Source organism: Ruditapes philippinarum, unplaced genomic scaffold, assembly GCF_026571515.1.
Source record: "Ruditapes philippinarum isolate M1 unplaced genomic scaffold, ASM2657151v2 ctg14050_1_1_1_1, whole genome shotgun sequence".
Taxonomy (NCBI): domain Eukaryota; kingdom Metazoa; phylum Mollusca; class Bivalvia; order Venerida; family Veneridae; genus Ruditapes; species Ruditapes philippinarum.
The window spans coordinates 8,893-73,257 of record NW_026851792.1 but is presented as its reverse complement, the minus strand read 5'-3'; the positions used below and the strand labels follow the sequence as shown (position 1 = coordinate 73,257).

The 64,365-nt window shown below is 31.4% G+C and overlaps 4 protein-coding genes across 5 annotated transcripts; all 4 read right to left on the bottom strand.

Annotated features, from left to right (window-relative positions):
• Positions 1 to 4,342: 4,342 nt before the first annotated feature.
• On the bottom strand, positions 4,343 to 36,716 carry LOC132739746 (ganglioside GM2 activator-like). 2 transcript variants are annotated; one of them, XM_060727543.1, is made up of 5 exons: positions 36,625 to 36,716; positions 6,776 to 6,949; positions 6,346 to 6,528; positions 4,838 to 4,977; positions 4,343 to 4,562 (listed from the first exon to the last, which is right to left on the bottom strand). In XM_060727543.1, the coding sequence occupies exons 1-5, from the start codon at positions 36,703 to 36,705 to the stop codon at positions 4,538 to 4,540; spliced, it is 603 nt and encodes a 200-aa protein (XP_060583526.1). In that variant the 5' UTR covers positions 36,706 to 36,716; the 3' UTR covers positions 4,343 to 4,537. The 2 variants fall into 2 exon arrangements, with proteins under 2 accessions (XP_060583526.1, XP_060583517.1); XM_060727534.1 differs by lacking the exon at positions 36,625 to 36,716 and adding an exon at positions 10,315 to 10,470.
• Positions 17,234 to 21,159, bottom strand: LOC132739761 (ganglioside GM2 activator-like). Its single transcript, XM_060727554.1, has 5 exons — positions 21,003 to 21,159; positions 20,554 to 20,727; positions 18,550 to 18,732; positions 18,220 to 18,356; positions 17,234 to 17,662 (listed from the first exon to the last, which is right to left on the bottom strand). Exons 1-5 carry the CDS (start codon positions 21,084 to 21,086, stop codon positions 17,635 to 17,637), a joined length of 606 nt encoding a protein of 201 aa, XP_060583537.1. The 5' UTR covers positions 21,087 to 21,159; the 3' UTR covers positions 17,234 to 17,634.
• Positions 36,717 to 43,887: 7,171 nt separating the features above from the next.
• Positions 43,888 to 48,124, bottom strand: LOC132739734 (uncharacterized). The gene is made up of 5 exons (XM_060727525.1): positions 48,103 to 48,124; positions 46,724 to 46,897; positions 46,155 to 46,337; positions 44,843 to 44,982; positions 43,888 to 44,532 (listed from the first exon to the last, which is right to left on the bottom strand). Exons 2-5 carry the CDS (start codon positions 46,772 to 46,774, stop codon positions 44,508 to 44,510), a joined length of 399 nt encoding a protein of 132 aa, XP_060583508.1. The 5' UTR covers positions 46,775 to 46,897; positions 48,103 to 48,124; the 3' UTR covers positions 43,888 to 44,507.
• An 8,580-nt stretch (positions 48,125 to 56,704) lies between these two features.
• Positions 56,705 to 58,498, bottom strand: LOC132739723 (uncharacterized). Its single transcript, XM_060727514.1, has 3 exons — positions 58,297 to 58,498; positions 57,983 to 58,119; positions 56,705 to 57,409 (listed from the first exon to the last, which is right to left on the bottom strand). Exons 1-3 carry the CDS (start codon positions 58,495 to 58,497, stop codon positions 57,382 to 57,384), a joined length of 366 nt encoding a protein of 121 aa, XP_060583497.1. The 5' UTR covers position 58,498; the 3' UTR covers positions 56,705 to 57,381.
• Between the last annotated feature and the right edge of the window lie 5,867 nt (positions 58,499 to 64,365).

The window sequence follows — 64,365 nt, the reverse complement described above, 5'->3', positions numbered from 1 at the left end:
TTGGAAATATGTTAATGAAGCGCATATTGTTTCATAACAATAAGGTGATAAAAAGTAACAATTCGCTATTTTCTAAATTTCTATAAATCGAAGAAACTATGTAGTATCCCAGTTTGGTGCTTATAGATTGTATCTTCAATATGTTATGCTTTATTTTATCAAGCATTATCCGCTAAATAAATGTAATATTATCTTACTTGAAAAATAGATTATCTTTTACAAAATTGATGAAGAAAACAACTGATTGTATTGCATCTTCCGAAACAGCATGAACACGTTTAAAATCAATATGTAAAACATTTATAAGACAAAGCGAAATTAACAAGCCCTTTATCTTTACGGTATATACGTTGTCAATTTTTCAAGAAATAAGTAATAGATAGTGCATCGAAACATGAGGCCATCTGATTTGTACGAGGGGGCGTAGCCCCCGACTATTAATCAGATTGTCATAGTCAAAAATGAGAACACGATCCCTGTTGTCACAATATGACGCCCCAGAACAAAAGTAAGCAATGAACGAGCATCTGAATATGATATTTCTCTCGCGTTCCATTTCTCTGCCTAGACTTATTGTGACAATAAGTCAACCCCAGCAAAAATGAGCCAATCAATGGGTAACTCAAACCTGCACTCCAGTTAACGCACTGTGGATGTATATGTATACGATTAAACTGTGACACATTTCGACAAAGAAATCCCCAAACTATGATACAAATACACTTTGTATCATAGATTGGGGACCTTGCTGTTGAAAATGTGCCAGATTTAAATCGTATAGATATAATGCACATTGCGTTAACTAGAGTGCATGTATTGGTTACCCGAACTCCAGAGCATGCCCATTGATTGACTCATTTTGTCAGGGGTTTACGTATTGTGACGATAGAGAAGGTGATGCCGATAGAACTACTATATTCAGATGCTCGTTCATTGGCTATCTTTTCTGCTAGGGTTTCCTATTGTGACAACAAGGAACGTGTTTTTAGTTTTGTCCATGATTTAAAAAAGACAGCGCATCAAAACAGGAGGCGATCTGATTTATACTCGGGGCAACGCCTCCTCGCACAAATCAGATAGCCTCGAGTTTAGATGCTCTTTCTATTACTTAAGTTTTAAGTTTCTAAGTTTTAATAATATATTTGCACGTAGCATAAATTTCCATTTTGTCAGGTCAGTAAAGTGGAAAATTATGCATAATCAATAGGCAAAAATGTTTTTTCTTTATGTTTGTTTTATTAATATATAGGTATCATTTAAAACTGATAGCGTTGGTAAATTGCATTCGATAGGAAACCTAGCAACGACAAAACAAAGATAATCAATGTCTTCATCAACATACATATTTTGTCTTTCCAATGCTTGCAGTAATCACTCTGTTTTGCAATTTTGATTTCCTGGGGAAATCGGTGAAAGAAATGTAGAAAAAAAAAATAATTGAATATTGTAAATAGCTACTTCTTATTTTAGTGATTGTCATGGTAGGTTGCTTTTTTTTAATAAAAGGAAATTCAAACATGAAAATAGCCGCCGCTCACAGTTGGCATCGTCTGAACAGATTTTTATTATAATGTGAAAGGAAAGTCAAAGAAAAAATTAAGCATTGCAGACAGATGTCATTGTCTGGGCAAACAATTTTAAAGAATCAATCTGCTCTGTAATTTATTGGGATGAGTGATCTATTTCTATTCAACAAAATATATGTGAGGTATATAAATTATGGTATAATTATAGTTTGAAGACCTTTTTCATTGAAAATGTGCTCAAGTTAAATCATAAACCCATAAATGCTAATTGCGTTAACTGGAGTTCATGTTTTAGTCACCATTTCATTCTATTACGCAAACAAGTGAAAATTATAAAATTAGAAAAGAACTATAGTTACACAGTCGATACCTTAGTTGTTAATTTACTAAGCGGAAACTCGAATATTGTTAACTTTCGATGAATTAAAATATCTAAAGTTGTCAAAAAGGGGAACTGAATGCAAAATATTTCAGTAAGGAAGGTCATAATTCCGCAATAAATGTTTGTTTTTGTTAGAAATACAGTAAAACATGTATTAAGCGACCGCGCAAGGGAAACACCCAAAACGGTCTTTTGCAACTTAATTCTTTTATGAATGTTGAATAATTACTATGCTCCGATAATCTATATGGATGCCAATTTAAAAAATATCTTTCTGATATTTGACAAAACAGTTTTGATCCATAACGTACATTTTTGACATTTTTTCCTGAATATTTAACTTCTCCGTTGTTTTTCCTTGTCTCCAACACAAAAACCCCATTAGATGTTTTCTGTTGTGCATTTTGTCATTTGAAATAAACAAACTACATTTGATTGCTACGATTAATTTAATAGCTGATCAAGTTCAAGGTCAATTCAATGCAATCTAAATGTCAACAAGCGAAGCGTATACACCATCTCAGTAGGGGCATAGCATTGCATTGTTTATTCGATATTATTGGATAATACACGTCACGCGTATACTTAACTTTATTTGCATACGCTAAAACGGTTTGGGAAAAAGAGTATTTCACATATTTATTTGTTGCGTTTTGATTGTTGACAGTACGAGGCGGCGTTTTCTAATAACACAATTAGTTGACAGGTAAAAGTGGTCGTTTAATGAAAAGATTGATCTTAATAAGGTTACTCATTAGCGCTCACTGGTTGCGTTGGGCAAAAGTCGCTTAATACATTAAAGATATAGAGAGAAAATGAAAGGGAGGGGGGATTTAAAGTGGTCGTTTAAGACAAAAGTCGCTTAATACACGTGGTCGCATGGGCAAGTTAGACTGTAGCTGATCAATTTCGTAACATAAAATACGATGAGTATGTTATAATGATTTCAATACATTAAGACAAGACGTGGGTTGTATATTTACCTAACTTGACAAAAAGGTAGCCATTTTAATTATCGTTGTCAAAGTTCTTCTATAAATAAATATATCTGCAACAATCGTTGAAAAAATAGGGTCATTGTAGATTATGCAGCTAAGGGAGAGAAACAATACATGTTTTGGTAGCAAGTTTCAATTGAGTAACCTCCCATAGCGTAACAATTACACAATTGCCATTACACAGATTAAACTGTACATAGCTTTTGTATTCACCTTTTGTACCTTTTTATCTTATCTTTAGATCTGTAGAATGAGGTATTATTAAACTTCATATATAATAAAGTGTTCAATTCTAGGTCAATGGACGTGTCTTGTTTCTTGCTTGAAACAGCTCTCACGCTGTCTTAACAACTCGGCCAATTCCAAGGTTCATCTCAAGGAATTATTCTTAAAAGATTCAACACAAATTGCTTGTTTTTCTGTTTGATGAACAAAAAAGGCTAGTTATCTAAAAGCAAAATCTATAGAAAAAAAATGATTTTAAATACAATTACACCGATGTTTCAATATAAACCGACAAAGTTAATTGTATGAAACGGAAGGGCTGACCGCGTCAATATGTTTTGTGAGTCATGTTTAAAAGGTATATTATCGTCTTTAATGAAATATATTATCTTTAAATATGTAATTACAAGAACGAATACATGGGTATTTAGTTTTAAATTCATGGTTTATGATTTTTATTTGAAACGGTTCTTATGTTTTGAACAAAACTGATTTGACAGAAAAGGATTGATTGTATTATTTTTTCCCTGGAATCTGTTGTAAAAATATATATCCCCGTATATAGTTACAGCAAGAACATTCACATTAGTCTTATCTTGATTGTTACTATGGTAAACCTGAGAAATTGATACATAACAAAGGACGGAACGCATTACAGTACACTGACATAACTCTATGAAAAGAATTCAACTTAAGGGATATATATCTGACAATGTTAGTAATGTTTGGTATCGCTTGATATATATCTGATGTTTAAATCATATTTCTCTGAATGACTAAACAATGTCCATTGTATATGTTTACAAAATCATCAAATGTATTTGTTTATCCATTTGTTGTTTCATACTATTTCTATTTAAAATTTAAGTACATCATTAAAGATCAAATTTGATTTTAGTTGCTCGATGTTTTTAGTTATAAGATATACTTTCAAATAAGTTTGGTATACATTATTTTAAGTTCCGTTACAGGATCGTTCACATAAAAGGGAACACCACAGAGGTTTTATGACATGACGGGACTGGAAATATTTTTTTAAGATGTTTACTTCATTTGTTGTAGATCTATACTATAATCTTATGTGCAAAATTTCAGATCATCAGCTCGCTCCGTTTTTCCAGAATAATTATTATAATAGTAGAAAATGACCCAAAACTAAAAAGCGTTCAAACGCTTTTCACTCAAATCGGACCGATAATAACACAAACATATGCTTTTCAATGTATTTTTTGTATATTTTTTCGTTATATTTTATTTATATTTCCATTTTAAGTTATCATGTTTATCGACGTGAAAAATTTAAATTTTATAAGTTTATAGGCTTATAAACCTCAGTGTAATTCCTTTAACGGCATTCCATATATGAAAAGAGGCAATTTGCCGGTTTCGTCAGGAACCATACGGTATTATCCTCCCAAAGGCTTGCAGTCGCTGAAAGTAAAAATAAATTGCAATGTTCAATTAAGCAGGCAAAACATAAATTGAGGTATTTTTATTACATGTACTAGTTTGGTTATCCTTTCATTGGTTCAGTGGCATTGAAAGCCAAAAAGGAAATGACGGTAAACTAATGGCTTCACCTCATTATATTTACCTCTTATGATTGTAACCAATTTGTTAATAAAATAAAATAAATTTGTTTTATAATCGAAAACAAATATTTTGATATATATGACAGATATATTAGATAAGCAAAATCTACATACGTGATACAAAACTCCACTTGAATACAGCCCACACGTGTACCTTGCTCTTGTAATTTTACTGTAAGGTCGAAGGTACCTCTGAGTTCTATCGGAAGGGGTTTGGGAATAATAATTGGTACTGACGGTATTTTGTACTCGTTCTATAAAATAAATCTTTATTCAATCAATGCACAAGATTACATCAATGTATAAAAGTGAAATGAAGTGCAAAAATCTGGCAATCGGATACAATGTATCAATCAAAAAAAAATTCGGCAGAGGTAAGTTAAACGTCATACGTTTATATACAGGAAAACATACAAATAAAGCATACGGGAAGAACGAAAGCACCACCAGAGAATATAAACCATTATATGTCGGCATTATTCTAATATACCACAGTTAACAATTCAATACTGACAATTGCCTTTAGCACATGTTGTTATAATGATCCTAGACTAGGTGACCGATCACTTAAAATGTGGCACATATAGATAACTGTTTTCATTGAAAAGTCTCCCGTTACAAGTTCAAATTGCTATAAAACTATAAAAACCGCTTCAATACAAATCAAACTTGGCAATGTTGACTGGACTATTGCCTTTGCAACAACATTGCCAAGCTTAAATTTTATGTTACCATGGCAACGAAGGGACATACCAAATTTGCCCAAAATCACTATTTTGCGGGGTTTTTTTTTCTCATTTATTTCAAGGTGCTGCAACTTCTCAAAAATTGAAGACGAAAATTTTCTTGGCTATGAGAAGGACTGCCGCCCCCTTCAAACCCCCAAACAGAAGGGGCAACATCCCGCTTCTGGCAACCGCCTGATGTCTCCTTTGGTTGAAGGCCGCGCCGAAATATTGGTCACTTTTTAAACAACATTTCTCAAACAAAAACAAGTGTTAGGGGCCTTAATAAGGCATTTTTCACCATTTGAGACAACAAAAGGGGGTTACAAAGGCTTTAAAAGGCGTGTGTATTGCGTAATGGGTAAAGACATAAAAAATACAGTATGCAGTCACCTATAATTATAATCATTACCGCAAGACACAATATTCAAGTCCTTCTCATGTTAATTCTACATTTAAAATATCTGCTGAATTAGTGATCACTGATGCATCTAAAAAGATCCTGTATCTTGTAATTAAACATGTAACATACAATTAAGTGAAGTTTTGTATATGTATATAACTATTATTCTTGTAAAATAATTTCAAAACATCCAATAATTTAGAAAATATGTTAAGCAAAAGTTTATATACATTAGAATTAAAGGTTAAAATTAAACGTTAAAATGAATGCATTCATTTTATATGTAACAAAATACCTGGCCTAGACTTTATCAAAAACACATTTCTTATTATCTCCCTTTATTCAGATTAAATATTAAACACGATTATTTCTTTAGAAATATTCTTTTACAAAATAGATAAAACTTCATTTGACCATCAGATTTACGACTTACGTCATAAAACATATAAAATACGTTCGGGGTATTTAAAAAGACATCATAGTTTAATACAAACCTTTAAGAAAGGGCACGAACAATTGTTGTCATACTTCTCCATCATAAATTGTGGGCATTTATTGTGTTTCATTAGTCTTTCAAGTTCTGCACACAAGTCATTCAAATGGCAATAATATTCACCGATAATGTCACACAGTTCCGTGTAGCCTCTATCAGTTTTCAGTCTCCAGTTTAAATCAACCTTTAATAAACAAGAAATAATTTAAATAAAAAATGTAACTGTAAAAAAATTACATTTTAAAGGTCGATCTTTATTTTTCTTTTGTTAGTTACATTTTTTATATCTTATTGTTTAGGCATACAAATCTTTCTTTCAGAATATAATTATAAGTGTACATTTACTCGATGGCACATTAAAGTTGTTATATCCTATTTTTATTTATCAAAAGGATTTTTTTTTCAAATTCGAGCACGACACAATGGCTTACATCTATTCTGTTGCCGTCTAGTCCAACATCTCTCTCCAGATTAAACTCCACGGTTAGGATAATCCACTCTCGGAGATTAATTGGATCAGGATCTAACTGAAAACGCTGCACGTAAAATGGGACTGCTGACCTGTTACAGTTTTTAAAGTGAAAATTGCTCTGGTTCCCAACATCCTATAAAGAATAAGGAAGTTATAAACATGTTCATCAAATTATAATGTTTGGTTTCAAATTGTTATATGCCTTTATGTTTGTTACACCTCGCCGAAAGGCGACAGGGGATATAGAAATAGTCTTCGTCCGTCCGTCCTTCCGGTCGACATTTTTGTCCTGAGCATATTTCAGAAAATATTTGAGGTATCAACTTGAAACTTCATAATTGTCCTTTGTATTTTTTCAAACTTTTTTTGTCCAGAGCATGACTCAAAAAGCTTATGAGATATAATCATGAAATTTCATAGGTGGATAGATCTCACTCAGGAGGTGTGCAGTGCACAAGATTGATAACTCTTCCCATTATAAGTTTTGAGTTATTGTCTTTTGTTATTTTTCATACATTTTGTCCGCAGCATATCTCAAAAGCCTTTGAAATATCAACTTGAAACTTCATATGTGGATAGATAATAATGAGGAGGAGTGCAGTGCGAAAGATGGATAACTCTACTCTGCATAATTTTTCAGTTATTGCCCTTTATTATTTTTTAATCTAATTTTTGTTCAGATCATAAATCAAAAAGCTTATCAAATATCAACATGAAACTTCATTGGTGGATAGATCTTATGGAGGAGGAATGTTGTTTGCGAGAAAGATAACTCTTCTCATTATAATATTTGAGTTATTGCCCTTTGTTATTGTTCATACTTTTTGTCCGGAGCATATCTCAAAAAGTATTTGAGGTATCAACTTGAAACTTCATAGGTGGATAAATCATATTATGGAGGATTGCAGTGCACAAGAATGATAACTCTACTATTTATAATTTTTGAGTTATTGTCCTTTGTTATGTTTTTTTTATGCTTTTTGTCCGGAAGTTTTCGCCAAAGTGCTAGAGGTATCAACTTGAAACTTCATAGGTGAATAGATCTTATCGAGGAGAAGTGCAGCACACAATAATGATAACTAAACCCTGCATTATTTTTAACTTATTGCCCTTTGTTAGTTTTCATGCTTAAATTTTGTCCAGAGCATTACTAAAAAGCCTTTGAGATATCAACACGAAACTTAATAGGTGGATAGGACTCATAGAGAAGGAGTGCAGCACAGAAGAATGATAACCCTACCCTGCATAATCTTTCAATTATTGCCCTTTATTATTTTTCATGCTTAATTTTTGTCCAGAGCATAACTATAAAAGCATTTGAGATATCAACTTGAAATTTCATAGGTGGATAGATCTCATTGAGGAGGAGTGCTGCATACAAGAATGGTAACTTACCCTGCATTATTTTTTATTTTTAGATATTGCCCTTTGTTATTTTCAGCCATCAGTATTCACATAGGTTTCAAATATATTATCACTTCAGCCATCGGTTTTCATTTCTAAAAGACCTCTTAAAATTGAATTTTTCTGCTCTACTATATATATATATATATATATATATATATATATATATTCTTCCAATGGGCAAACACATTCGGCGAAGGATGGTCATGTTGACATGGCTCTTTTATTGTTCTTTTATTGTTCTTTTTTATAATTGCTTTAGTACATCAATATTGAAATAAAAGTGTTTGATATATTAAAATGTAGATTGACTGTAATGTTTATATTCATTTCCGCACAGAAGCAATTGATATTTCCATTATGTTATTTATTTGGTTAATATGCTTTCATTATTATATTTATCAAAAATGTTTCCAACTCTTTCAAGTTAAGGTATTAGGACCCTAATGGGCACTATAATGAACTGAAAAATTGACATTATAGGTCAGATGTATACCTTAAAGTACACCTGTATGCAAAATTTAAACAAAAGTTACCGTACGGAAATCAAGTTATGGCCACTTTTCTGAACTCAAGCTAGGATGTTATGAGGGTCCTTTTTTAGAAATGAGGAACTTTTAAATAATCTGCAATAACTCTCTAATGAAAAATGTTTTCCCATTAATTTTTGGTAAGAAACAAATAGTACCATTCATAATTATGGTTTCTACATAAAATTTATGAAATCTGTATAAAAATGTTACCCCACCCCACCCATTTTCACCACGTGTCTGACCATTTTTCTACTTAGGGAGCCTAATTTAAAAAATTCTTAAAATTTACCCAAATGAGTGCCTGTTTTCAAAGTTTCCCTGAATTTTTAAAAAAGTATATTGGTTGATCTTGTAAAATATGAAATACTTTTCCCGTCTAGTTTTGATTATATTACACTTTGAGAATATCAGGTATCATATTTATTACTAGATTTAGCATAATATAGCCAATAAATACCTATATAAATTAAAAAATCAAAATAAAACACTTTTTTCTTTCCAAATGGGACATGAGAGATACATAAATAATGTTAAAAGAAAAAAAGAAAGAAAAAAAAAGTTTACCCTTCTGGGGATTGAACCCACGGCCCTCATTTTCAATGTAGTTAACAGTAGTTCTAGCCTATTTGAATACTCTTCAACGCGGAGGTAATGCATTAGGGTGCTAATACCTTAAAAAGTCAATTAGAAATAACGATCATCATTAAAAGTAAATATCGTTATTAGCATATATAAGCATTATTTTAAAATGCATTCATCTATTACATCGAGCAGATTTACATTAAAGGAAATAGTTCGACTACTCGTAAGTGTATGTTAAAAATGGCAAACTGCTTCAAATAAATTAGATTGATCACTATTCTCTTATTGTGTTCTTAGTTTAAAAATCCATTTGAATCTACAATTCTGGTCTTTGTTTGATTAGATAGAAAAGGTGATATAACAGTACTCTCAAAAATGGATATGTTGCAGTATTGGAATAATTGAGACGGTTTAGAGGCGATTTCCGAAACTGCAGGGTACATGGACTATTCACGGTCCCTAGCATTGGCTTCAGCAGAATTTCACATTAAAACATGAAAAGGTAGGTTTTAAATAAACAAGAAATGTGTTTGAACGGCAGTGATCCTTAAATGTTTGTTTCAATAATAAGCCGCTCCTGGCCCCCAATTATAAGAATGCATTTAAAATCAATGAGAAAAAATGTGCAGAACAATATACCGGTAACATGAAGTTTTAAAACAGGATGAGAGGTTATACAAACAGCATATCACAGAAAACCTTCAAATTCAAAGAAACGAAAAACATACCTTGGATATAATTTAACGGTATTCAAGTTGGAGTTCTGAAAACCCCGCCCAAAATGTTGTATTGGTGGTTCAACACAAATTTGTGCTGAGACGATCCCAAAGGATATAAATGACATAACCTCTGAGTGAACGTGATAGGCAAATTTAACAGGAAATAAAATAAATCAAAATCTTGAAGAAAATAAAAACAATAATTGATAGTGCAAGCAATAAAGCAATCACATAAAATAAATAAAAAAAACTTAATCTACCTGATATATGATTCTCTGTGTTGAAACACCAAGCAGTAAAACATTAAATGTAAACAATAAACTTGGTGACATACCGTACATTTCGAGTACTCCTGAATAATAAAACGATTTTTCTTCTGTTTTAAACGGAAATTTATTTTACATTTTAACCGATGATAAAAACTAAATTGAGGTTAACGTAAGCCTTGTGCTTGCAAATATTTAATATGATACCATTGAATAAATTAGTTTTTCTTCCGTGTTACAGCTCATATACACACATGATTTTTTTAAATAATCACACAGTGGTCGACTCCATGAACAGGCTCAATCAAACCGAGCCTGCAACATTTTCAATTTTGCCGTGTTGGGCTTTCTTTAGGGATTCTTTATTTATCTATTTTGTAAACGCGTCGGACTTGTAGCCTTAGGATCGGTACCCGCATGACTTTAAACCATGCCACGTTTGGGGGGGGGGGGGTGAATGTTTTTTGTGTTGTTGTTGTTCTTGTTAATTTAATTTTTTCTTCTTTAGAAACGTATTCGGCAATCTAGGTTGTGCTATACGCTTATAACTTCCTACAAGATCGAACAAAAAGGTTACTTTATAACGAAACAATTAAAACTTGGTTGTTAAAAAGGTAATTATTACTAACACACCTTAATAAAATCACGTAATCCGGGAGAAGAATGCATAAAATTTATAGAGTTTTTTGGTTTTGTTTTATACAGTGTAGCAATTATTATCGGCATCATTTCCTAAACAAATATAGCTCGATTCGGAAAAGAAAAAGCCGTAATTTTTTTTCTGTACCAATTTCTTTTGGATATGCACCAGTCTTTGGGGAAAAAATAAGCTTTCCATAGAATATTGGTGCTCCGTCAGTATATGAGCCGTTTTATCAAACACTGTATCCCTTTGGAAGTTGTTTGTTTAGGAGCGAACTTCGGTTGCAAGCTATTTCGATTTCTTGCAATATCTGATCTACACCATGATAAAAGATTCAGGTTTACATCAACCGTGAGGACGGAAGACAAATCCTACCTAAATATGTTCATCTTTTAGTTATAATGGCGTAAATATATAAATGTAAAAAAACACTAGTCCAATTCCAACCAAACTTGGCAGGATTGATCCTTGGGTGAAGGGTGAACAACTGTTATTGTTGTTATTGTTGTTATTGGTTTATTTAGATTCTACTTATTATACTCTAGAAGATATATTGATAAATTTCTTGACTATAGGAACGCCTCCTTACTAGTGATTGGTTAATTGATTTCTGCGTTGATATTATCGATATACAATTCTCCTTTCGGGGAGAAGCGATAGAGAGATAGAATAGAGCAGATCATAAAAATAAATGACCTGGGTTGTTGTCGTAGTTATGGAAATAAACTTAGAAATGACTTTGTAGTTGTTGTTTAACTCCAATCCTGTTACACATGCAAAAATCTGGTTGCCATGTCAACCAAATAGAATTATAAGAAAAATCTTCTTGTAAAGACCCAAAAGGGCTAGAGCTTAGACATTTTGCATACGGCATTGTCTGGTAGACCTCTACCAAGATTGTTCAAATTAAAGCCCTGGAATCCAAATCGGCCCCGCCCCGAGGGTCATTGATTTTCACTATATGTACATATAGTAAAAACTTAAAATACCTTCTTGTCTGAAGGTACAAGGCTTAGAGCTTTAATATGTGTTACATGATATCATCTATAGGTAGTTTATCAATGTTGTTCAAATTTTGCCTCTAGTGTCATAACTAGTCCACCCCGGGGGTCTTAGGTTTTCCTTATATATATATTGTAAAAACTTCTTCTCTAGATTGACAAAGGCTAGAGTTAGATATTTTGCATGAAACGCTGTGTAGTGAACCTCTAGCAAGATTGTACAAATTAAAGCCCTGGGATCAAAATTAGCCCCACCCCCGGGGTCATTGATTTTCACTATGTACATATAGTAAAATCTTAAAAAATCTTCTTGTCTTAAGATACAAGGCTTAGAGCTTTGATATTTGGTATATGATATCATCTATAGGTATTCTACCAAAGTTGTCAAAACTAGCCCCGCACGGGGGTCATAGGTTATCCTGACATCTATATAGTAAAAGCTTTAAAAAATCATCTTCTCGAACTGACAAAGGCTAGAAATTAGACATTTTTGCAATAAACATTGTGTAGTGAACCTCTAGCTAGATTATTCAAATTAAATCCCTAGGGTCAAAATTGGCCCCGCCCCTTGGTATAATTGATTTTCAGTCACTATTTCAAAAAGTAAAAAATTAAAAATCTTGTTGTCTGAAGGTACTAATCCGATAATAACAGATAGGTAAGTGACATATGCATTATGGCAATCTGTATTGAAACAAAAAGATTGTGTTCCTACATTACTATTCAGTGTTGTATTTATGCGGTGGCATGGCATTTTTTACAAATGCAATCTTGTTTATTTTATTTTCTATACAATGTACATATTAATTCAAAAACACATGTACTAACGATTTTTATTCGCAGCGCCATCAGTGATTTTGAAAGCCGTAAAATTGCTGTATATATTTGTTACGTAATTTATTTGCTCTTTAATCATTGTTCTTTCACGGTAATGATTGTGATAAATTTATAAGTGTCATGAAGCAAAACTTATCGTGAACATCAATATATGTAGAAAAACGGAATCCCAAACGGCAAAACTAAAAATGATACATTCTCGGTTGGACTTAGCCAATAACCATATGTATAACCATATGTAATACTAACTATACATATACTAGGTAAAGAACCGGTAGCAATGTCTTAGTTTGATAGCATGCAAATTTATTTTTTACATCCTTTTTTATATCTAAAGTAACCGTTTTTGGTAATTTGGATAGAACTTCGTTCCGTTCAGAACACTTAACACTATTTATTTTATTATATCATGTCTTTCTGTTGAAAAAACTGTCTACTGACCAATTTAAATTTATCAGTCATGCTAAGGATGAAGCATTTGTAAGACATGGGAATTAAATAAATATTACCTCCTTCAAAAAGCGATCTTCCTTTATAGCTAAAGAACCTTCATATCTATTTCCAAAGTACCAAAATCTATTTATTATCTTGTAAGTAAAAATGCTACGACGGTAGGACGGAAAGACACCAGGGATATAACATAATATCAGCATATTGTCTAAGGCATATTATTAATGTACTTAATATACATGGTCATCCTATGAAGTTTGACAGTTGTATTACTGTTTAAATATTAAGGTAATTTGATATTGACCTCTGACCTTGTGACTTCCATATATATATATATGGATCTTTTTTATGCTCGGGGGAGCATATAGTCGTCGGGTTGTCCGTCCGTCCGTCCGTCAGTCCGTCGGTACGTACGTCCCGAATTTGTGTCCGGCCCATAACTTTGTTATTTGGAGTTAGATTTTAAAATTATTTCAAAGAAATAATGACCATATTGAGACGACGTGTCGCGCGCAACATTTGGATCGCTACTTTGAAGGTCATGGTCACAGCATGACCTTGCAGCAAAATCGTGTCCGGTCCATATCTTCAATATTTGAAGTCAGACTGTAAAACTATTTCACAGAAATGATCACCATATTGAGACGACGTGTCGCGCGCAACATTTGGGTCGCTACCTTAAAGGTCATGGTCACAGCATGACCTTGCAGTAAAATCGTGTCCGGTCCATAACTTTGTAATTTTTAAAGTTGGATTTTAAAATTATATCACAGAAATGATCACCATATTAAGACGACGTGTCGCGCACAATATTTAGGTCGCTACCTTGAAGGTCAAAGTCACAGCATGTCCTTGCAGCAAAATCGTTTCCTGTCCATAACTTCATTATTTGAAGTCGGATTTTAAAACTATTATACATAAATGATGACCATATTTAGACGACGTGTCATGCACAACATTTGGCTCGCTACTTTGAAGGTCAAGGTCACAGCATGACCTTGCAGCAAAATCGTGTCCGGTCCATAACTTCATTATTTGAAGTCGTTTTTTAAGCTATTTCACAGAAATGATCATTATATTGAGACGACGTGTCGCGTGAAATATTTGGGTGGCTACATTGAAGGTCAAGGTCACAGCATGACCTTGCAGCAAATCGTTTCCGGTCCATAACTTCATTATTTGAAGTCGGAGTGTACAACTATTTCACAGAAATGATCACCATTTTGAGACAATGCGTCGCGCGCAACATTTGGTTTGATTTTACACTTTGAACTTTGTCGGTGACATAGCTCTGACACTACAAGAGGTATACCTTCTTGTGTCCATAACCTATTCGGGGAGCATCACCCGGTTCAATCGGCTCTTGTTTTCAATATAGGCAATCATTCTATGAAATTTGAACACTGTAAGCCAAATGAAACTTATGTTATGATCCAGAAACCACAGATTTCAGTGTTTAGGATATTGCAACCCTGACTTTTGATCTTATGACACTAAAATCAATAGGGGATCTCGCATTGGACATGGCTGTTCATCCTCTAAAATTTTACAGCTGTAGGTTGACTAATACGTAAGTTATTGAGCGAAAACCGTTTCAGTTTTAAGGTATTAGTGACCTTGACCTTTGACCTTGTGACACTAAAATCGACAGCGGTTTTCTACCTAATATGGACAATTATACTATGTTGTTTGAATACTGTGGGCCAAATGAAACTTAAGATATGCTCGCTTACGGACAAACTCACAGACGACGGGCGCCAGGGGTATAACATAATATGCCCGAAATCCCGAAATTCTTTCGGGCATATAAAAAGTCAAGTATTTGACACTTAAGTAAGAACACAGCTCGGGAGACAAACATTTGACAGTTGTATGATAGAAATTGATTATAATCTTCCAATGAAACCGCAATTTTACATATGATATGTTTGCTTGTTTTATTCAATGGGCAAATTGATCAGTTCCACATGGATCACAATCCTAGTTCTTGTCGGTGTGACTGTTTCCAATGTCAATCATTTTTAATAATTATCGATAACCAATTTTATTTCCGCCTTTTTTAATGTTTTATTTCAAGAACTTTGACTGTGATTGATGGCTATTGTTTTGTAAAATCATGAATCTGTTTACTTTATTCTACTTTGTTGACTCCATATGGCGTCCATTTTCGTTCCTTATATGCAACTCGTGGCTAATTTTGGGTCTTTAATAAACAGAGTCATAAGTAATGCAACTAAGTGACAGTACTATGAGGTTAACGTGACAAAAGTTCCAGGTCATATGAAATGATATCAAAATTACTCTACACAAAAATAACAAAATCTGACTGATGATGAAAATGCCTATAGTATGATAATAAGAATAAAATGTTAACGTTACGTTATGCGCGTAACAATAAGCTTCATTATTTTACCGATACATGTACATAGTGCTTCAAATTGTGATTTGTTTATCAAAACATATGACAAGTTCAGAAAAAGATGTATACATGTATCTTTTAATATTCTCTCTTCTGAGCACAAAGGAACATCTTCGTCACTTGGATTTGCAAGGAAAATCATAAAAATAATTAATTTTTGTACAAGACTAAATCAGCGTGATTTCAAATTCAATTTATTTATTCACTCAGATCATGCAAACATGACAACATAAGTTAATATTGCAATTACATGTACAAAACTAATGAGGCTTCATAATCAGACAGTATCAAACTAACATGATATATAAATTGTTAACATAAACAATATCGCGGGAGAGTCAGTATTACAAGAAATATTTCGACATTGACTTGACGTGTACTATTGCGGTACAGGTAAAGGTTTCACTATCTGTATGTATTTCTAATAATTATATTTTAGAGATTTATCACGGATTTGATTTATATAGTCAAAATATTTCCTGCAATGTTTTATGTTGCTAATAAGACCATTGTTACAGTTATTTTGGAACACCTGCCGTTAACTAGATTCACCAAGGTTGGATTATTTTTTACATTTTTTCCTTTGTTGATATTTTGAATGTTTTACCGAATGTCACATGACATATTTGAGCATCCTATCTAAAATCTCCTTTAAACTGTTGTCCATTCTTTTCGATTTGGAGCTGGTGCCCGAATTTGTTTTGTAATTAACATTTTATATCATATATTGTACAAACATGTAACAAAAATATTTTTATGTTAAAAAGTCAAAACCGTACTAAAAACAACCGAACAAAAGCCACCCTTTAACAACACATCAGTTCTTAACAAAATAGAGGATCCTCTTGATAAGCTACTCTTGTCTATAAAGGAAACATTATATTTCTCCTCTGTGCGGCCCTGGTCACAGGTGTGACTGTTATTATGCATTTAAGTATATAGTCAGTACAAATACAATAGTTTCAAATAAAGCTATATTAATCAGTACAAATACAATAGTTTCAAATGAAGCTATATTAATCAGTTCAAATACAAGAGTTTCAACTGAACATGTATTAATTATGTCAATTGTACATTATTAAAACCAATGTAGCCTTTATCAGATGCGATGGAGAAACTCTTAATCAATTCAGTTGTTCATATAGCACAGTTATTTTGGGAAAAGGTGGAAAGAAAAAAAAGAAATTGGCAATTTACTTATCAACCAACTTTTCTCTCACTCAGTAAGTTGTTGAATCTGATAATTTTGTTCTTCTCTTCGATTAATATTTATTCATGCATTCATTATTAAGCTTGTAAATTAATGACAAAATACATCCATAACAATTGTAAAATGATAATAGAAAGGATTTTGTTATTAACTGGATAACATAGACTATTTCTAACCTTTTGGGTCAAGCTTGTTCAATTTTGCTTGATGCGTATCAGTGATACTAGGTAAACAAATGGCCATGCATTTGGTACAACGTGAGATAAAGTCACTTGAAAAACGTCAGTCATCAAGTCGTTAATTACTATTTACATATGCTATTTGTAAACACGCATGTCCATGTAACATACATATTATGAGAGTTTTCACTTTTATTCGTAGACATAATTGCAGATATTTTAGTCAGGTACAAACTATCAACATGTTTGGAGAAATGTCTTATAACAATAATAAGACGAAGTTAATATGGTATATTTCCGAAGTTTAATTTTAATTGTTCATCGCTTTTCAATTCATTAACTATATTTTTGATACAAAATTCAGGCAGGTTGTTTTATCAGCAACATGCAAGCAAACATTCATATAGTTCTGTATTGTATGTTATGTGAAACATGATAAAATTCGAAAAACAAAAAAAAACCTTCAAAACACACGTTTTTTGCCGACACTATAGATATATAAAAAATTAACGCAAGTCTCAATGCCAATAAACCTAAGTAATCTACGTAAACTGATATGATTACATTTTGTCATATTATCTGTATCCCAAGGGGTTGCAGTCGCTGAAAAGATTAAACGGAACATTGAAGGAATTGATAGATTAGAAAATAACAAATCTCAACTAAGGCAAGTTGTCAAAGAATTTCTATCCATCGTGTTCTTAACAATATTATATATTCTATTTTATTCCTTATAGAATAAACTGTAAAAAGATAAGCATGAAATTGAAGGTAATATAAACTAGATGTACTCGTATACGATTGAGTATAATCTTACTTACATTAAAACATTAAAAGGTTTTGCATTTGACCCTAAAACGAGCATAGTTAAAAATACATTTCGAAGACCTTGTATACATTACATCTACGTAATTTCAAAATTGTATGCGCGCAAATAATGCAGTTACGCCTATCTTGTACATGCTGTACTGATACATTATGAACTTGAATTGTCTATTGCTGAATGCCAAACATGTAGAACATTGTAATTATATACAAAATATGAATAAATCATGTTATTACGTATTATCATTCTGTGTATCATTAGGGGTACTATTCAAGACGATTGAATGACCAAAACTAAAAATATGAATTAGCAAACACATTGCGAAATATATTACGTTATGCAGAACTGGATTTCCACACATCCCAATATCTTTCCTTCCTCATGTAGGTTAATGGTCAGGACAAACTTTCCTCTTACCTTATATGATAGCTGTGGTAAGACAATTTGAATAGGTGGCAAGTCATACGACCTCTGTAAAGATAAAACTAAACTTACTGCTAAAGTTCATTTAAAAAATAAGCGAGTTCATTTCTTTAAAATTCATCGTCTTATTAACATAATTATTTAAAATTATCAAAATCATAGAATAATAGTGTTATGAAAAGATTAAGTGTACTTTTTACATATCTTTGAAATTGTTAAGGAAGATATTATTACCACCTACCTTAATGAATGGGCAACCACAATTATTGTCATACTTTTTTTGTATGTACTCTGGACATTTTTTGTCCTTCATAAAATCTTTCAGAATGGAACACAAATCGTTATAATGACAGTATGATTCCCCTACGATCTGGCATAGTTCTATGTAACCGGTCTTTGTCTTCATACGCAAACTTAAATCAACCTGTAAAAAAATTTCAACCTTTATAACAAACTTTTAAAAAACCCATTAAATTCAGCTTTTCTCATAGTTCTACCAACCAGTACTGAATGACAAGTTGTAAAAGTCCTTTATATGTTGCAATATTACTGAAAGGAATCCTAATAACGAATTTAAACTTTAACAAAATTCCGTTTTTTTTTTCTTTAAATGACAATAACTACATAAATTACATTGCATACAAATACGTTACGATTACAGACGTTACAAACGTTCAATATATAATTATAATTATAGTTACTATACGTGCTAAACGTCGGTCATTCGAGCAATCAGTCGGTCATTCGTCCTTCCGTCGGTCTATATATACAAATCCTATATATCTTGCAAGATCGTATTAAAACATGGCTCAAATGTCAACAAAGTAATGTTTAAATCTATGCCACTTCTGTGCCAGCTCATGATTACCCTTAGAAGATCAAAATACCAAATATCATCACAAGTTTGTGTCCGGTCTATACATACTGCATGCCTTGAATGATTTTCTTGAAACTTGGCTGAAATTTTCAACTAAGAAAAGGCAAGGAAGGTTGAAATCAAAAGTTAATCATTAGGTAATTTTGTGTCTACTCAATAAATCCTATTCCTTAAAGAATTTTCTTAAACTTGGCTCAATTATTCACCTCAACGAGGCTGTGTACAAATCCCGTGCCGCCTTGAAGATCGAATGTCAGCCTATTTAGGGTCTGGTCAAAAAATCATATACCAGTTGAGTGGTTTTCTTTGAACTTAGCTCAAATATGCACCTTCACAAAACAATGTAAAGAACCCATGTCATTTTTGTGTAGGCTTAAGATCGTTCAGCACGACAATATTGTTGTGTATACATTTCACATGGTATTTTTGGTTTTGGCCTTTATCAACTTGGGTGGTCCCAGTATTCCTACTTGAATAATACTGTATAATCACCCTTAAGATATGTTGCCTGCTTTTTAAATTTGTTTTTTGACGTTTTGTCTGTGATACGAAGGTTTCATAATCACAAATCCCCTTTAAAAATGCCATATGATTAAGTTCCGCCCATTGTTTTCTCGTTGGCAGATGCATTCTTTTACTTGGGACCATACGCCGATTGTTATTAAATTACACTACTCTGTCACATTTCAGGTGACATGATAACCGCCGTATGAACACATCTGCAAATGTTTCTAAATTAAAAAATTCACCATTTTTGTGTAAAAATGTTGAATTTTGCTTAAGCCGTTGCTAGGGGGCGTGTTCGGTATTTGCACTTTCCAATACCTTCCATGAACAGACTCAATCAAACAGAGCCTGCAACATTTTACAATTTTGCCGTGTTGGGCTTTCTTTGAATATTATGATTTTCTCTATTTTAAAGTCAAGGTCACCCTTTAAGGTCAAATATCAGACAACTTAATACGTATTTTTAAAATTCAAATTCAGTTTAGGATTTTCTTTAAACTTGGCTGAATTGTTATTCTCATCAAGATAATCTGCAGAATCCTGCATGCTTAAAAGCACCAATGGCGGTCAAATATCTACCAGTTATGTGTCCGCTCTTTAAATAATAACCCTTTAGATGCAAAATCCTTGCTGTCATTTTGCAGGCTCAAGTCAACATTATGTGTCTGCACGCAACAAAAAATAATGGTAAATTACACTAAATAGCATTATGTGTCAAAGAGATCAGATCAGGTAGGACTACTATTTTCATATATCCTGTGGCAGCTCAAAGTATTGTATGTATTCTGCTTATTTCTACTAATTGCATAGAGTAACAAGCGTTTCATAAATTCCAAATATTCGCTATATTGCTAAAGTTACCTTTATGGTATTGTTATGGCTTCCAGCATCTTCATCAAGTGTCATTCTTAAACGGATCTTTATGGAATTCCCAATAATAATTGGGTCTGGAGATATATCGAGAAAATTAACATAGAGTGGGACAACTGAGCTATTGCAGTTCGAGTAACTGAAATTTCTCGAACTCACCGACTCCTGAAAAAATATAGTTTCAGAAGATTTTTATATTTTCGTTATACAGTGTAAACACTGTTGTGCAATAACGATATTAAAAATAAATTCATCAAATATATCTAAAGTTTTCCTTTTGCAAACATATATGAAATATCACCAACCAAGTTTAAAAATGATTAACGATATTCTCCATAAACATGTTTTATTTAAATTGATTATTACTGTTTTAATGCTTTGAAAACACATTCCATACAATTATCACATCTTATGGAAACAATGAAGAAAAGATACCTTACCTTGAATATATGCCTTTGTGATGATACAAAATCAACTGCAAAAATGCATAAAATGCATACTGTAAGCGACTCGAAATAAGCCATGACACCCACACTACGAGATTAATAATCAAAACTAAACAACTGGAAACGAACATGAAACCGGACGAAAATGACAAATGGTTGATTTCTATTGAAATTTATTGCATACGGAAGTAAATATGCGATTCGGCAAGACGGTTTCAAGTTAAGATCGGCGTTATTTGTTTATTACAACTTGGAATGTATTCGATCAATTGTTTGTTATCTTTGGGTTCCTTGTCAGTTACAAATTAATTTATCATTTTAGTGATTAGCCTGTCCGAGCTCTGCCTTGTGTCTTGTCTTGTGTTTGTTTGGGGTCCGTCTGGGCTCCTTGCCATTGGTTCTTGTTGCTGTGTTATGTTGGGGTTGCGTTCATTGAACACCGCCTTTCCTTGTTGATCTTTTTTGTCATATCATATTTTATTGTTATGATACTCACGTGCCTTGTTCTTAAAAAAATTGTTAGTTCGGTTTGAATGCACATTTTAGTACAATGGGAAATTTTGAAACAAATATTGCTATTCTATATTTGTAGCCGTTAACATACCCGGTACATTGTAATTAAATAGCACAGCATATGATAAGAGAATGCGATATGCAATATAAAATGTCATTAATTTTATAAATTCATATGAAAATTACTTTAAATCAAATTTATGATATTTACAGATAAGGTTAGGACGATTTATAAATTATTTTACGCTTTAATGCATAGCCAATATAACGAAATGTTCTAATAGCTGGCAAATCTAGGACTTTTTATATAAATATCTGAATCTCATTCTAGACTTAATCTTGATTTAAATGATAAAACGTTTTAACAACTCGTCCAATTTTGAAATTTTTGTATGTTTTTGTATGTTGTTACATTCATTTTAAATTCAGATTGCTCTTTGTATACTTATGGTAATTTTAACATTTAGCAACAATTGAAACAAAATGCATTTTGGTTAAATAGTAAGTTTCTATAATATTATCAACTGTTCTTCTCTTAAGCAGTTTGTATATTATATTTGTTTTTAGATCGACCACAGTAAGTCATTACAAAAATCTGGAAACAAAGTGATATCTCAGAAGCATTAATCACAACAAAAATACATAAGAGTTGCACACTCGGTTTGATTGAGTCTGTACATGAGAGATAATGAATAAGTGCAACATCCCTCATGCCCCCAGCGCCGGCTTGAGTGGTACTTAAGAGCAGTACTCAATTCTCAACACTCAATAGCCGAAGGACTAGAAAAATATAACAACACTGAAGTGAAGTTCGGACCCTTTAAACGTTTACCATGTTTGCCATTTCTTCCATATTTACGTGTTAGATTATACTACCAAACATGATAACCTATGTCATATTTAGTAGTATTACTATTTAAGTCATAGTGCTTTTCATGGTATTATTCGAAAGTGAAAACATTTTCCTTGCAAATACATTTACTTCCTTTACTAAATCTAATTTCTAAAGCTTCAACAGAATCAGTGTCACATTTCTTTGCAGGATTGTTTATTTCAGGTTAATCAAGAACCATATCAATTGGAGGTCTACTTTCTGTTCCAAACATCATGGTTGCGGGTGTGACTAAAATAGATTCCTGAACTGAAGAGAAAAGGGCCATTTAGCATAAACTTTTTTTAAGTTTCATATTTATCCAGTCATTTCTATGTTCAGATACAAAGACCATATGTATATTAAATTTCTTCTTTTTGCGCGTTCAATGAAACCTCCACCTTGTTCGCTTGTTTTTTAATACCTAGAAGAATAATCCTTTGTATCATTTGGATACTGTTACATCCAAGAACTCTTTAGAATAAATTCCCACAATAAAATCAACAAGAATAATTTAATCTATTTTAAATACAAGCTCCAATAAATCACTTAATATCCAAGTTGAATTATACTCCAAATACATTGATGACTCAAAAGGTAACTGGTGACTTATAAGATGACTTAAAAGGTAAAGGTAATGAAAAATGTACCCTTATATAAATGTAAGCTAAGAATATTCCAGATCAGTCTCTTATATTCTACAGTATTCACAATCTAGCACCTTCAATAATTAAGAATAATCTTGAAAATTCTATCTAAATATATAATAATGCATGAATCATAATCTAGAATTTTTCTACAGTTAAGGAACTTCTTGTACATACATGTAGTTTATGTTCTAAAAAAAAGAACAATGATAATATTAGAAATACCAAATTGTCAGGGATAAACAATATACATGTAATATTATGCATACATAACAATACAAATAAAGAACCTTGGTCTGAATGAATAGTCAGTGTAACTTTAAGGGTAGAACAAATTGCAAAAGTTCTTAAAACTATACTATACTAAACAATATACTATACTACACTATACTTTACTATATTATCTTATCCTATCCTATCCTATCCTATCCTATACTATACTATACTATACTATACTTTGCTGTGCTGTGCTGTGCTGTGCTATGCTATGCTATGCTATGCTATACTATACAATACAATACTATACAATGCTGTGCTGTGCTGTGCTTTGCTGTGCTTTGCTATGCTATGCTATGCTATACTATACAATACTATACTATACTATACTATACTATACTATACTAGACTAGACTAGACTAGACTAGACTAGACTAGACTAGACTAGACTAGACTATGCTATGCTATGCTATTCTATACTATACTATACTAGATAATACTATGCTATGCTATACTATACTATACTATACTATACAATACTATACTAATCTATACTATACTATTTTACACTATACTATACTATACTTAACTGTAAACTATACTATACTATGCTATACTATACTATACTATACTATACTATACTATATACTATACTATACTATACTATACTATACTATACTATACTATACTATACTATACTATACTATACTATACTATACTATATACTATATACTATACTATACTATACTATACTATACTATACTATACTATACTATGCTATACTATACTATATACTATACTATACTATACCTATATACTATATTATACTATACTATACTATACTGTACTATACTATACTATACTATACTACACTACACTATGCTATACTATACTATACTATACTATACTATATACTATACTGACTATACTATACTATACTATACTATACTATACTGTACTGTACTATACTATACTTTACTACACTACACTACACTATATACTATACTATACTATACTGTACTGTACTATACTATACTGTACTGTACTATACTATACTACACTACACTACACTACACTACACTACACTACACTATATACTATACTGTACTTTACTATACTATTATACAAATCTATACAATACTATACTATATACTATACTATACTATACTATACTATACTATACTATACTATACTATACTATACTCTACTATACTATACTATACTATACTATACTATACTATACTATACTATATTATACTATGATATGCTATACTATATACTATACTATACTATACTATACTGTACTGTACTGTACTGTACTGTACTGTACTGTACTGTACTGTACTGTACCTGTACTGTACTACATGCTGTGCTATGCTATGCTATGCTATGCTATGCTATGCTATGCTATGCTATACTATGCTATGCTATTACTATACTATACTATACTATACTATACTATACTATACTATACTATACTATACTATATACTATACTATACTATACTATACTATACTATACTATACTATACTATACTACACTACACTACACTACACTATACTATATACTTTACTATACTATACTATACTGTACTGTACTATACTATACTAATCTATACTATACTAATCTATACTATACTATACTATACTATACTATACTATACTATACTATACTATACTATACTATACTATACTATACTATACTATACTATACTATACTATACTATACTATACTATACTATACTATACTATACTATACTATACTACACTACACTACACTACACTACACTACACTACACTTCACTACACTACACTACACTATACTATACTATACTACACTATACTAAACTTAATACTGCACTGCACTCCACTCCACTTAACTCCACTCAACCCCAATCCATTCTACTCTACACTCTACTCTACTGTACTCTCTTCACTTCACTACACACAAGCCGCATAATTTTGCATCAGGCATTTTTACACAATTTTGGTTTAAAATTTGTTAAGTTAGCAATAAATTGTATAGCCCGTTCAGGCCACCATACACCAAAATAATCTGGATGACGTCATATTAAAGTGCACGTGCTGGTGAAATTTATAATTTCCAGTCAAATTTTATTTTGAAGTTTTCGTCAACAAAATCCGATATATAATTCAAAGTGATGAACTTTCGACGTAACAAATGAATAAGTAAGTCAATATTTATATATTTATTATCTATGAAGGTCTGGCGGTACTGACAATCTTTAAATATTAAATTTTTTCACATCGTTTTCTTTGAGTATCACCGTTCTATTTGTCCAATGCCATTGTAACCTGCTTGTTGATTTATTCCTAAAAAATTCGTGTCATATTCAATGATAAAGTACTACAAAATTCTTTACTGTACAGTAATGATTAAAGCTAAGACAGTGTGTTTTTAAATTTCAAGGTCAACTAAAAAATATAAAACTACGGAAGCGTGTTCGGGACATTGTAAGCATTTTATATCTTTAAAAACAAATAATTTTTAAGGCATATACAGTGTAATTCTTGAACGTTTTAACGTATTTTATAAAGAGTATGGTGTAATTACTTAATTTGCGTCATTGAAATTGATTTAATCAATACTTGCATGAGAATATGGACAGTTTCTCAAAATTTCTGCAATAGTGATTAGCTTTGAATGGAGGTTTGACGGAAATTATCAATTATCGTGGTAATCTTTGAATAACAGTTTACTAATTGACGTTGTTGTTGATAATAATAATAATAATAATAATAATAATAATAATAATAATAATAATAATAATAATAATAATAATTATTATTATTATTATTATTATTATTATTATATTTGTAAAATAATTAAAATTATTTTTTATTGAAAATGCTAGTTTTTATAAATCTTCTAAAAGACGTTTTTACTGTAGACATATAAATCTAATATAATTAGAAAAAGAAATAGATAATTTTAATTTATTTTGTAAACATTTTTATACTCATTCATAGATATTCACTTTTGATATATAATGTTATGCAATTTAAGTTGTTTCTTTTTAGGTTTGATGTAGCTTTGGATATTGTTGTGTATAGAACAATAATCCAAAAATATATACTTAAATATATATATGGTATAAGTTTATTTTCTTTGTCTGACTGGAATAAATTCAACACAGCCGTTTTTCAATCATTTGAGCATTGCTGCAATGTTATGGTTTAAATGTGGACCGTAGTAGCATGTTGACACGTTTATGAAATATGTTCTGTTAGATTGAAGAGGAGCCAAAAGTCACTTTATTTTTTAAAATTATCCTTTGAATACAGAATTAATGTCTTTGCATAATCATGGCCTGCAATGTTTGTTGACATACATGATTTTCATTAAAACGTGTTTTCTTTTTCATTTTAAGATACCTATTAAAGAACTGTTCCTAACAGCTGCATACCTTTCAAGATACCTACCAAAGAACTGTTCCTAACAGCTGCATACCACCACTAATCTTATCTTACATTTAAAGATACCTACCAAAGAACAGTTCCTAACAGTTGCATTCCATCACTAAGATTATCTGAATTTCTGAGATAAGAAGCTGCATGTCATTGTACTTTTATTGCACTGCAAAATTTTAACCATGTTACTCAACTCTATATAAATAATTGTAATTAATGTGTTTTACAATGATTGAATGATGTACAATAGAAATAATACATGTAATAACATATCTGTTTTAGGGCATTTAAAGTTTAAGTTGTGACTCAAAAATGCATTTCTAATACGTTTGAATATGAATATCTAGAAGCATTTTATTTGAAATTACCGTATTTATTTCATTTATCTTTAAGATGGACCTAAATCTAATGTGTAATCTGCAAACCATTAGCCAAAGATTTACCTAATGTTTCCCTGACTGTTAAAGGTAGTGATAGTTTTAACAAAGTAAGCAAACAGTTAGGATCGTCTATTGAAACAGAGCCGGGCCAAGTTGTCCATGTTCAAGAAGAAATTTCATTCATCAAAGAAATGTCTCCAAGTAAAACTGTTACTAATGTAAGTGTGAAAATTCTACGTTCTATTTAGACATTTGACTTTAAAAGTAACTGCTTGTTTTGTAATCAAATAACAAAGTTTGACCATCGTAAAAGAGGTAATGATGTTTTTCCTGTATGAAGCTTAGAATTTCAGAAAAGTATTACAAATAAATGTGCAGAAAGGGGTGATGAATGGGTTGATAATGTCTTGGGGTTTTATCGCAGGTACTTGATCTTCCGGCAGCATAGGCACGATATCATCAGACATGTAACGTTAATTTTAGAACAGAAAAGCAATTACCAAAGATGGATAATGATGTTAATGGCTTGAGCAAAAATAGTGTTGGTAGACCAGAAGAATTGAATGATCTCATAAATTATATCAAGGCATGTGATAAAAAGCCAGTCCCTCTTAAGAATCTTGTAAAATGCATCAAATGTGTGGTGAAAATGCATATTCAAGTAAATATATAAAGAAAAAGATTCTTGAACACTTTGGAAGCTCTGAAACGGTTCTTTCAAAGGATGTTTAGTTTGTGAGAAACCACAGCCTCCATTATTCAAAATTTAATGGAAAAAAATCTCAATCAGACTGAAGAAGAAAAGAAGAGAAGCATTGTAAATACGTCTGTCAAACTTATTCGTGCTGACATTGACTTAATTAATTCATCAAAGGAGATATACCTATCATTTTTATCTATAGGTTCTGTTGTAGATAATCAGAATTATATCCCAGAGAGTTTTAAAAATATTCCTGAGCGATCTATTTTTAGGTCATGACGTGAAGAATGGATCAATTGGTCAAACCAGCATCCAAACATGTCAACCGAGAGGCGTAATAGCACCATAGCAACTCAGCTTTGCTGTACAAATGCATCACTACTTTGGCTCAAAATGTCTTATAGAGGTTAGCGGATTACTAGAGGCAAGCGGCTTACTACTGTAGTTAGTCGACATGTTGGCAACGCTGAAGATATATTTAAGTATGTGTTGTGTGGAGTTCCATCTTCTTTGTTTGATGGGTCAGGATTATTGAGAGAAGCTCAGAAGTCCTCATTAGCTGATGATATTTGGAAAACAGGTATCTGAGGGATTAAAGATGAGCTAGATGCCCGTCAAGATTTGGTACATGTGATTGATTGAGTATCACTTCTACAAACAATGACCTGGACAAAAGACGTTTCGTTTGAAACAATATTTGAACAGAATTTCGACTACATTCTGTCGTCTCGTGATAATTCATCGGTAGTTGTATTCGACGGTTATGACTGTGGACCCAAAACTTAGGACGTTTCTCATATCCGTAGAACAAAAGGGATGATTGGCCCAAAGATATTATTTTCTTTATCTACGTATTTTAGAGGGAAAAAGGAAGCATTCTTGAAAAATCCTTAAAACAATACAATATCAGTCAGAAGAGGAGTAAAATGTCTCCAATGTACAGCTGATGCTTATTTTACAATTATGAAAGCTGCTTTGCAGTTGGCAGTAAATCAGTCAACTATGGATATTGGCGAAAATACAGATCTTCTGGTTTTACTTCTGTATCATGTGACAGCCACGATGAAAACCGTGGTTATGAAAAGTTGGAAAATGCAGAAATTTGTAACAAAGTATGGCATATTCAAAAAGCAAAAACTTTTAAGGTTCCGTCATTTGAAATTTGCTTCCACTTATTCATGCCATGACTGGCTATGATATAGAGTATATGGTATTGGAAAGCCTTCTGCACTGAAACCTTTCACTTATAATAAGACTAGATGCTGAGAGATTTATGAAAGCAATTCAAGAGCATCTGTTATTCACCCTGGCGAGATAGTTTTAACCCTTCTGTTTGATGCAAAAAAACCCGACACTTGACAAGCTTAGGTTTCAGAAGTTGTCTAATGAAGTCTGTTGTCCAATTTAGCTCTTTGTCACCAACGTCTGCTGCAGTCGCAAACCATCAGTTAAGAGTCTATTTTCAAACACAGGTGTGGTAAGGAAACGACGGACTCAATCCTTTATCTAATAGGGCTGAGAGTTAGTAAATTACATGTTCCTTCCTGTACAACAGACATTGAGGTATAACTATTTAATACACTTTAGTATTTCCCACACCCATTTTATTGTAATACATTGGTTCACATTTACAAAGATTCCTATCTATACCAGTTATATTTGACCATTCAGTCGAGATACACGATTCCATCGTGTTATTTTTATTAATTTCTATCCAACCTAGCATATGTTTGATATATGGATCAGACCTCTTTAACTGTGCTTAATATTCTCTATTTTCTAAATCTGTCACGTTATCAGTATTGTTACCTTTATTTCTGAGTCTTTGTCTACATCATAGGTCTTTGTTTAATGTTCTACACTCGCCTTGTTCATGGTAGATGTACTTGAATTACTGTTATTTCCTTGATTCTTTTGAACCTACTTCTAAATCAGTTATGAAAGTTCGTGCGGCTAATGCTGAACACGAAGGAACTAAATCTCATTCAGTTTTCTTGTTAGTTGCAATAGAACTAACCTTATTAGAAGACTGGTTTCATTTAGTTAAACTATTTGTGTTTTCGGTGGAATATCGAATTTTTTATTAACAAATTTGGAATCCTTTTTAATAAGTCATTTAACACCACTCGCACAAAATAAACGTTATAAAAAGGTGTGATATAAATATGTTACTTCACACAGATATATATTCGTCTAATTAAAGGCCAGTTCGTTTAATATCCATGTGGGGAAAAAAACAATGACTAAGTACCAGAGAACAAATTGCTTTCCAAATTGCCTCCAAATAAAATAAATTTAAATGAAATCGACAATGTCTTCAGTCTAAACCTAATTATCTCCCGAATATATACTTTACAAAACACATTTACAATACAATCAAATCAAATATATGTATTGATACGATGACGAGTTAGTGAGAAAAGTCACGTATCCATTTCCTTTTATAGCAAAATACATAAAATAACGAAATAAATCACTTACACCTTAATTAAAAATGTATCACTTGATGTCTTTCAATGAAAAGTAAAGAACGATAAATATACAAACTTGTTTTGTCAATTATGACCAACAGAAATCACCATCCCTTTGTCGTTTTTGTCGTGTGCTTCTTTAACTTGTTAAGCTGTTTATCTTACTTTATTATCACCTTCAGACGAGTAAGTGGGCTTTATTTACCTTGCGTCTCGGATATTTTAAAAAATAGACCGTTGACATGTTTAACTATTCGTATTCTGCACTATCATGATTTTATCACATTTTTACAATTATTCAATTCGTTTTACTTAAGTGGTATGTTAAATTTACATTCATTTTGCTTTTCATTGAATCTTGGCTTAGACCTATGTCGACAGTGTTGCAAGAAAACATTGATCAAATCACAATAAAAAAATATTTCAAAATACATGCCAAGTTATAAAACCTCATTATATAACTTATCATAAAATCATAATTTTAAACGTTAAAATAAGAAAGCATTACTGTAACAATCTTTCACTTAAAGCGACATTTTAACAGTCTAATATACGGAATTGCACGATTTTTAAAACTTTTATTTGTGCATTTTTTGAGATAAAAAGATACATATAGGAGATATTCAAATTGTAGAATTGTTATAAAATCAAACATTATTTGACATGTAAATGAATTACGTATGCAATCTTTTTTCTTTCTTTTTTTTTTCTTTAACAATGTACTTATTATACATTTACGATATATTTTATTCATGCATGTATTTTCTTACATATTTACCATAAGAGCTAGAGTGATTTTTTGATAGAATGCTATGGAAACTCATTCACACGAACACAACGTTATTTAATTTGTTCATTTCCATGTATTAAAAGAAAGACATGTTTCTAAACAATAAAATTTTTAAGTTATTGTTTAAAAAAATATGCCAAATACGTTGGTCACATAGCAACAAAGATTTACAAAGAATTTTTGGCAACGCATTAAACACCAATGATATTTGCCCTTATTCATGTCCTTTTTAATATAAATGTAAATAAATAACTACCATGACTTCATTTATCATTTATTTGTAAATTCAGACCGTACTGCATTTTCAATTTATTTTTTTAAAGGGAGAATCTTATATCTTGTCTGACATTTTTTTCTTTATAATTTTATTTTATTTATTATCGTTTTTTATGTTGTTGTTTGATTTCGTTTTTGCTTTTCATTTTGTTGTTTTCTTTTTATTTGTGTTTTAATACATATACATACAATAAGCTTACATTCATGCATTGGATGTACGTGCATGAAATAAAATTCAATATTTTATATATTAGACAATTTTCGGTCTATATCTCCTACGTGCGAAAAGATTTTCGTACAAAATATGAATATCAAATATATGTATATATGTACTGAATAAAAAATTAGTATACATAAAAAGTATTATTAACATTGTACAAACTTAACCTCATCTGAGCGTTATGTGCTCTGCGATTAAATTCTGATATCACTCTACGTCCGTCGTGCCTGGAATATTCCTGGTATGAAATATGATAAACAAGATCAACAAGGAAAGGCGGCGTTCAATGAACGCAACCCCCACATGACACAGCAACAAGAACCAATGGCAAGGAGCCCAGGGGGACCCCAAACAAAAACAGGACAGGGCAAAGACAGAGCATGGACAGGTTAATCATTAAACGATAATTAATTTGTTACTGATTAGGAATTCAAAGAAAATGATTTTTTTTTTAAAAATTGTGCATGGAATTCCATTACATGCAGATCTGTGGTAACCATTGCAACCAAAACACGAATGATTTAAAACAAATCTCTTTAAGCACATGCTCATGAGCCAAACTATTTGTCATGAAACTTTTAAATTCTCTTTTAATTGTGTGGAAACCCCTGGGTATCAATTTGACTCAGACCCGCAGGGAAATTGTTTTTCCCTATATAGGCATAGTAAAGGCTTAAAAAACTTAAAAGGTCTTCACTAAAACCATGAAGAGTAACACAATTGATATTGCGAGTGAAATACTGTCTAGTGGACAAAAATTGCATCACTGGTAGATAGATACGCTTGCTTATATTCTGACAAAACTGTTCATAGTTTTGTTTAAAAATTATAGCCAGATTCACCGATAATAATAAAACGGATTCAATCGATATGACATCGGATGGACACAAACTGTTAGACCTCAGTTGCCTAATATAACATATATTCAATGGGAGAATAAAATCACTACTGCAAATAATGGTTGCCATGGAAACTTCAAAGGAGGGGCTGATGCTTCAAGCTCAAAGCGAATGGAACAAATAGACAACCGAGCAACGACAAAACAAAGATAAACAATGTCTTCATCAACACTCATATTTTTTCTTTGCAAGACTCGCAGTAATCACTTTGTTTTGTAATTTTGATTTCCTGGGGAAATCTGTTAAAGAAATGTAGAAAAAAAATTTAATCTTGTAAATAATTACTTTTTATTTTAGTGACTGTCATGGCAGATTGCCTTTTTAGAATAAAAGGAAATTCAAACATGAAAATAACTGCCGCTCACAGTTGGCATTGTCTGAACATATTATTTTTATAAATGTAAAAGGAAATTCAAACATGAAAATAACCACTCCAGACAGATGTCATTGTCTGGACAAGCTGTTGTAAAGAATTAATCTGCTCTGCAATTTATTGGGATGATCCATCTTTTTCTATTCAACGAAATATATGTGAGGTACATAAAATTTGGTCTCATAGTTTGTAGACTTTTTCATTGAAAATTCATTTAATTGTATACCCATTAATGCTACTTGCGTTGACTTGAGTTCATATATTAGTTACATTTAAGTGCACTGTCTAAGATAAAAAAAAGAGCATGCTCGTGAATTGGCTACAATGTTTCTGGAGTCTACTTATTATCTCGACAAAGAAAAGAGATAATGATAGAAAAGTCATATTAAGATGTTCGTGCATTGTTTCATTTATTCTTGGGTTTCACAGGTAAAGTGATCATAATTTTACCTATGCTACAAAGGAGAAAAAAAACGTCAAAACACTAAGTCTTGTCAATCTGATAAATACCCGGGGCTACAACTATCGAAAAAATGTACAGCCTCGTGTTTCGTTTGTTTTTATGTTACTTAAACAAAGGGAAATCATAAAATTAGATACGTAAGTTGTGTCATTTACGAAGCCGAAACATTAAAGAGGAAACTCGAATATTAACAACTTTCGTTAATAACATTATTTGAATGAGCAAACAAGAGCACCGCTAGGCGATGCATTATATGCCCGAAAGAGTTTATTTAAGAAAGGATGAAACATTTGCATCAATAAAGTATTACCTCCTTCAAACAACAATCCTCCTAATATAAAGTTGGAATATTATGGGCCAAATGGAACTTAAGTTATACTCCGGAAACTGTTTAATAGTGACATTGACCTTTGACCTGGTGATCCCAAAATCAATAGAGGTCTTCAACCCAATATGGACAAACATCCTGTTCAGTTTGAACACTGTTGACTGAATGGAACTAAACTTATGCTCCGGACACTGTTTTCAGTTCTAAGGTAATAGCGACCTTGACCTTTGATCTTGTGATCGAAAAATCACTAGATGTCTTTGACCTATATGGACAATCGTCCTATGAAGTTTGAACACTGTGGGCCAAATTGAACTTTAATTATGCTCCGGAAACTGTATTCAGTTTTAAGGTAATGGTGACCTTAAACTTTGACCTTGTGACTCAAAAATCAAGAGGGGTCTTCTACCTGATATGGACATTCATCCTATGAAGTTTGAGTAATATGTGCCAAATGGAACTTTAGTTTACTCCAGAACGGTTTTCAGATTTAAAGTTATAATGACCTTGACTTTTGACCGTTTGACTGCAAAATCAATAGGGGTCTTTACCCAAAAATGGGCAATCCATCCTGTGAAGTTTGAATACTGTTGGCCAAATGGAACTTAAGGTATTTTCCGATAACTGTTTTCAGTTTTCTGGTAATAGTGACCTTGACCTTTTGACCCTAAAATCTTAGGGGTCTTTTACCCAATATGATAATCATCAACTGAAGTTTGAATATTGTGGGCCAAATGGAACATAAGTTATGCCCCGGAAACCTTATTGCTAACGGACGGACGCCGAGAGTGTAACAAGAAATGCCCGATATTCTATTGAGCATATAAAAAGGGAATTGAATGACAATTAGGTCTTAATTAAGCAATTAATGTTAAGTTAATGTAAAGAAAGCTGATCAAATATACAACATATGTTATAAAATATATGAGTATGTTACTATGAGTTCAATACGTTATGATAAAGACAAGATGTGGGTTGTATATTTACCTTACTTGACAAAACATGTAGCCCTTTAAGAAGTTGGGTCAAATTCTATAAATAAATAATTTATCACAATTTTTTGAAAATGGGCCATTGTAAATTTGTAGCTAAGGGAAGGACACAATACATTTTTATATCAACTTTATATTGAGCAACCTCCCATAGCGTAACAATAACACCAGTTGCCATTACCCAGATTAAACTGTGCATAGCTTTTGTGTTCACCATTTTGTACATAAAAATTCAAATAATCATATTTTTAGATCTGTAGCATCAGCTATGATTTAACATAATATAGAATAAAGTATCTGCATCTTTCTAGAAATATTGACATGTAACGTTTCTTGCTTGAAACAGCTCTGTCTAAACCACTTGGCCAAACGCAAAGTTCAACACAAATTGCTTGGGTTTTTTATTCTGTTTGATAAACAAAACAGGCTAGTAATCTAACAGAAAAGAATGATTATAAATACAATAATATCGACGTTTCAATAAAAAGAGACAAAGTAAATTGAATGAAACGGATAGGCTGAACTCATCCATATGTTATGTTACTAAATGTTCTGATGCTCTGAACAAAACTTAATTGATAGAAAAAGGTTTGATTGTATGATTTTCCGTGAAATCTGATTTTAAAATTGTATGCAAAATATATATCCCCGTAAATTACAGTAAGAACATTCATATAGGTCTTACCTGGATTGCAACTAAGGTAAACCAAGCAATTGTTACATTGACAATCAAAATAACAAAAGACGCAACGTGTGACAGCACACTTACATAAATTTTCCGAGTTTATTCAATGAAATGAACTTACAGCTAAGTTTAGCAAAGCTAGGTATCGCTTGATATATATCTGATGTTTAAATTAAATATCTCTGAATGGCTAAAAAATGTTCATTGCATATGTGTACAAAATCACAAATTCTTTCAAACAAATTATCAAATGAATTTGTTTACCCATTGGTTGTTTCAAACTAGTTCCATCAAAAATTCAGTGCATCACTACAGATCAATTTTACGAGTTTAGTTGTTCAGATGTTTTTAGTTATAAGATATACTTTCGAAAGTGTTTGGTATACTTTATTTTAATGACATTAATCCGAAGGCAAATTTAAGTTGTTATATCTTATTTTGATTTATCAATAGGTTTTTCTTTTCTTCAAATTCGTGCTTACATCTATTCTGTTGCTGTCTTGTCCAACATCTCTCTCTTGATTAAATTCCATGGTTAGGATAATTAGCTCTCGGAGATTTATTGGATCAGGATTCAACTGAAAACGCTGCACGTGAAATGAGCTGCTGACCTGTTACAGTTTTTAAAGTGAAAATTTGTCTAGTTGGCGACATCCTATAGAGAAGAAGGAAATTATGTACATGTATATCAAATGATAATGTTTGGTTTCAATATGTCTATGTCTTTGTGTTTGTTTTTGTTGTTGTTGTTTTATTGTTTTTGAATCATTGAGACGGTTTATAGGCGATAACAGAAGCTGCAAGCTATATGTACCATTCAAGGTCCCTAACATTGGCCTCAGCAGAAATTTAGATTAAAACATGAAAAGGTTAAGATTTAAATCAATAAAAATGTGTTTGAACGGCAGTGATCCTAAAATCTTTAAATTAATTATAAGCCGCTCCTGGTCCCAAATTTAAAGAATGCATTTATCAACAATGAGAAAAAAATGTGCAGAACAAGATACAGGTGACATGAAGTTTTATTTATTTAACAGGATCAGAGATTATACAGTCTGCATATCACAGAAAACCTTTAAATTATAAGAAGCGGGCAACATACCTTGGGAATTATTTAACGGTATTCAAGTAGGAGTTCTGAAAACTCTGCACAAAAATGTTAGATTGGTGGTATTAAATATCACAATCAACACAAATTTTTGCTGAAACGATCTTAACGGATAGAAAACATAACCTCTGAGTGAACGTGAAAGGCAAATTTTACAGGAAATAAAATAAATCAAAATTTTGAGGAAAAAAAAAACAAGTTTCGATAGAGCAAACAATAAGGCAATCAAATAATAAAAGAAAACTAACTTTACCTGATATACCAATATCTGTGTTTTAACACCAAGCAATAAAAGATCGAATGTAAACAAGAAGCGTGGTGTCATACAGAACATTTCGAGTACTTCTGAATAATAAAAGATTTTTCTTCTGGTGCAAACGGAAATTTATTTTACATTTTGATCAATCATAAATGCTAAATTTAGTTCAAAGTAAACCTTGTGTTTGTCAAGTATTAAACATGATACCATTGAATAATTACTTTTTATTCCTTATAAAATCTCATGTACAACACATGGTAGTTTTTCGATAATCACCCAGTGGTCGACTTGTTAACGCGTCGGACTAGTTATTTTAAAGATTGCTAGCCGCACGACTTCAAACCATGCCATGAGCAACCCATTTTTTTTTGGTTGTTGGTTTGTTTTATTTTTGTTGTTGATGTTGTTGTTTCTTTTTCTTACTGATTTGTTGCAGAAACAAATAGTTTCTTTAAAACGAAACCAATTAACACATGGTTGTTAAAAAGGTAATTGTACTAAAACACCTTGATAAAGTCAAGTAATCCATGGGAAGAATGCATCAAATGTTTTCGGAGTTTTTTGGTTTTATTTTATACAATGTAGCAATACCACGTGACCAAAATTATTTTCGGCATCATTCTTTAACGAATATTGCTCGATTCGGAAAAGAAAAAAGCCGTTAGTATTTTATTTCTGTACCAATTTCTTTCGGATATGCACCAGTCTACGGGGAAAAATAAGCTTGCCAAAGAATATTGGATCTCCGTCAGTATATGAACCATTTTATCAAACACTTTGTATAACTTTGGAAGTTGTTTGTATAGGAGCAAATTTCAGTTGCAAAGCAACATCTGTTCAGTTCCCTGTCTATAAAAAGTTCACCAAGAATAACTTTCTTTATTTTATTTTCTATACGATGTACATGTTAATTCAAAAACGCATGTACCAACTATTTTTATTCGCAGCGCTATCAGTGATTTTGAAAGCTGTAAAATTGCTGTATGTATTTGTTTAGAAATTTATTTGCTCTTTAATCATTGTTCTTTCACGGCAATGATTGTGAAAAATCTATAAGTGTCATGAAGCAATATTTATCGTGAACTTCAATATATGTAGAAAATCAAAATCCCAAAGAACATCCAAAACGGCGAAACTAAAAATGATACATTCTCGGTTGGACTTAGTCAATATCAATATGTATAACCATACATATACTAGGTAAAGAACCGGTGGCAATGTCTTAGTATGATAGCATGCAAATTTATTTTTTACATCCTTTTTTACATCCAAAACTAACCGTCTTTCGTAAATTGGATAGAACTTCGTTCCATTCAGAACACTTCACACTATTTATTTTATTATTACATGTCTTTCTGATGAAAAACTGCCTACTGACCAATTTAACTTTATCAGTCACCCTAAGGATGAAGCATTTGTAAGACATGGGAATTAAATAAACATTGCCGCCATCAAAAAGCAATCTTCCTTTATAGCTAACAAACCTGTAAATTTATTTCCAAAGTACCAAAATCAATTTGTTATATTGTAGGTAGAAATGCTACGACTGTATGACGGAAAGACACCAGGGATATAACATTATATCAGCAAATTGTTTAGGGCATATTATTAATGTACTCAATATAAGTGGTCATCCTATGAAGTATGACAGTTGTGTAACAGTTAAAATATTAAGGTCATTCGATATTGACCTCTGACCTTGTGACTCCAATATAGATATGGATCTTGTTTTCAATATAGGCAATCATCCTATGAATTTTGAACACTGTAAGCCAGATGGAACTTGTGTTATGCTCCAGAAACAACAATTTTCAGTGTTAAGGTCATTGTAACCCTGACTTTTGATCTTATGACACTAAAATCAATAGGGTGTCTCGCATTGGACATGGCTGTTCATCCTATAAAATTTTACAGCTGTAGGTTGATTAATACTTAAGTTATTGAACGAAACCCGTTTTCAGTTTTAAGGAAATGGTGACCTTGACCTTTGACCCAGTGACACCAAAATCAACAGCGATTTTCTACCTAATATGGACAATCATACTATGAAGTTTGAATAGTGTGGGCCAAATGGAACTTAAGATATGCTCGCTAACGGACAGACTCACGACGGACGGACGGACGGACGGGCGCCAGGGGTATAACATAATATGCCCGAAATCTTTTCGGGCATATAAAAAGTCAAGTATTTGACACTTAAGTAAGATAAGCTCGGGAGACAAACATTTGACAGTTGTATGATTGAAATTGAATATAATTTTCCAATGAAACCGCAATGTTACATATGATATGTTTGCTATTATTATTCAATGGGCGAATTGATCAGAGCCATATGGATCACAATCCTAGTTCTTGTCGGTGTGACTAGTTCATGTCAATCATTTTATATAATCATCGATAATCAATTTTATTTTTGCCTTTTTGAATGTTTTGATGGCTTTTTTTTGTAAAATCATTAATCTGTTTACTATATTCTACTTTGTTCACTCAATATGGCGTCTATTCTCGTCCCTTGTAGGCGACTCGTGGCTCATTACGGGCCTTTAACAAACAGAGAGTCATAACTATCAGGTTTACATCACAAAAATTCATAGTGCTTATAATTGTGATTTGGTTTATCAAAAGATACAAGTTCAGAAAAAGATATATACATGTATCTTTAATATTCTCTCTTCTGAGCACAGAAGAACATCATCGTCAAAACGTATCTTTACTTGGATTTGAAACGAAAATCATAAAAAATGATTTTTGTACAGGACTAAATCAGCATGATTTCAATTTCAATTTATTTATTCACTCAGATCATGCAAACATGACAACATGAGGTAATGATACAATTACATGTACATAATAAATGAGGCTTCAGAATCAGACAGTATCAAAATAACATGGTATATAAATTATTAACATAAATAATATTGCAGGAGAGTCAGTATTACAACAAATACTTCAACGGTGATTTGACCTGCACTATTGCGATACTTGTAAAAGTTTCACAATCTGTATGTAGTTCATATAATTAAGTTCAAGGGATTTATCGCGGATCTGCTTTTATAAAGTCAAATTCTTTTCTGCAATGTTTTATGTTGCTTATAAGACCATTATTACAGTTGTTTAAAACAACTGCCGTTTATTAGATTCACCTAGATTTTATTATTTAATTGTATTGTTTCCTTTGTTGATATTTTGAATTTTTTCACCAAAAATTGGATGTACATATTTAGGCATCTGAAATCTGGTATAAACTGTAGTCCATTGTTTTCGACTTGAAGCTGGTGCAAGAATTTTGTTTTGTAATTAACATTTGATATCATTTATTGTACAAACATGTATTATGTCTAATATTATGTATAAGTATTCAATTAAAGTCAAAACCGTGCCAAAACCACCCAAACAACAGCCACCCTTAAACAGCATTACAGTGCTTAACATAATAGAGGATCCTCTTGATAAGGAACTCTTGTCTATAACGGAATTGTTATATTTCTCTTATATGCGGCCCTGGTCACAGGTGTGACTGTAATTATGCATCAATGTATATAGTCAGTACAAATATAATAGTTGCAAATGACGCTATATTAATCAGTACAATACAATAGTTTCAACTGAACCTGTATTAATTATATCAACAGTACGTTGCTCAAACCAAATTAGCCTTTTTCTGATGCAATTGAGAAAACTCTACATCTATAAAACCATTTCTGTAAAAGAAAGATGTCTGTTTAGTGAAAAGTATTTGTTTAGTTTTATGCAAATTCGAAAACAAATGCTTTCATTTACTTTGCATTCATTTATTATACATATTTTGTGCAAAATACAATAACATTTTCTTTATACTATAACATAATATTGAATGTTACACATAAGATTAAAAATAACACAGCACCAAAAAAAGTATTCTTTGTCATTTGCACTAAAACTTTATGAGTCTGCCATGTAAGCAATATGTATTTCAAATACTGCAGTTTCTTGAAATAGTTAAAAGATGGTAACTTAGTATTTAGTACTGATGCAAAATGGGCTTTGAAAATACGAATTAGATTGTTTACAATACATTCTAATTCTTACATGAAGGACCATCTGACGTTTGTTTTGTTGGATTTTTAGTCACACTGATACCGTAGATATCTTTCTAACACAAAACAATTTTACGGAACTGGACTCGAATCTACAGCGATGAGGATCAAGTGTTTCGAAGTCGGCTATTATAACTAAACCACACAGTCAAAAAAGACTCTTCAACCATTCATTTACCGTGTTGTTACTTTGATATATATCTGTACATTTTAGAGTTTTACAGTTGATTGAAAAATATATCATTATTATAGATACGCCCTAAAGGGACTTCACTGGCGTCTAACAGCTGAAAACATAAAGCTGTATTTCTAACATAATAAGTTGGAGCACTTAAAACAGGCAGGTATGCAACGATAGTAAAAGATTTAAAAGTATCGTATTTTTGTGCTTTTCATAATCCGATTGCGGTGAAAACCTTAACAATGCTTTCCAATTTGGGGTCATTTTGAACAATTTGAACAATTAATTTAGAAAAACGGAATGAGCGAATAATCTGGAATTTTGCACAAAGTTAACTGGTCTATATCGACATCTCGAAAAATTATTTCCAGTCCCGACATGTCAAAACAAAACCTCAGTGGAGTGCCTTTAAGAGCAACCTTACATCTTTAAATCCAATTAGCACATACACACAGTCGCATATTTCGACCCTTTTCTTCAAACTTCGGATAAAGAACACAATGAATCGATACGGTATTTCGGTCTAACCTACGCTTAGAAGCTAAACATGTAAACAAATAACTATTCATGGTCGGGAGGTGTTTTATTATATCGAGTAATGGTCTACCTAAATTTACAGTTATAAAAGTTGTTTAGATAGTTCATTACCTATTACTATAATTATAATGTTTATAATAACACAATCAAACCTTTGATAATCATGCATTTCTTGCTTAAATAATGTAGTCAAAGATACGTAAAAGTAATGAATTTAGTAACATTTATTTATGTTTACATAACATTAATTTATAGAATGTATTAATTCAACGTCACGTTTTGCAATATTCGTGATATTCGGATATACAAAACATATGTTTTTAACAAGTGAAAACAAAATATGTTTAATGTATCCTTAACTAGAACACGTTTTTCGGTATAACAAGTTCAATCATTTTGTAAGATCGGGAAACCAAATGTGCAAGCCTCATTAAATAAAGTCGTTACTTACTTACTTATCTACCTACCTACCTACCTACTTATGTTTTTTATATGACAAAGGTCATGATATTTTGTACTTGTTAACCTTTTTTAAAATAAACTAAGAAACACAAACAATTGTAATGAATGCAGAAGAGTCTAGTCAGTGGATGAGGTCAATCTTTTAGGATCTAGCTACAAGTTATACGTCAATTTCGAAAATTACAATTTGCATTTGCATTCCCTATCATTGATCATTAAAGAAAATTGTAGATAAGCCTACAAGATATGTTGTTTTGCATAGAAAAGATAACAATGGTATTATTGCTAGATCTATGTCGCCAACAAAAAAAATGCTACTAGTAATGTACATGCTATATAACTTTGTCTATTTGCTATTTTTGAAGCGCTTTTGACCCACACTAGAGTGTTTCTCTTGGAAGTACTGGTTCCATATGAGAAAACATGATCGCTATACAAATTAAAACTTTAGCCCTTGTTTGGGTTGAAAAAAAACAACAACATTATAATTGTCACGCCACTGCGGCATAGTACCAGGTTACTTGTCATTACTAGGCATGAATTTTTGGGAAAGAGACAATTCCTCTTAATAATAATAATATAATAAGTAGGTTACTTCTGTGCTGATTATATTGAAGTATTAACATTCATTGGAAATATGTTAATGAAGCGCATATTGTTTCACAACAATAAGATGATAAAAAGTTACAATTCGCTATTTTCTAAATATTTATAAATCAAAGAAACTATGTAGTATTCCAGTTTGGTGTTTGTAGAATGTATCTTTAATATGTTTTGCTTTATTTTATCAAACATTATCCGCTTAATAAATGCAATGTTTCCTCACTGGAAAAAATAGATTATTTATAATAAAATTGATCAAGAAAACAATTGATTGGATGGTATCTTCCGAAACAGCATGAAAACTTTTAAAATCAATATGTAAAACATTATAAGACAAAGCGAAATAAAGAAGACTTTTATCTCCACGGTATATACGTTGTCAATTGTTCATGAAATAAGTAATAGAAAGAACATCGAAACATAAGATTTGTTCGAGGGGGCGTAGCCCCCGAGTATTGATCAGATTGCGAGTGTTTTGATGTTCTTTCTCTTTAGTATCATAGTCATTGCGCGTGTTTTGATGTTCTTTCTCTTTTGTATCATAGTCAAACATAAAACACGTTCCCTGTTGTCCTGCGGAAATCGGTAAAAAAATGTAGAAAAAAAAACAATTTAATCTTGTAAATATTTACTTCTTATTTTAGTGATTGTCATGGTAGGTTGCTTTTTTAATAAAAGGGGATTCAAACATGAAAATAGCCGCCGCTCACAGTTGGCATCGTCTGACCAGATTATTGTTATAATGTTAAAGGAAAGTCAAACATGAAAATGTATGAGAATAACCACTCCAGACAGATGTCATTGTCTGGGCAAACTGTTTTAAAGAATGAATCTTTCTATTCAACAAAATATATGTGAGGTATATAACATATGGTAAAATTATAGTTTGAAGACCTTTTTCTCGAGTTAAATCATATACCCATAAGTGCTAATTGCATTGACTGGAGTTGTTGTATAAGTCACCTTTTATTGCACTGTCTGGGATAAAAATAGAATATGCTTGTTGATTGGCTACGATGTTTCTGGGGTTTACTTATGATGTTGACAAATGAAAGGGATAATGATAGAAAAATCATATTCTGATGCTCGTACATTAGTTCATTTAATCCGGGGTTCAACAGGAAAAGTGATCTTATCTTTGCCTTCAAAGGAAAAAGAATAACAAAACACTTGGTAATCTGATGTATACCCATGGGCTACGACTCTAGTAAACACTGTACAGCCTCGTGTTACGTTAACACGGGGAAATCAGAAAATTTGAAAAGAACTATAATTAGACAGTCGATACGTAAGCTGTTCCCTAACTAAGTGGAAACTCGAATATTATCAACTTTCGTTATATAAAAATATCTAAATTTGTCAAAAAAGGGAACTGAATGCAAACTTTTTCAATAAGGCAGGTCTTAATTCCACAATAAATGTTTGTTAATGGTAAAAATAGGTGATTCATTTCGTAACATACGATAAAATATAATGAGTATGTTATAATGATTTCAATACACTTTGATAAAGACCAGACGTGGTTGTATATTTACCTTACTTGACAAAAAAGGTAGCCATTTTAATTATCGGGGTCAAAGTTCTATAAATAAATATATCTGCAACAATCATTGAAAAATAGGGATATTGTAGATTATGCAGCTAAGGGAGAGATCCAATACATTTTTTGATAGCAATGCTGGGTATTGCTTGAGATGTATCTGATGTTTAAATTATATATCTCTGAATGACTAAACAAAGTTCATTGCATATGTTTACAAAATCACAAAATCTTTCAAACAAATTATCAAATGAATTTGTTTATCCATTTGTTGTTTCAAACTAGTTCTATCAAAAAGTCAAGTGCATCATTAAAGATCAATTTTAAGCGTAAAGTTGTTCAGATGTTTTTAGTTATACGATATACTTTCAAACCAGTTTGGTATACATTATTTTAAGTTCCCTTACGGGATCGTTCACATTAAAGCCATAAATATGAAAAGATGCAATTTGCTGATTTTGCCAGGAAGCTTACGGTATTATCCTCCCAAAGGTTTGCAGTCACTGAAAGAAAAAAATTGCAAGGTTCAATTAGGCAGGCAAATCATAAATTGAGGTATTTTTATTACTGGTTAAGTTTATCCTATGATTAGTTGAGTGGCATCAAAAGCTAAAAAAGAAAATGATGGTAAAGTGGCATCAAAAGCTAACATTGAAAATGATGGTAAACAAATTTCCTCACATCATTATATTAACCTCTTATAATCGTAACCATTTTTTGATAAAATAAATATAATTTTGTTCGATAATCGAAAACAGATATTTTGATATATGTCAGATATCTATACAGTAATCATAATCAAAAACTACATACGTGATACAAAACTCCACTTGGATACAGCCCACATGTGTACCTTGCTCTTGTAATTTCACTGTAAGGTCGAAGGTACCTCTGAGTTCTATTGGAAGTGGTTTGGGAATAATAATTGGTACTGACGGTACTTTGTACTCGTTCTAGAAATGTAATCTTTTTCAATCAATGCACAAGATAACATCAATTTATAACAAAGACATCGTTTTACAATACGTTGAAATGATAAGTGCTAAAAATTGACATTCTGATATCAATCAAAATATTTTTTCGGCAGAGGCAAGTGAAACATCATACGTATATAGACACGGGTAATATAATAAAAGCATACGCTAAAAGTGAAAGCGCCACTAAATTATATAAAAATCTGGAAACAAAGTGATCCCTCGGAAGCATTTATCACAACAAAATTACAAATGAATTGCAGACTCGGTTTGACTGAGTCTGTACATGAGGGATAATGAAAATGTGCAACATCCCTCACGCCCCCTAGCATAAACCATTAAATGTTGCCTTTATTCAGGTATGAAATATACTATACATCTTTAACAATTCAATTGCCTGTAGAACCAGTTTATTATATTGTTCCTAGACTAGGTAACCGATCTTATAAAATGTGGCTCATATAGATTAGTGTGTGTATCTTATTTCACTGTGGGTCAAATCCTAAGTCAAATGAAAGAAGTATGCTGGCATTTCTCCCAACCCCTCAAATGCTTGTTCGTTACTTGAGACATAAAACAAAAAAGAAAGTATGCAGATATGTTTGTTCGTTCATCACAAAAAAGACAGTATGCAGACACGTATAATTATAATCATTACCGCAAATAAAGACACTATATTCAAGTCCTTCTCACGATAATTCTACATTTAAAATATTTGCTGAATTAGTGATCACTGTTACATCTTAAAGATCCTGTGTCTTGTAATTAAGGATGTAACATACAATTAAGTGAAGTTTGGTGTATGTATATAACTATTCTTGTAAAAGAATTTCCAAACATCCAATGAAATATTAAATATGTTAAGCAAATGTTTATATACATTATAATAAACGTTAAAATTAAACGTTAAATTAATGCATTCATTTTATTTTTAACAAACAACTGGCTTAGACTTTATCAAAAACACATTTCTAATTATCTCCCTTTATTTACATGAAATATTAAGTTCGGTAATATCTTTACAAATAATGTTGTTGTTTTTAAACCTACAAAATAGATAAATCTTCATTTGACCATCAGATTTACGACTTACGACTTAAAACATAAAAATACGGAGTATTTAAACAAATACATCATGGTTTAATACAAACCTTTAAGAAAGGGCACGAACAATTGTTGTCATACTTCTCCATCATAAATGGTGGACATTTATTGTGTTTCATTAGTCTTTCAAGTTCTGCACACAAGTCATTCAAATGGCAATAATATTCACCTATAATGTCACACAGTTCCGTGTAGCCTCTATCAGTTTTCAGTCTCCAATTTAAATCAACCTTGAATAAACAAGAAATAATTTAAATAAAAAAATGTAACTGTAGAAACATTTCATTTTAAAGGTTGATCTTTATTTCTTTGGTTGTTACATTTTTAATATCTTATTGTTTAGGCAGACATTTCTTTCTTTCTGAATATAATTAAATAGTCCTTTAAAAACAGAATTGTTATGAAGAAAAGTTTACTGTAATTAACTTTAGTGAGAACATTTCCTATGTTTGTCTGGATCTTAAAGGAAACATAGGAAACTATAGTTTAACCACCCTCTGACAAGTGTATCTTGGTGCAATGACATTCATTCGAAGGCACATTTAAGTGGTTATATCCTTTTTCTATTTATCAATAGGATTTGTTTTTCAAATCCGAGCATGACATAATGGCTTACATCTATTCTGTTGCCGTCTTGTCCAACATCTCTCTCCAGATTAAACTCCATTATTAGGAAAATCCGCTCTCGGAGATTGATTGGATCAGGATACAATTGAAAACGGTGCACGTAAAATGGGGCTGCTGACCTGTTACAGTTTGTAAAGTGAAAATTGCTCTGGTTCCCGACATCCTATAGAGAAGAAGGAAATTATATACATGTTCATAAAATTATAATGTTTGGTTTCAAATTGTTCTGTGTCTTTGTGCTTGTTTTTGTTTGTTGTTGTTTTTTGTTCTTTTTTGTAATTGCTATAGTACGCCAATATTGAAATAATAGTGTTTAATATATTTTGTAGATAGACTGTAATGCTCATATTCATTTCCGCACAGAACCAATTGATATTTTTATGTTACTTATTGGGTAAGTAGTACATTTATATGCTTTTCATTCCTAAATTTATATCAAAAATGTTTCCAACTCCTTCAAATTAAAGAAAAGAATGTGTCAATTAGAAATAACCATCATCATTAAAAGTAAATATCGCTATAGCATATATAAGCATTATGTTAAAATGCATTCATCTATTACATCGAGCAGATTTACATTAAAGGAAATAGTTCGACTAAGTATATGTATGTTAATAAATTAAATGGCAAACTGCTTCAAATAAATTAGATCGATCACTATTCTTTAATTGTGTTCTTAGTTTTAATATCCATTTGAATCGACAATTCTGATCTTTGTATGATTAGATAGAAAAAGTGATATTACGGTACTCTAAAAATGAATATGTTGCAGTCTTGGAATAATTGAGACGGTTTAGAGGCGATAACCGAAGCTGCAAGGTACATGAACCATTCACGGTCCCGAGCATTGGCCACAGCAAAATTTTACATTAAAACATGAAAAAGGTAAGTTTTAAATTAATAAAAATGTATTTGAACGACAGTTATCCTGAAATATTTGATTAATTTATAAGCTGCTCCTGGTTCCCAGTTAAAAGTATGCATTTATCATCAATGAGAAAAAAAATGTGCAGAACAAGATACCGGTAACATGAAGTTTTAAAACAGGATCAGAGGTTATACAGACAGCATATCACAGAAAACCTTCAAATTCAAAGAAGCGGGAAACATACCTTGGGAATGATTTAACGGTATTCAAGTAAGAGTTCTGAAAACTCCGCGCAAAATGTTAGATTGGTGGTTCAACACAAATTTGTGCTGAGACGATCTCCAAGAATATAAAAAACATAACCTCTGATTGAACGTGAAAGGCAAATTTTACGGGAAATGTATTAAATAAAAGTCTTGAAGAAAACAAAAACAATAATTGATAGAGCAAACAATAAAGCATATCAATAAACATAAAAATAAATAAAAAACTAACTCTACCTGATAAATGATTCTCTGTGTTGAAACAGCCAAGCCCACCTAAAACATTTAAATGTAAATTCCGAAGAAACTTGTGTCATACACGTACATTTCGAGTACTCCTCTGAATAATCAAAACGGTTTTTGATTTGTTTCAAACGGGAAATTATTTTACATTTTAACCGATGATAAATGCTAAATTTAGGTAAACGTTAGTCTTGTGTTTGCAAATATTAAATATGATGCCATTGAATAATTACCTTTTTCTTCCTTGTTACAACTCATATACTAGTACTTATGATACACATGATAATTTTTGTTTAAATAATCACACAGTGGTCGACTTGTAAACGCGTCGGACTTGTAGTCTTAGGATCGGTACCCGCATGACTTTAAACCATGCCACCATGAGCAACTTGTTGTTCCGGGGGGGGGAGTGTTGAATGTTTTTGTGTTGTTGTTGTTGTTTTTAGAAACGTATTCGGCAATCTAGGGTGTGCCTATACGCTTATAGCTTCCTTCAAGATCGAACAAAAAAGTTTCTTTATAACGAAACAATTAAAACATGGTTGTTAAAAGGTAATTGTACTAACACACCTTGCTAAAGTCACGTAATCCGGGGGAAGAATGAATCAAATGTTTTTGGAGCTTTATACAGTGTAGAAATACCACGTGACCCAAATTATTTTCGGCATCATTTCCTAAACAAATATTGCTCGATTCGGAAAAGAAAAAAGCCGTATTTTATTTCTGTACCAATTTCTTTTGGATATGCACCAGTCTACGGGGAAAAAGCTTGCCACAGAATATTGGATCTCCGTCAGTATATGAGCCGTTTTATCAAACACTTTGTATAACTTTGGAAGTTGTTTGTATAGGAGCGAACTTCAGTTGCAAGCTATTTCGTTTTCTTGCAATATCTGAACTACACCATGATAAAAGATTCAGGTTAACATCAACAGTGAGTACGAAGACAAAATCCTACCCAAATATGTTCATGTTTTATTTATAATGGGGTAAATATTTTTTTCAATTGTCAATTCTGGCCCGAAAAACAATGGACTACTGTTTCAAGCAGATTTCAGAATTGGGTGAAGCTGCAAAGCTACATCCCTTCAGTTTCCTGTCTATAATGATTTTCACCAGGAAAAACATTTTTTATTTTACTTTCTACACGATGTTCATATTTAATCAAAAACAAATTTACCAACGATTTTTATTCGCTGCCCTATCAGTGATTTAAAAGCCATAAAATTGCTATATGTTTTTGTTAAGAAATTTATTTGCTCTTTCATCATTGTTCTTTCATGGTAATGATTGTGAAAAATCTATAAGTATCATGAAGCAATACTTATCGTGAACTTCAATACTGGTATGTAGAAAAACAGAATTTCAAATAACGTCCAAAACGGCAAAACTAAAAATGATACATTCTCGTTTGGACTTAGCCAATAACCATATTTATAATCATACATATACTAGGTAAAGAACCGGTAGCAATGTCTTAGTATGATAGCATGCAAATTTATTTTTTACATCCTTTTTTATATCCAAAGTAACCGTCTTTCGTAAACTGGATACACTTCAGAACACTTAATACTATTTATTTTATTATTACATGTCTTTCTGTTGAAAAACTGCCTACTGACCAATTTAACTTTATCAGTCACCCTAAGGATGAAGCATTTGTGAGACATGGAAATTAAATAAATATTTCCTCCTTCAAAAAGCCACTTTCCTTTATAGCTAAAGAACCTTCATATATATTTCCAAAGTACCACCATCAAGTTGTTATCTTGTAAGTAAAAATGCTACGACGGTAGGACGGAAAGACGCCAGGGATATAACATAATATAAGCAAATTGTTTCGGGCATGTAATTAATGAAGTCAATATAAGTGGTCATCCTATGAAGTTTGACAGTTAAGAAACTGTTAAAATATTAAGTCATTTGATATTGACCCCTGGCCTTGTGACTACAATATAGATATGGACTTTTTATTCAATATAGGCAATCATCCTATTAAGTTTGAACACTGTTAGCCCAATGAAACCTGTGTTTTGCTCCAGAAACCACAATCTTCGGTGTTAAGGTCATTGTAACCCTGTATTTTGATTTAATGACACTAAAATCAATAGGGGGTCGCGCATTGGACATGGTTGTTCATCATAACATTTACAGCTGTACGTCTCGACTAAACACGTAGAGTGAGTGAGTGCGAAACTGTCTTACAAGGATAAAGGATCCATCAGATGACCTTGACCTTTGATCTCTGACACTCAAAATATCAGCACAGTTTTCTACCTAATATGGACAATCATACTATGAAGTTTGAATATTGTGGGCCAAATGGAACTTAAGATATGCTCGCTAACGGACAGACTGACAGACGGACGGACGCCAGGGGTATAACATAATATGCCCGAAATTCTTTCGGGCATATAAAAAGTCAAGTATTTGACTTTTAAGTAAGAACAGCTCGGGAGACAAACATTTTTGACTTTTAAATAAGAACAGCTCGGGAGACAAACATTTGACAGTTGTATGATAGAAATTGAATATAATCTTCCAATGAAACCGCAATTTTACATAAAGATATGTTAGCTATCAATTATTCAATGGGCGAATAGATCAGTGTCATATGGATCACAATCCTAGTTCTTGTTAGTATGACTATTTCCAATGTCAATCATTTTAAAAAATTATCGATTACCAATTTTATTTCCGCCTTTTTGAATGTTTTGTTTCAAGAAATTTGACTGTGATTGATGGCTATTGTTTTGTAAAAACTATTTTCTACTTTGTTCACTCCATATGGCGTCCATTTTCGTTCCTTATAGGCGACTCATGGCTAATTTTGGGCCTTTAAATAACAGAGAGTCATAAGTAATGCAACTAAGTTACAGTACTATCAGGTTTACATGACAAAAGTTCCATGTTGTATGAAATTATATGAAAAATGTTCTACAAAAAGAACAATATCTGACGTATGATGAAAGTGCCTACAGTATAATAATAAGCGTAGAATGTTAAGGTTGTGCGCATAGCAATTAGCTAAATAATTTTAACGATACATGTACATAGTACATCAGATTAAGATTTGGTTTTTCAAAAAAGTATGACAATTTCAGAAAAAAATAAATACATGCATCTTTTAAAATTCGTTCCTGTGAGCACAAGTGGAATATCAAGCAGAACATAGCTTAAGTTCGAATTTAAAAACAAAATCATGTAAATAAGATTTTTGTACAGTACTAAATCTGCGTGATTTCAATTTCAATTTATTTATTCACTGAGATCATGCAAACATGACAACATAAGGTAATATTGCAATTACATGTACATAATGAATGAGGGTTCATAGTCAGACAGTATCAAAATAACAAGATATATAAATTATTAACATAAATAATATTGGAAAGTCAGTAATATAACAAATGCTTCGACATTTATTTGACGTGCACTATTGTGGTAATGGTCGGTTTCACTATCTGTATGTATTTGGAATAATTAATTTTTAGATGTTTATCACGAATCTGCTTTTATAAAATCAAATGATTTCCTGCAATGTTTTATATTGCTTATTAGACCATTGTTACAGTTATTTGGAATACCTGCCGTTTACTAGATTAACCAGGTTGGATTATTTAATTACATTTTTCCCTTTGTTGATATTTTAAATAATTTCGCCGAAAGTTGGATGTACATAATATATTATTTGAGCATTCTATCTAAAATCTGCTCTAATAGTCCAGTTAATTTGTAACAAAATATGCTAAAATACTTCAGAAAATTGGAAAAGCATGAAACTTGGCACAGATGTTAATAAAGGTAAAAGAAACATTTTGGGCATGGTACCCATTTTATATATGCCAAGATGTTTGCCATGGCAACCATTTTTAAAAATGGCCGCCATTACATGGAATTATCACCTTTCTTTTTCAGTAGAGGCTATTTATACTTACAATTATGCTAGAAATAACCCCAGTTTGCACTTAACATGAGAGATTTGCATTACTTATAATCAAAGATACTAGTTAGAATTATAATGCTATTAATTGTTTCTGTTCCTATGGTAACACGTTACTGAAATTACAAAACAGTCTATTTCAGTACTTTGAAATATTTTTCTGATTATTTTCTCATATTCAATTTATTTGTTGTAATCCTAAGTAGACGATCACGTCAAATAACTATGAAATATAATGACTTAAAATGCTTTATGTGTGTAGTGTGAGCAATTTACCATATAAGAAGTATTCAAATTGTAATATCTGAATTTATAGTATTTACAAACAGAATAGGATGTCTTAACATATTCCATCCCTGTAAATGCAAGGAAAGCTGGAAGTATTTATATTTCCTTCAGCGTACTCAACAATTTTTGCTAGCACCAAATATTACCTAAATTCCATGTTAAACAAATCTTATGATACTATGAAAATAAAAGAACAAAAGCGTATGTATAGTAGGTACTATATAGTGCCTGAAAGGGTCGATTGACCCTCATTAGGCATAGAATACACACACGGTCCTGTAGGCATTGAGTTCTCAGATCTATTAAATGTAACACCACTTTCATGTTGGACTATTCATAATTCAATTTGAGAGTGATTGCAACCTTAAAGATATAACCCAAATATTTAGTTTCATGTTTTTAAAGGGGAACACAGGCAACATTTTTATTTTGAATTTTTCATTCATTAATCTGTAAATCTTCAAAATATATATACTTGACAGTCATCGGTGATTCTGTCGGCGGCTAAATTTCGTTTATATTTACGCTTCAAACTCAAAATAAATAGAATTGATACCGAAATTCATGATTGGACTTTTACAAATGTCGTTTTAGCGTGATTTGAGTACATAAGATAATTTTGGTATTGTCATTAATTTGCCTGCGTATTCCTTAAATATTTTCTTTTTAAATCATACGTTCAATATTAAATCTTAGTTACGAAGATCTTTAAAGAGTGTGTAGTGTTGCACTTTGCAAGCTCTATCATGTCTATGCATATTGAAATTCTATTCTGAGTATCCTATTTCATGTATTATAATGATATCAAGTATCTCTCTATTTGACAGAAGTCTATCTGAGGTAAGACTTTCATCTGAAGTTTATGTTAAACATAGTCCTGAAAGGATTGACAGCCTTAGACTTGATAACAATAACAACCGTGACTTTACATGCTTAATCAATCACAGAAATCTCAAACTATGAATACAACAGAGACCAACATTCATGGAATGCAGTCCTGAAATCGTTAAAACATGATAAACAAGATCATCAATGAAAGACGGCGTAACGCAGCCCCCACCCTAAAGTCACATATTAAATGTTTTAATCAGGTTTCAACGAAAACCGGTAGTTGTTATGCCAAAGTCTGCAGGCGGGCAGGTGAGCGGACGGCAACTTTTGGTTTCCGCTCAACTTGAATTTGCGTTTGCCTATAGACACTAAACTTTGTGTGTTTGGGTAGCTTATAGCAAGAGGCAGCTTGGGATTGCCAAAGGTGTTTGTGATCAAAGTCACTGCTGCTTAAAACAGAAATTCAGTTTTCGCCCAAAAGCTCGAATTTGCTTTGGCCTATTGACAACAAACTTGGTGTGTGTGCTGCTTTTAAGTGTAACCTTGGTGTCAGTGATTAAGGTCAAGGTCACTGTTACACAAAAATAGAAATTCAGTTTCAGCTCAATCACATGAGTTTGCTTCGGCCTATTTACATCAAATTTAGTATGTGGGTAGCTTATTTAAAGATGCAACTTTGTATTGCTACCAAGGTTTGTGTGCTCATGGTCAAGATCACTGTCGCTTAAAAAAGAAACTCAGTTTTCAAATAATAATTTGAGATTGCTTTCACCTATTGCCTCTAAACTCGCTCTATGGGTAGCTTATATTACGATGCAGCTTTGGATTGCTATTTAGATATCTGGGAGCTATGTCACTTTTCTGTTTTGTTTTAGAACAAAATTACAAAACTGGTATTGGAAGCAAAGAGCCTTAGTTAGGATATTTGCTTTTATCTTTGTAAAGTTGCTCTTTGCGATTTCTAGCTGCAAACACGATTACCATTATGTTTATACTATTTGAGCTTCAAAACTGTACCAAATCTCAACCATCATTCTTATTCTATGGAAATGTTCGTACTTACGTCACATATCATAAAAGGAATTGCACATGTCAGATCAAATCTGTCACAAAGGAACAAAACCAGCTTTTATAGCCTATTTTGAAATTTACGTTCTTGATCTTGATGATGAATATCAATATGCTTTACTCTTTACTCTTGTCTTGTTTAAGCATGTCAATGAAACTTTGGAATTTGTTGTCAAGTCTGGAAACTGCTGAGCTATTACAACAAAACCCAGCACAAAATGCTGACTGAGACTCTAAATAATATCAAACAACACATTCATCACAAAGTCTGTTTTCATAAGCATGACCAAGAGCTGTCAGCATTAAGAGAGAAATACCCTAGGTATCTGATGTTTTATGGGCAGCAAGGTTTACTCATATTATTTTCAATGTCACATTTGTTCTAAACCTTAGACTTGGTGACGTATCTTGAATCTTACATACATTTGAGGCCCTCAGAAGAAAAACAGTGCCAAGATATGGCAAATTATCTAGCACGTTTGTCCATTGTTTTCCTTGATATGATTATAGCGCGGAAATGCCGAGTCTTCATATAAAGGGCTATTTACTTTGTAATGTCTAAAATAAAAACTTGTAAGACCATGTCTTTCGGAATTTTGGAAAACATGATTGCAAACGGAGGCCAAAAAGCATGAAACCCAGCAACTAAATGTAATATTTTGTGGCACAGGGCACTCTTAGGGACACCAAAATGGAATTTGACATATAATTGGGGGTGGGGTGAGGGGTGGCATTAAAGAAGGTAGAGGGGTATTATATTACCTTTAGATACAACCCGAAGGTAAAGAAATTTGATGTCATTTACAATAATGAGTTAGTGTAACTTCTAACTAGATTAGTCTTGAAAGTTGGTGTCAAGTTAGTAGTTTATCAATCGAAAACCAATGTGTAGTGTTTAAAAGCAGTTATTTCATCAAAGGTGTGTCAAAATCTGAGTCTGTAAACTGCAAATTTCTACAAAATCAGCGTTCCATTTTTATACAACAAATGGACAGTCATGAACTTCATATGAAGAAAAGCGATAGTTTAAAAAGAATTAATTTTTAGTAACGCATACTTTGAGTCCAGAGACATAGATAACATCTACATCTCTGCTTTGACAAAATGTACATTATATATGTCTGCCAGGTTTTCGTTTTTTTCTTTTATAAAGTTTCATATTTTTATATGACAATTCAAATACCAAATGACTGTTAAAATTTGACACATGTTAGCTTATAATTCTGTTATTCACACCTTCTTTGCTTAATACCTTTCACAGCTATCAACAAGATAAAATTGCAAGGCGTACACCTGACTTGATGGGCAGATATTTAATTTCCGTTTGCTTGATTTATGCTAGGATTTTTAAATACTTTTGTTTAATCTGTTTGATAAGTATTTTCTTGTGATAAACTAACCTTGTAAACAAAAAAAGAATGTTGTAAAAAATTGATGTCTTAACATCTTTCGAAGACAGCGATGACAAACCTCTACAATACTTTATTTCATCGGATTTCCAGGGTCGTGAAAATTAATGATAAACAGAAATAATGAAATATGCTAAGTGTAATAGCTTTAAAAAGACAAATCAATGTTTAAATACTAATAACAACTATTCTTCTTATTATAATACCCTAATATGTAGCTATCTATCAAGTACTCTTAGTAAAAACAAGTGTTTTTGAAATTTTTAACACGTATGGCGACCATTTTGGATTTTTCCCGCCATATTTGATTTTCAAAAATGGGTCCCATGCTCAATTTTTCTTATATATGTCAAAGTTCATTTGTACCAAATTTGGTGCTTTTCCCATTTTCTGAAGTAATTTTTTACAAATTGACTGGACTATAAACTGTAATCCATTTTCATCGACTTGGATCTGGTGCCAGAATTTTGTTTTGTAATTAACATTTTATATCATATATTGTACAAACATGTAACATAAATATTTTATGTCGAAGCGTCAAAACGGTGCCAAAACCACCCGAACAAAAGCCACCCTTTAACAACACATCAGTACTTAATAGAATAAAGGATCCTCTTGATAAGGAACTCTTGTCTATAACGGAATTGTTATATTTCTCCTCTGTACGGCCCTGGTGAGGTGACAGGTGTAACTGTAATTATGCACTAGATTATATAGTCAGTACAAATTCAATAGTTCCAAATGAAGCTATTTTAATCAGTACAAATACAATAGTTTCAAATGAAGCTATATAAATCAGTACAAATTCAATAGTTTCAACTGAATCTGTATTAATTATATCAAGTGTACTTGACTAAAACCAATATAGCCTTTTTCAGATGCGATGGAGAAACTCTTCATCAATTTAGGATTTTCAAACAGTTATTTTGAGAAAAGGGGAAAAAAACAAATTGCAATTTACTTATCAACCAACTTTTTTCTCACTCAATAAGTTGTTGAATCTGATATATTTTCTTCCCTTCGATTACTATTTAGAGATTAACGTTCATTAAAGCTTGGCTGTTTGTGAAATTCTTGTGAATTAATGACAAAAACAAACCTAATCTTAAAATGATGTTGAAATGGATTTTTTATTAACTTGATAACATAGATGACTGTTTCTAACCTTTTGGGTCAAGCTTGTTCAATTTTGCTTGATGCGTATCAGTGATATAAGGTAAACAAATGACCATGCATTTGGTGCAACGTGGAATTAAACATCAGCTATCAAGTCGTTAATTACTATTACATGTGCTATTTGTAAACACGAATGTCCATGTAACATACATATTATGACAGTTTTCACTTTTATTCGTAAACATACTTGCAGATATTTTAATCAGGGACAAACTATCAACATGGTTTGAGAAATGTCTTATAACAATAATAACACGAAGCCAATAAAGTATATTTCCGAAATGAATCTAAAATTGTTGATCGCTTTTCATTTTTTAAATACATATTTAATACAGAATTCAGGTTATTTTATCGGGAACATGCAGGTAAACATTCATATAGTTCGGTATTGTAAGTTATGTGAAATATGATAAGTTCCGTAAAACAATCAAAACTTCAAAACACACATTGTTTTTTCCGCCTCTATAGATATGTATAAATTAAAGCCAGTCTCATATTTTGCCACTGTCGATAAACTAAAGTAATCCACGTAAACTGATATAGTAACATGTTGTCATATTATCTGTATCCCAAGGGGTTGCAGTCGCTGAAAAGATTAAACCGAAAATTAAAGGAATTGATAGATAAGAAAATAAAAAAATTAAACTAAGGCAAGTTGTCAAAGAATTTCTTTCCATCGTGATCCAAACAATATATGTATTCTATTTCATTCCTTAAATAATAAACTGTAAAAAGATAAACATGAAATCGAAGGTTAGATAACAAACCAGATATATGCGAATGAGGATAATCTGACTTACATTAAAACATTAAAAGGTATTGTATCTGACCCTAAAACGAACATAGTGAAAATATATTTTGAACGACCTTGTAGTCATTACATCTACGTATACAAAGTGTTTTTCTTTCAAACTTGTATGTGCGCACATAATGCAATTACGCATATCATGTACATGCTGTAATTATACATTATAAACTTGAATTGTCTATTTCTGAATGACAAACATGTAGAACTCTGTAATTATATACATGTACAAACTATGAATAAATCATGTTTGTACATATTCTCATTCTGTGTATCATTAGGTATACTATTCAAGACAATTGAATGACCAAAACTAAAAATTTGAATTATCAAACATGATACGAAATATATTACGTTATGCAGAACTGGATTTCTATACATCCCAATATCTTTCCTTCCTCGTGTAGGTTAATGGTCAAGACAAATGTTCCTCGTACCTCATACGATAGCGGCGGTATGGGAATATTAATAGGCGGCAAGTCATACGGCCTCTGTAAAGATAAAACTAAATGCTAAAAATCATTTAAAAATGTACAAGCGCGTGATTATTTTAAATTAAACATGATTATTTTAAATTATTAAAATTATAGAATATTAGTTATGAAAAGATAAAGTTTACTTTTTACATATCTTTGAAATTGGTTTAGAAAGAAATTATTACCACCTACTTTAATGAATGGGCAACCACAAGTATTGTTAAACAGTTTCGGTATGTCCTCCCGACATGTTTTGCCTTTCATATAATCTTTAAGAATAGAACACAAATCGTTATAATGACAGTAGGATTCCCCTACGATCTTGCATAGTTCTGTGTAACCGGTCTTTGTCTTCAAACGCAAACTTAAATCAACCTGTAAAAATTTCAACATTTATAACAAACCTTAAAAAAATCCATTAAATTCAGCTTTTTCATAGTTTTACCAACCAGTGCTGAATGACAAGTTGTAAAAGTCCTTAATATGTGGCAATATTACTGAAAGGAATCCTAATAACGAATTTAAACCTTAACATAATTCCGTTTATGACAATAACAACATAAATTACATTGCATGCATAAACGTTACTATTATCAACGTTACAAACGTTCAATATATAATTATAATTATAGTTATTATAAGTGCTAAACGTCGGTCAGTCGAGCAAGCACTCGGTCATTCGTCCTGACGTCGGTCTATATATACAAATCCTATATCTCTTGCAAGATCGTCTTAAAACTTGGCTCAAATGACAACAAGGCAATGCTATAACCTATGCCACTTCTGTGCCAAATCATGGTTACCCTTAGAAGATCGAAAGAACAAATAATCATCACAAGTTTGTGTCCGGTCTATACAAACTACACCCCTTGAATGATTTTTCTTGAAACTTGGCTGAAATGTTCACCTAAGAAAAGGCAATGGAGCAGAACCGATGTCGGAAGTAAGGTTGAAATCAAATGTCGGTTTTTAGGTAATTTTGTGTCTACTCTATAAATCCTATATTCCTTTAAGGAATTTCTTAAACTTAGCACAATGATTCACCTCAACGAGGCTGTGTTCAGAACCCATGAAGCCTTGATGATCAAATGTCAGTCTATTTCGGGTCTGGTCTAAAAATCATATACCAGTTGAGTGGTTTTCTTTAATATAGCTCAAATATGTACTATGTAAAGAACCCATGTCGTTTTTGTGCAGACGTAAGATGGTTCAGCACGACAATATTGTTTTGTATACATTTTTAGATGGTATTTTTTAGTTTCTTGTTTTTGGCCTTTTTCAACTTGGGTGGTTCCAGTATTCCTACTTATATACTGTATAATCACCCTTAGGTGCCTGCTTTTTAAATTTGTTTTTTTTTTAAGTCTTGTCTGTGTTTGGGAAGGCTTCATAACCCAGACCCTTTAAAAATTTATTTTCCCATTAATTTCCCCGCCCATTTTTTTCTTTTTGGAAACCGCTTTCTTTTTTTTGGGGGCCCAAATACCGTTTTTCATTGATAAAAACCCCGTGTCAAAATTGAATTTTTCCATGATAACCCCGAATGAACACATCTGGGGGATGTTTTTAAATTTTAAAAAAATTTAACCCTTTTTGGGTGTTTGAATTTTAAAATTCTGTTTAAAGGGGTTGGGGGCCGGTTTTTTGGGTTAATTTTGCACTTTCCATTTCCGCCCTGAACGGGTTTTACCCAACAAGGCAAATTTTAAAATTTTTGCCGTTTTTGGGTTTTCTTTGAAGATTCTTTTTTTTTTATTTAATGAAAAAAAATATCAGAAAATTTAAAAAATTTTTTTTATTTATAATTAAATTAAATTTTTGGGAAATTTTTTTAAAAACTTGGCTGAATTTTTTATTTTTATCAAAAACAATGCGCAGGGCCTTGCTTTTAAGCCCCAAAATTTGGCGGTCAAATATTCCCAATTTATGGGGTCCCCCTTTTTTTAAAATAACCCCTTTTAAGGTGAAAAAACCCCTTTGCTGCCATTTTCCCAGGCCCCAAGGCAAGCTTTGTTCCCCAAAAAAATAAAAAAAAATTTATAAATTAATTTTAAATTAAAAATTAGTGTCAAAGAGATCAATCGGGTAGGACTTTATTTTCATCTATCCTGTGGCAGTCCTAAGGAAATTTTTTGTATTTGTTTAAATTTTTTACTCATTAAATAAAAGTAACATCCCTTTTAAAATACTTTCCCAAAATATATTTTTATATTCCAAAATTACCTCAATGTAATTTTATGGCTTCCATTCCCCAAAAGCATTTTATCGAGTGAACTTCTTGAACGGATCGTTATGTCCATTCCCAATCATAATTGGGTCTGGAGATATATCGAGGAAAAATTAACATAGAGTGGGACAACTGTATTATTGCAGTTGGAGTAACTGAAATTTTCTCGCACTTCATCGACTCCTGAAAAAATATGGTTTCAGGGAAAATTTTATGTTTTTGTTATACAATGTAAACACTGGTTGTTCAATAACGGGAAATATCAATAAATAAATTCATTCAAATATATCTAAAAGTTTTTCATTTTGCAAATATATATGAAATATCACCAACCAAGTTAAAAATGATTAACGATATTCTCATAAACATATTTTTTTTTAATTGATTAAATAACTGTTTTTAATACTTTAAAAACACTTCCAATACAAATTATACATCTTATGGAAAAAATGAAGAAAAAGATATTCTTAAACCTTGAAATATATGCCTTTGTGATGATACAAAATCAATTGCAAAAATGCACAAAACGCATACTGTAAGCGACTTGAAATAACCCATGGCATACACACTACGAGATAAATAACCAAAACTAAAAAAATAGAAAAGAACACGTAACCGGAAGGAAATGACAGATGGTTGATTTCTGTTGGAATTTATTGCATACGGAAGTAAATATGCGATTCAGCAAGATGGTTACAAGTTTAGTTCGGCGTTTTTGTTTGTTATTTGTTTGTTATAGCTTGGGATGTGTTTATTGTTATGATACTCATGTGCCTTGTTCTTGTTAGTTTGTTAGTTCGGTTCGAATGCACTTTTTAGTGCAATGGTAAAAGTTGAAACAAATATTGCTATTCCTACTATGTAGCCGTTATACAACATAAAATACGTTGTAATTAAACAACACAGCATATAATAAAAGATTTCGATGATATGATTATATTTACATATTAGGTTAGGACGATTTATAAAATTATTTTACTGTATAATGCATAGCCAATGTAACGAAATGTTCAAATAGCTGGCAAATCTCGATTTTTTTATATGAATATCTGAATGTCACTGTACACTTAATCGTGATGTAAATGAAAAGACGTTTGTTAATTTTGAAAGATTTGTATGTTGTTATATTCATTATTTATTCAGATTGCTTTTTATATACAGATAGTATTTTTAACATGTAGCAACACTTGTAAAAAAAAGGAAAATTGGTTAAATTTTATAATTTTCCGAAATTTTATCAACTTTTTCCCTCGGCAAAAATGAAAATTTTGTGACCCATATGTTTAAACCTTTAAAAACATTTGATTTAGAAAAAAAAACACTTTTAAATTTATAATTATAAAGGGCCCTTCAAAATTTTCCCTTTTTAAACGTATCCTAATTTTTTTTTACAGAGAAGGGCGGCGTTTTTTGGGCTTTTTTGTACAAATCCTCCCCCAATTTTTTTATTCGATAACTGTTTGTAATTCTTGCTTTAAAAATATCCCGTTTAAATTTTAAAATTCCCGGTTTGAAATTTTCATTTCCCTTTTTTAGAAAATATTTTTTTTTTTAAAAAGGCAAAAAACCCCGTTTTCTTTTAATCAAATATGTGTGTTTAAAAAATTTTTTTGGGTTTAAATTTTTGATAATGACAAAGGAAAAAGAGTATTTTTTTACTAGGGGGGCTCATGGGGATCAAAAATAAATTCTTAAGAAAGGGTTATTGTTTTTTGGGGGCCCCAAACATAATTAATTCTATCCAACTTTTATGTATTTTTTTGTCTTTTTAAATGTAAATAAATTTAGAGACATAAAACTTAGTTTTTATTACCTTAAAAGTTGCATTAAAAGTAATGGCTAATTTTAAAAACCCTAAGAAAAGGGGATTTCCCAAATAAAAGTAAATGTTTTTTATCAGCCTTTTAAACAATTTTTAATACAAATTTTAGCCCAAATATAAAAAGGATATGGTAAAACAAGAATCAACGGGAAAATGGTGGCTTTTAAAATTAAGGATTTTAAAATTTAAATTTTACCTTTGAACTTCAAATTTTTTTGAAAATTATAAAAAAAAGGGAAACCCCCCAACAACACGAAATTTTAAATTAGGGCATGTTCAATTAAGCTTTAATTCACCGTAAGTTTTCACCCTATGTCAATTTTTTCTATTTTTAAAATTTTACTAGCCTTTTTGGAGATAAAAATTTTTTCTGGATACAAATAATTAAAAACAAATTTTAAAATTAAACTTTAGTCCTATTTCCATTAATTTTTCCCAAGCATAAATTTAAAAAGAATAAAACTGCTTGTTAAATACTTAAAATGTCTAAAAATTGAATTTTAGCGCAGTTTTTAAATGCTTTTTTAAATTCAAAAGCATGAATAATCGCTCTTTTTTGGAATTTTTAAACAAGTCTATATATTTAATTTAAATGCATAACTTTCAAAGGGAAATTTAAAATAAATTTAGCCTTTCTTTTAAAACCCCTTTTATTTCAAAAAAATTTGATAAAACGTTAAACTTTGAAATAAATTTTGATAAAAACCCTTTTTTTCTTCCGGGTCAAAATGTAAAAACAAAAACCCTAGAAAAACATGCCCCAATTACAGCATAAACCCAAGGGTGTGATAATTTAGAAGGGCGGGTCCAATTATTGCATTGTGCATTTATTGGTATTTATTTCTAACTAAAATAAATACCCCATGTGTTCGAATTTGATATAATCAAAAAAATTAAATTTTATCAGATTTTCCCAAAAAAACATAAAGGAATTTTCATAACTTTTTTTTTAATGCCCTGAAAAAATTTTGATTGTTTGTCTAAAATTTTTAAATTTTTTATGTTTTGAAAAAAGGCTATATAATTGTATCGTCGGGATTTCACGGTTTTTTATTAATTTACATACTTCTTTTTTTACCGTGGTTTTTTTTACTGACCCAAACTCTTTATTAAATTGAATTTTTAATAGATATGAAAGGCAGGATCCAAAAATTTTCCCCAGCTGCAATGCTTTTTTAAATCGACTATAAAAAAACCTTATTTTTAACGGGGAAAGGGTTTGCAAAAATTTATAATGTTAATCAATATTATCGGGATCCAAATAGTGAAATATTTATGTTGTTCTTGTTTAGAAGCAGTCATTTTTATCATAAAGATAGCGCTTAGTAAAGGCCGTTTATTATCTGCTCTGTTTCAGCAAATAAACCAATGAAAGTTCTCTTTATGAATGAATTCGAAGCTTTACAAGTAAAATAATCCATGGTAGATTATGTTGTATGTACGGAATATATACCACGAGTAACCGACAATTATATTGTTAACACTTTGAATACAAAGTTATCAGAATGATGCTGTAATTATCAGACCTATGCTGATCCATATTATTTTTCTGATGGTGTGTTTGTCAAAAAAAAAATACTCAACATAAAGAAACTCATATTTCTTCTAAACCGTCTCCAGTCAGAAATTATGGTGACATGTATATTTTATTTGCGTTTCTTACATAATCTGCCCAACATATTTCAATAATACAAATGTAATAATTACAAAGTTTTAGAAAAGCTCAAATGTATTTGACATTGTTTTTGTCCCTTTATTAAAATACGTTCACTTATAAAGAAGAAATAATCTTATATAAAAAAAACCTGTTGTAATAAAACAATTTGATGTTTACAAATTTTATTTAATTAATTTTTTCCCAATGAAAGGTACTTTTTCATTTTAAAATTTGAAAATTTGCAAAATATGAAGTTCACCAGAAAAAAAAAAACATAAAGCAAGGCTATTAATGCAAAAACGTAGGGCCCTTTTATGAGAAAATTCGGCTATTATGAGATTGGAAAATTTTTAAAAATTGGCTCTCAACCCGGGCCTTTTTTTACTGTTTTTTTTTTTATTGGAAAAAGTCGCCATTTTAAAATTTGGATTTTTTTAAAAAAAGAATCTCATTTCCCAAATTCCCCTTAAAACCAAGGGAAATTTTTCCCCATTAGATTTTTTTGTTTAAATTAAAGTTTTTAAAACCTTTTTATTTTATGTTTAGTTATTAAAA

Bases quoted from the DNA above. Each gene is read 5' to 3' on its own strand.
- LOC132739761 (XM_060727554.1), bottom strand. From the start codon at position 21,086: ATGGCTTATTTCGAGTCGCTTACAGTATGCATTTTATGCATTTTTGCA. The intron at 20,728-21,002 runs GTAAGGTATCTT...ATATTTTTTCAG, and splicing joins CACAAAGGCATATATTCAAG to GAGTCGGTGAGTTCGAGAAA. The intron at 18,733-20,553 runs GTAACTTTAGCA...ATTTTTTTACAG, and splicing joins GCCATAACAATACCATAAAG to GTTGATTTAAGTTTGCGTAT.
- LOC132739723 (XM_060727514.1), bottom strand. From the start codon at position 58,497: ATGTTGAAATTTTTACAGGTTGATTTAAGTTTGCGTTTGAAGACAAAG. The intron at 58,120-58,296 runs GTAGGTGGTAAT...TTATCTTTACAG, and splicing joins GTGGTTGCCCATTCATTAAA to AGGCCGTATGACTTGCCGCC. The intron at 57,410-57,982 runs GTAATATATTTC...TAATCTTTTCAG, and splicing joins GAAATCCAGTTCTGCATAAC to CGACTGCAACCCCTTGGGAT.
- LOC132739734 (XM_060727525.1), bottom strand. From the start codon at position 46,774: ATGGAGTTTAATCTGGAGAGAGATGTTGGACAAGACGGCAACAGAATA. The intron at 46,338-46,723 runs GTAAGCCATTAT...TGTTTATTCAAG, and splicing joins AAGACGGCAACAGAATAGAT to GTTGATTTAAATTGGAGACT. The intron at 44,533-44,842 runs GTATGTAGTTTT...TTTTTCTTTCAG, and splicing joins CAAGTGGAGTTTTGTATCAC to TGACTGCAAACCTTTGGGAG.
- LOC132739746 (XM_060727543.1), bottom strand. From the start codon at position 36,705: ATGTTCTGTATGACACCACGCTTCTTGTTTACATTCGATCTTTTATTG. The intron at 6,529-6,775 runs GTAAGCCATTGT...TGTTTATTAAAG, and splicing joins TAGACGGCAACAGAATAGAT to GTTGATTTAAACTGGAGACT. The intron at 4,563-4,837 runs GTATGTAGATTT...TTTTACTTTCAG, and splicing joins CAAGTGGAGTTTTGTATCAC to CGACTGCAAGCCTTTGGGAG.